The 72,089-nt window shown below is 35.6% G+C and overlaps 2 protein-coding genes across 4 annotated transcripts; one reads left to right on the plus strand and one right to left on the minus strand.

Moving 5' to 3' along the window:
* The first annotated feature begins 704 nt into the window (after nucleotides 1-704).
* LOC127844971 (uncharacterized) lies at nucleotides 705-22,427 on the plus strand. Of its 2 annotated transcripts, XM_052375571.1 has the most exons (5): nucleotides 705-1,053; nucleotides 8,186-8,282; nucleotides 16,392-16,585; nucleotides 19,021-19,113; nucleotides 21,063-22,427. In XM_052375571.1, exons 2-5 carry the CDS (start codon nucleotides 8,279-8,281, stop codon nucleotides 21,666-21,668), a joined length of 897 nt encoding a protein of 298 aa, XP_052231531.1. In that variant the 5' UTR covers nucleotides 705-1,053; nucleotides 8,186-8,278; the 3' UTR covers nucleotides 21,669-22,427. The 2 variants fall into 2 exon arrangements, with proteins under 2 accessions (XP_052231531.1, XP_052231530.1); XM_052375570.1 differs by lacking the exons at nucleotides 705-1,053; nucleotides 8,186-8,282 and adding an exon at nucleotides 8,994-9,160.
* A 2,366-nt stretch (nucleotides 22,428-24,793) lies between these two features.
* Nucleotides 24,794-51,124, minus strand: LOC127845630 (GTP-binding protein REM 1-like). Of its 2 annotated transcripts, none has more exons than XM_052376645.1 (4): nucleotides 49,977-51,124; nucleotides 29,382-29,464; nucleotides 28,551-28,761; nucleotides 24,794-26,759 (listed from the first exon to the last, which is right to left on the minus strand). In XM_052376645.1, exons 1-4 carry the CDS (start codon nucleotides 50,755-50,757, stop codon nucleotides 26,509-26,511), a joined length of 1,326 nt encoding a protein of 441 aa, XP_052232605.1. In that variant the 5' UTR covers nucleotides 50,758-51,124; the 3' UTR covers nucleotides 24,794-26,508. The 2 variants fall into 2 exon arrangements, with proteins under 2 accessions (XP_052232605.1, XP_052232606.1); XM_052376646.1 differs by having other exon boundaries at nucleotides 28,551-28,743; nucleotides 49,977-51,122.
* Between the last annotated feature and the right edge of the window lie 20,965 nt (nucleotides 51,125-72,089).

Raw genomic sequence — 72,089 nt, forward strand, 5'->3', positions numbered from 1 at the left:
TAATGTTACTATAATCATACTCAAAGACCTCAGATTGTTTTCCGCATCAGTCATTTAATTTTGGATAAATTAATCTTATATGTGAGAAAACTATGTCAATGCGTAACGAGATTCACCTGTAGATCACGGCAATCTATACTGACTATACTGATGGTAATGATGTATGATCCGTTGGTCTGTAAGTCCGTCCGGGTTCTTTTCCATAACACTTCGCTTGTACAACATCAATGTATTGCACACATACAGGCGAATGTGTGTTTTTGGTCCGTACATGAAATAAACGTTAACTAACTTAGAATAACGTACGGTGGTTTAAAGGTGACATTCACTTCTCTTTCCCATGATCTGCTAACTCGAGAAAACGAATTACTAGCTCGCGGGAAACGAGCCCCCGTAATTACGTAAGTTTTCGGATACTCTAAGTTTTCGGACACCCTCCATTCAGCAAAAATAATTATTTTTCGTGATTCTAAGTTTTCGGACATACAGGTTTTCGTCCATAATTAATGTCTCTTAATTTTCGGACAGTATATTTTACCGCGTTTTTCTACAGACTTCGGCCCTGTTTTCGCTTATCTTGTGACACTTCGATCATGGATTTTTACAACGGGATTAAGGTCATAAAACCTTGCAGATTCATGCCTGAGGGCAATGGAGCATAACTTTCGCGTAATTGGTAAAATAACCATGTATACCGCTAAAAATGAAATTATTCTCGGTTTGATAAATACGGTATAGTATGGTTTAATACGTGTTATTTAGAAGAGAGATTATGGTAATGGTTTAGCGCGTATAATGCACGGGTTTTGTGTGCATGTTTTAGCGCGAAAGCGCACGAGTTTTTCGTTTTGGGGTATATATGATTTGCACATCTAGTGAGACGCCATTCGAGGGTTGTTTTTGACAGGCAAAGTTATGGAGCAAGAAAACGAAAGGGTGATAAAGTAGTTTAGGCGTTCATTTGCGAAATACATAGTATTCGGAAGGAGGTTTTCGATGAGAGGACTGATTCTCTGCTAGAAGCGGAATGGTGAGCTGGAACTTCGAACAAAGGTCAGACTTGTTGGTTCTGTTTATTGTAATAACACTGGCAACAACATTCCGATTGAAATTAACACAGGTTGTGTTCCTTGTTAACTTTTATGATAAGTATATTCAATAACATGCTCCATATCTTTATTTGTGCTGTTGTTTTTGTTTAGTTCCAATTATTCAGATACATCAATTGATTTGATTATTGGGTAAAAATGAAACTATTTAAGTTCAAAAAGAGGTCGCAAATGTAATGGTCTGGTAGGATTATATATAGGTAAGGCCACATAGTGTGTCACTCCAGGTTGTTTTGATAGCAGAGTTAGATCACTCTCCCTCATGTTTTTACGAACACCTTGCTTTATTTTTATTGTTTATAAGATATAACACCTAATATGGTAATACATGTGTTACAAGTTTGTGTATTAGTTCCAAGCGTATAATTCAACAAACGATTAATAACAATTAAATGCCGTTTTCCTTATAATTCAGCTAGATGGTTGTGTGCGATATATGACGTGGTATGATAATGAGCGGATAAAAATTTATGCGAACATATCTTTAAACTATTCAGGTATTCAAATTGTGAATTAAGAATGAAACATCAAAAATCGATACATTACGGAAATATATATTCTATTCATCTATGAAACAGCTATAGAGACTTGTCTTGTAAACTTTTTTCGAAACATGTTTGTGTTTTGCATATATTACATCTCGTTCGCATGATATTGAATAAACAGTTTATATGTTATTGTTGTATACAATTAAAAAAAAAATTCCCTAAATTGAATTAAAACATTTTGAGTTATTATATTTTTCATAATAATTTAAGACGTTAAGTTTTCCCTGCAAGGTTGGTGTCAGTAATGGTGCATGCATATGTGCTAATTAATTTACGATATTTTGCATAAACTGTGGTATAAATTTGGTTTGAAAAGAGCGTTGACCATAAGACTGTTGTTTTAAACTTAGATGAAAGGCATTTATCGGTTTTGTTAAATTTAGTTTCGTCATAGTTAAATGCATTTTAAAAGATTAGGTACTGTAATGATAACAAAAGTAGACCGGATTTATTTGCAATATAAGTCATTTTGTTTTCGTGATAGTTTTTGTTCTTGTTTGGTGGCCTGTTGGCTTGATGTGTAAAGACATTTTGCTTTTATGGTGTTTGGCCGTTTTTTGAATGCCAGTTAACATGTGTAATTTGCTTATCGTTTTGGTGAAAGCCAGTTGACCAGATGTGGATAAACCCAGTTAGCGCGTGTAGTTTGTTCACCAAATTTGTTAAAACGTGCGTTTACATTTACATTTTTGTTTTTATTTAATGTTAAGATTGTACTGTTCGAAGGATATTATATATATTGGGGAACATTAAATGTATGTTATTAAGGGCCAGATTGGCTTATGTAAATTAACCGGTTGGCTCGGGTTGTCCGTTGACAGTTTGTTGAAAGCAGATTTTTTCAGATGCGTATAAGCCAGTTTGCTTGCGTGTCAGTTCACAAAAATGTCTCAAAACACATGTTTGAAATTGCATTTACACATGTTTGCGAAGTTTATTTTTTCAGAAGCTGGACAGTTCGAAGAATAAATAATGAATAGTGTAACATTATAGTAAGAGGGCAGCTCGAAAGGTATAATTTGTTTGTTTTTTGTGTAATTATGTGTTAGAAAATAACTTGTTAAGATTAATAATGATGATTTTATTGATGATGATGTTATAAATGTTGATGATGATGCTAACGTTATTGATGAGGAGGAGGAATAGTTGACAGTATTTTGTGAATGGATAATACTACATTAACGAATTTTTAGTGAATGAAATTATTTTAGGTTTGATAAATACCGAATGATGTTGGTCTATACATATTATTTAGAAGAGAAAGTGAGTATGGTTATGGTTTGGCACGTAAAAATGAATGAGTTTCTAGGTTTTGCGTTTAATTGAACAAAAACAAGTAACGGTTCAGCAACAGGGATTATTCTCAGATGGTACATGTATTCCTTTTAGAGTCACAGAAATTCAACTTTGCATCAATACCGGTTTTCTTTGAGATTTGTTTGATGGGTTAAAATTCCAAAAATTGACGAGTTTTGCAGCCGACCAAGTACCTATAGCTTTGTATTTGAGTGTGTTAAGCATTTTGTTGTTTTCAAATTAGTAAATCAAAATTAATACGGTGTTCTAGTATATCAATTGAGCTTATGCTATTGCCATGGAAATTTGAGCCAGGGTTCGATCAGTAGCTTAAAGTTTGTCTGTGTTTGGTGAATTGAACCTTAAAACAAATGTCAAGTCGGTAGTTTTAATTTTAAGAGCAGAACATACGTATTGATTGTGAGAACATTAGTAAAATGTGTTTGGTATTTGTGCATGTCTCTTGTGGTCATTGGACCAAGTTGTTTAAGGCCAATTGGCCTGATTTTGAAAGCCAGTTGGCTTGTATGGTCAGTTGACCGTTTTTAAAGCCAGTCTATATGGTGTGTGAAAGCCTGTTGGCTTGTGTTGTCAGGTTACCGAACTTTCTTGGAACGAAAGTCTCATAGAATTTACAATATTTGCAAAATTATTGTTTGCAATGCAGTAACTGGACAGTTCGAATAGTATATTAAGTATTGAAGAACATAAATGTATGGTTTATGTAGTATGTTATTATTATTACTATGATTATTATGATGTATTTTATTTGGGTGCATTCGGAAAATTGCAAAGCCGGTAGTTAAAAAGGAGCCTATTACATCAGATATATTATATTTATCACACTTGTTTCTGAGAGCGATTGTTCTTTGGGGTATTTAAGAGGCGTTACAATCTTTTTCTTATTTTATGCTGGTTTTTTTTTTAGGATAAGTGAAATTTTGTCTGTTAAAAGATCAAATGTTGTATTTTTAGATACGCATTGTGATATTAAAGTTGAAAAGTCAAAAACGGACATTTTAAGATAGGGTAATACTGTTCTGATTGCAAAAACTAATACAGACACATGTCCAGTGAAATTGTTTGAAAAGTATTTGTGTGTTGCAGATATTGCATGTTCATCTACTGATAATGTGTTTAGACCAGTTTATTTGTGTAATGTTAAACACTGTTTCAAATTGATTTCTAAAAATAAGCATATAAGTTATTCTACTATAAATGATAGTTTTAAGAAGAAGTTAAGTCTATTGGGTTATGTTTCTTCTAAATATGGACTTCATTCTTTTCGTGCTGGTGGAGCATCTATAAGTGCCAATAATAAGACTGTGGATAGACTTTGGCAAAGACATGTTAGATGAAAAAGTGTTTCCACTAAGGACGGATATGTTAAAGATTCTTTGAAAGACAGATTATCGGTGTCGCTAAATTTAGATTTGTGAAAAGTCATTATTAATGTATGTGTGATTTGAAATGTATGATGTGTTGTTCGTAGCACATTTAAAGACACTATAATATATTATTATATAAATGGTTTGGAAATGCTTTTGAGTATTATTAAGTTTTGTGTTTGTGTTGTGTGTATGTTTCCTTGTGGTCATTGGACCAATTTGTTTACGGCCATTTGGCCTGATTTGGTAAGCCAGTTGGCTTGTATGGTCAGTTGACCGTTTTTTAAAGCAAGTTGATCTGATGTGTGAAAGCCGGTTGGCTTTTGTGAGTTGAACTTATTTTCTTAAAAAGCATGTTCACATGGAATTAACAATCTTTGCAAGTTTATTTTTTGCAGTGCAGTAACTGGACAGTACGAATGGTATATTAAGTATTGGAGAACATAAAGGTATGGTTTATGTAGTATGTTATTATTATTATAAGGATTATGATTATGATATTTTTTATTTCCGTTTTAATGTTTATCATTAATTTTGTAAATATTGTTTTACTATATCTGTTTAATTCTCTTGTGCATTATTCGATTGGTCATTTGACCGTTTGTGAAGGCCAGAGTGTGCCTGATGTTGATTAGCCGTTTGGCTTGTGTGGTCATTTGACCGTTTGTGAAGGCCAGAGTGTGCCTGATGTTGATTAGCCGTTTGGCTTGTGTGGTCATTTGACCGTTTGTGAAGGCCAGAGTGTGCCTGATGTTGATAAGCCAGTTGGCTTGTGTGGTCAGTTGACCGTTGTTGAAGGCCATAGTGTGCCTATTTTGATTGAATTAATTTTATTGCTTTTACAAATGTTTATAATTGTATCTTTTCAGTTGAAACACAGTTCGAGAGGTATATAACGTGGTGGAGAATATTTAGGTATTCATTTTATGTTTTATATTATTTGTATTCTCTCTTTGTTTTATTCGAAAGTCCTGTCAAATACAAGCACTCACTCCTATTTTGTCTTTGGTTTATTATTTGTTTGATTATGATAATGATGATGATATGGGTTATAAAGATGATGAGATTTTAATAGTATTTTGAGAATAGAGAATAATAAATTTACTCATAACTATGAGTAAATGAAATTATTCTCGGTTTGATAAATACGGTATAGTATGGTTTAATACGTGTTATTTAGAAGAGAGATTATGGTAATGGTTTAGCGCGTATAATGCACGGGTTTTGTGTGCATGTTTTAGCGCGAAAGCGCACGAGTTTTTCGTTTTGGGGTATATATGATTTGCACATCTAGTGAGACGCCATTCGAGGGTTGTTTTTGACAGGCAAAGTTATGGAGCAAGAAAACGAAAGGGTGATAACCCCGCCCGCCCGCCCGTTATGAACATATGTATGGTTAAATAATTGGTTACATTGCTTTTATTTTTATAATTTTGCAATTATAAAGTCTATATTTAGTATATTTTCAGTTCGGTTTTTAGTCCATGTGAGATGGGATCTTTGAACAAATTAATGTTTCACAATTGTTAATTTATAATATATAAGCAAGTTAGCGTGATTGATGGGCATTGTGGGCGTCCTGTGTGCACTTTGGGCATCGGCCGGGATCAGTTTATTCAAACAGTAACTCTTTATTTGAGATATATACATGACGTCTAGTTGTTATGAATAAATTTGCATTTTTTTCACATGACACACATGTGCATGTGAAGAATTCATAATTACATGCCCTACAGCATTTAAATAGTATCGTTTCAGTTCTTTATACACCTGAACAAAGATGTTACACTGTTTCCAGTCGTCTCGAGGCTCATCAATTGAGCGGTGCCGTTGAGGTCTATATCCATTGCACATACAACACATACGGGCGTCCGAAGAATTGTTTTTTGCATTTATATGTTGAAAGTCCTGTCAAATACAAGCACTCACTCCTATTTTGTCTTTGGTTTATTATTTGTTTGATTATGATAATGATGATGATATGGGTCATAAAGATGATGAGATTTTAATAGTATTTTGAGAATAGAGAATAATAAATTTACTCATAACTATGAGTAAATTATGGATATACCCAACAGCATTTGAAACAGTGTCGTCCAATTAAGGAAGCAGAATGTTTTCTGTTTTTACGTTTTTTGTTCTATATAATTTCTGGCAACAGTTAGCAAAGCTGTGAAGTTGTTTTTATTTTTTTCAAGCAGAAAACGAAGAGTTTATCACAAGAAAATTATTGCATATGGATTTATAGCATGTATTTCAATATAATTATAATTTTCGGACACCTTAATTTTTGTCTCTAAATTTTCGGACACTTATATTTTTTGAATATTTTTCGTATCTAAATTTTCGAACACGAACATTTTTTATTTTGTTTAAGTGTCCGAAAACATAGAGTAATTACGGAGCTAAATATGTCGAGGGAACGAGACAGAAAAAAAGGAGTGCAAAACTACATAAAAGAGAAGTGCAATTAAAAAAAGAGGTGCAGTTAATTAAGGGAGATTGAAAACAAAAGAGGAGTGCAATAAAAAAAATAGAGGATTGCATGTCAACACTATGCCACCGAAATAACACCTATTTTTTGGACTGTTATGCGTCGACGAGCGCCTACGACGTTCCACGTACAATGGTATTGGGACTAAGTGAGTGGGACATTTCCCGTGCCCACGGTCTATTACCATTGTAGATGCATTAATGTGACATGCGCAAAGCGGAAACGGTCGAATTAGCCTGAAAAAAATACACCATTTCAGCGTACAAACTTGTTGGCGAGACTTAAAACAAAACACAAAAATTGTAACACCTTACTCAACATTCTTTCAATCGGTTATTGTTATGGTGAATAATATCAATATCAAGAATCAACTTAATAGGCAATTTTTATTTCAATAAAATCAGCATATAGCTATGTTTTAATATTTTAATTATTATTTATTAAACAGTTTAAAGTAACGTTTCTTTCAAGGTTCACGACTTAATCTTGCTCAGGTTATATCCTCGTTCATATGTCGGCAAGTTAGCTCTCTAGCTAATTCAAGGAACCAACAGGCTGTAATATTTGTCTTGCTTACTTTTTCTTCTTTTCGTGCAAATGTGCGTAACGTGTACAGTGTGTTAAAAGAAATAATAGCAAATAGCAGATATTCAATATGTTTACAAATCTTGGTGCAGCAAACGTTCGTGTTGAACGTCTACTTTAGCTTAGTATTATTAACTGATAACTGATGATCAACACCAAAATATGGTCATATAAAATGTTCATTTTTCTTGCGGTTATTTGGCCGTTTTATGGTGTTATCAATTTCAATAATCAGACGCATCTATAAGTATTACGTCTTGTCAATAATTTTTTGTCTCTAAGGGGTACTTCTCTCGCAATTACTTGTTAAATTATAGTATTTCCTCAACGAAACGGCGTGTCTAATAACAAGGATAATGGTATATTAAAGTTGTACATGTAGTATCAATGATAAAACTTTAATATAGTGACAAAAAGATGGAACCGCGATTTTGTAGTTTTAAAGTCTAATGGACTAGCTCTAATACCATTTAAACTTGTTTCAAATATTCCGATAGATGGCAAACATATTAACCCATTTTCCGCGCATGCGCTTAACATGATTTTTATACAAAACAATTTATTGGGGGCTAAAATATTTAAGGTACATTATTTTGACCATCTGTCTCAACGTTGTTACTAGACAAAAGAAGCTGAAATTGTGAATATCTTTCTGAGAAGGATGCATCTTTCCGACAGTGCTGCAATAACATTTCAGAGGTTTTATTGGTATTGCAATTTAATATACATTTGTATTAACATGTGAAACCTTACTGCTATTTACAGACGGGCATAGTAACAGCGGATGAAGGCTGTCGGACTGGTAGACTGATGGACGGAAGAAGAGACATACAGACACCATTACTACTAATAATATAGATGTGTATGTATGCTGCTGTTAGTTTAAAGCTATGTATTTTAGCTCGATATCATAGAAAGCCATTGGCTTATTGAAACGCTCTGAACCGAGTCCGTTTCCTGGGACAAAACCATGACTTGGTGTTTTTATGGGAGATCGATGGTACGTTTACAGTGGCGATCGAACCCGACACATCCCGGTCGCTACGCGGACACCATATCCACTATCCACAGTTTAAAAAGCATATACTTGAATTATAAGGCTGTTTGTAAAGCATTCACTTGTGTAAGTACGATGAGTTGTACATGCTTAAGTCTAAATAAACGATTATGTTCTGTATAATGAGGCTGTATGTAAAGCATACATTTGTATTATGAGGCTGTTTTTGAAGCAAACACTGGTATTATTTGGCTGTTTGAAGAGCATACACTTGTATTATGTGACTGATTGTTAGGCATACACCAATATTCTGTAAATGTTTGTAAAGCATACAGCTGTATTTTTATTTGTGATACATTTAAATGGGACCGTCTGATTTGCACCTCCGACATAAGGAATTTGTATTGATGGTATTTTTTAAAAACTTTTTACTTAAAAGAAACCATGCACATCTTGAATAATTATTTATGCGTGAAATGCGATAACAGTTGAAATGTGACACAAATAGTGGCATAGCCATAAGAGTATGTATACCTGTTATTAAACACATTTAACATCATATACTCTACATCGATACGCCTGGGTGCGTCACGGGAAAAAACTAGGCGGTATTGTAGCAGTATTGACAATCTGAATTTATTTATTATTGCACGCTTCTGTTGTTTAAATGTCAAGTTTCAGTTTGGTACTTATCGCAACATTTGGATATATTCACCGAAAGTTAACTGGAATGCGGGAGAATGGTACAGATTCTTTAATTACATACTTATGATAATATGTGCATGCGCCTATCAAAATATTTACATTTGTGCTTAATTATTCGTATATGTTGACATTTGTAGGAGAATTATTGTGATGGCCATAATGTATATGTTGATACTGTAGTTGTTATATGTTATATATTTTATATGTTAAATTGATGAATGATGATGGTGGTGGTGGTGGTGGTGATGATGATGATGATGATGATGGTGATGATGATGATGATGGTGGTGGTGGTGGTGGTGATGATGCTGCTGCTGATGATGATGATGTTGATGTAGATGATGTTGATGATGTTAATGCTGTTGATGATGATGTTGTTGTTGATGTTGATGATGATGATGATGCTGTTGATGATTTTGATGATGTTGTTGTTGATGATGATGATGATGATGATGATGATATCGCTCTCAACAACGAAGTGTTGTCGTTTGAAAGCTCAAATAAAGCAAATATACACACTTAATGTTATCAAAATGTTTAAAAACTACAGGGCTTCCTTCCGTAGACACGATCTTTAACTCGTGTCCTTACAAAGGCATTAGGCTTAACATGCGTATTTTAACTGCGTTTAAAACACAATGTCATGATGTAATCTTTCTATAAGTAAATACATGTGCATGTTACTTTATTGCTACCAAATATATGTCACATAAACAACATGGTCTAATTTCAAATCGCGATGTATTTAGATATAATAAAACGGTCTCTATTTTATCGCTGCAACCAAATATTTCCTGATTTACCTCGTCCTAACCGGAACGCAGCAGTACTAGTGTAACAGCCCGAGGCCCGAATAGGCGATAGATTTTTAACCCAGTCATGCCTAATGGACTCTCCCATCCTTCTAAATTGGAACAATTTATTTCCAAAATTAGGGATGTCTAGTAAATTTGTTTCTATATTTGGAATATTTCTTACAGAAATTCCTTTAAGCAAACAGCATCATGCGGCGTCTCATCTGGGTCTACGCTGTTTACCAAGGCCTTTTTCTAGACGCTATGCATAAATGGGTTAATACAAAATCAGTGGTTAACGCCCAACATTTGACTATTTCGTTTTTAGATGGGCGCTTTAGCGCCCGTCTAAAGTGCTTAGTGTGAAATTCAGGTCGATACGATTAGGTATGATTAACCCAATACCCGCTTGCGTATCCGCGCAAGAAAGAGTTGTATAATTTATGCAAGAGGTTTGAGTTCTCCAATTATGTGTATTCACAAATGGCAACATTATATTAATATCGTGTTACATTCAATATTTTCGAACGGTGTTTTATAGAAAAGAATCAATAAACAATGATCGTATTGTACGTGTCGCGGAGGAGATTGTTTATGAATGATTAAAATAGTCCACTTTCTGCTGCGTGTGCGTGACGTAGTATTTTCGCTCAGCTCATTCATAAATCTGAGGCTGGCGATAAACAAAGGGGAGTCCGTGTGAGAATAACGCAGTAGTATAAGGTTACGCTTGTTTATATTCACAGGTCTCAATTAATAATACGTTGACCACGAGTTCAACAATTATTACAGGGATACGATAGACAACATAAAAAAATGTTTCATTATCGCTGAAACTGTTAAAAAAACATTTAAATATTACAATAATATTCTCTAAAAAATGTAGTCTTGCTGTTTTGAAATAAGGTTTGGAATTTTGTTTTCTAAATAACTTAATTCAAAGCAAAAGTTTAATTATAGTGTTTTTGACTTGTTAGTCGCATATTTACCGCATTATAATGTGTGTTATAATAGGCAAACCATACATTAGTAAAATTCAATCTGCCTTCGCACATAGAAGGAATGGGTCAATTAGGTGCTGCGTTTCCTTTGCTTACTTCAGTTAGAGGTCAATTATTTAAGTAATAGCAATCACAAGGCTCCGACTTCAAAGGAATTGCGGAGCTTTCTTACATAATAAAAGTCGTAGTCGCATGGTATTTGCATTTTGCGTCCTATTTGGTCACGTGGTTCTTTTTCCCGGTAGTTTTGGCATTCATGATATATGAGGCTATTAATAGATGCGTCTGTCGATAAACAAAGGAAAGTTTACGGGTTATAACAACGCAATAGGTTACGCTCTCGCATACAACTCAATGACGTAGTACAGGTCGTAAAATGAGAGATTCGGGAAAAAGTTGACGCTTATTTATATCAAAGACCCATATTATCTATAGGTCTTTGTTTATATTCTCAATTTATAAAACGTTGAACATAAGTTCAACAATAACTTCAGCGATACGATAGACAAAAAAAAGTTTCATAATTGCTAAACCCGAATATAACAATTTATAATAATAATACGAATGCAATAGCAGAAGGTTAGTAGAAGGTTAAGCTTGTTTATATTCACAGTTCTCAATACATAGACAGTTGGATATGAGTTCATGAATTACTACAGGCATACTATAGGCAACCTCGAAAATGCTTTTTAATCGCTAAAACCGAAAACAAACTAATATATTATATTAAATATATTTATAACAATAAATGTCTTTTAAAAATGTAGTCGGCGTATACGCTGACTTTGAAATAAAGTTAGCAATTTACTTTTCTAAATAATTAAATACAATTAAACAAAAGTTTAACTAGTGTGTTGTGTTTTTCACTTGTAAGCTGCATATTCACCGCATGAAATGTGTGTTAGCATTGTCAAACCACACATTAGTGTGAGTAAAATAAAAAATATACTACGGGAGAGCACTTCATATGTGTCCTCATATGCCTTGTTATGAGTATCTTTCTTCACTATCGAAATATATCGTATGTTTATATTTGATTTAAACGCAGTTTTCTTTCGACACATTTAAATCACACGTCAATAGCGCCGTCATGCGAAAATGGGTCTTATGCGTTTCGGCAAGCGTTTGTTAAACCCAACATGTGCTTTTGCGCAGTCAGGCCATAGGCGACGCTGTTCGCTTTAAAATCACTCAATATGTTATGTTTCTCCTTACCAGAAGGAGTGATGGCTGAGTGGGCTATTTATATGATGGACGCATATGGAATAAGACCCATTTTCACATGACGAGGGTCATTACAAATCTCATTGCGAATTGAAAATGCCACATTTAAGAACAATGCTTTTTGATACAAAATTGAATTGAAAATAGCAAACTTGTTAATAATGGCAGCCTATCCACACATTAAGGAATGATTTCCAGACGTGCTGACCAAGTACGGCAAACATTGTGGTATGATAATTAAACGATTTTCTCTTATCGTGACACTATACTATTTCGCTAATGATTGTTTTCTCATCTTGGAGGCGAAAGTGAAATTCTGCGAGATGGATTGTAACGCGTAATTGTAACAGGGCCACAATTTGTGTCGTTTGAGCAATCAGAGAGTATTCCGGAATTCCTTACACTGAACAGTGCTACATCCTTTGAATTGAGCACATACGCAGTGATGTAGCAAAAATTCAGAGGTTGTATCTCGAATCAGCTTATTAAATATTCGAAAATATTCATGCGTGTCTGTTGGCGTTATGTAAAAGTCACTAAGATGAAAACTGAAGCAGCTACGCCTAAAAGCGCATGAGTGCTCTATACCTATGTTTATGTTAGCGTTGTTGACACCGTGTGGACTGCTCGGGTAATAAGTAAAGCATAAACAGCAATGTTTATATACTTTTATTCCTCCATATACAAGATACGAAGATTGTTGTATATTTTGAATTTGTATATGGTGTCAAAAATCAAAAGTTTTGTACACGGAACTTTCATTATGAATTTATATTCTTGGTGAGATAGTCATTTGATATTAGAAAAAAATATTCCTTTAATATGATGGTGACTGCAAATTTTCTTTATATTAAGTTATCATAACCATTTTCATCATACTTTCTATGCTTTCAGAACTTCCAAAAAGCATGTTGTTTTTATTTTGTCTTAGTTATTTCTATGAAATAATAAGGATGATAAAAAATGCACACAAAACTCGACCCGTGCGCTATGACACACACTTTATAAAGTTGAATGGCGTGTGTTCATTTCAAACTTGCGATTGATTTTCAAAAATGAATTGCGTGTTAAATTATGCAATAGCGAACATCTTCAGTGCCTTGAGCGCTTTGATTCTTAAATAGTGTCGTTTATATTTGTACTGGAGTTCTTTGTTCCGATGATAACATTATACATTCAAAGTATTTAATGAGATCATCAAACATAATTTCAAAATTCGTGAACCGTAAAGTGTATGCAAACAGAAAATGTCCAGTATTCTAGACGTTGTCGAACAATCATAGAAACCAGGATTAGAATTGATAATTTTCGACTTGTTTAAGCACTGTAAAGTAAGTTGTGTTGACCTTTTTCTTCTTCCCTACAACATGGTATCATACGAATAATATCGTGTAATATAACACGCATATTCAATACGCATTTAAGTACTGCCAACTACCGCCCATGTTATTCCGTAAAGATATGTTAACTACGTACGATCAATTTAGATTTACTTGCATAACAGTAGAATATTTAAAGCGGCACATACATGTTTAGACTCGCGACGCAGCGGTATCATAGAAGTCGTACACGTGACATGTGAGCTGAACATTATACGACAGCAAAATCTGTAAACTTTTTTTCAGTCAACACCATTAATCCCAGGGGCTTCAGTGATATTCTGTTTTGAGCTCGACTAAACACCAAGTAGTCCGAGCTTAACGTCTAATCAAGATGTCGGTGTACGCTAAATGCTAAAGGTTAACGTGCACTATCTCCATATCATTGTTTCTTATGCGGATATTAAATTGAAACTTCACAAATGTGTTCGGGGTCATTTTGTGAGGTCACTGACCATGTTCCATAATTTTTCCCTGCAATTTAGCAGAATAATGCCCCCTTTTATACTGCTCCATATCATTGGGTCAATTAAAACTTCAAACATGTGTTCGGGGAAATCGGTCGAGGTTCAATAACCATGCCTGGCAATTAAGCAGAATAATGCCCTCTTTCGTAATTAGACATATATGGTAAATTCTTACGTGCAACTACTCAATATTTTTGTAATTTCGACAGATGTTGAAATTAAGCGTTACATTGTGTACAGGATCTTTATAAACATTCACTGACCAAGACCAGTTACTTTGACCAGCCTTGAAGCATGATTATGCCCCTTTTCAACTTTAAATATCGGTTTAAGTTGGCACGCAACAAGTACATAACTACTACAAATATTCAAGTGAAACTACACATATGTCTTCGTAATCGTCATGCGCGGTCGCAGACCAATCCACATAACTTCGACCTGCAATTAAGCATCATAATGACCTTTATTGTCATTTTGTGTGTTTCGGGACTTATAGTTAAAGTGCGCGGCCAACTCCAATCTCATGCTGATATTCAGATCTGGCTTGGGGGTAGCACGTTGGGCTAGTTGGGTCATTGTCACTGTTGCTACAAATTAATAACAAGTGTGTGCTCAATAACTTTTGTAACGACGGAGATAAAGCTGAATTGTTTGTGTATGAAGTTTACATGTTGATATACCGATGGCGATGTATTGCGTTTGAGGATCGTGTGGTCACTATTACTGTTACTAAAATAGAAACAGAGTTTTCGCCCAATAACTAAACTTGAGATGGAGGTATTGTGTTTTAATTTTATGTGTAGATAGTTTTTATGCAGATCGATATCGATGCTCGGTTTACATTTGGGGCCATTTGGGTCAATGTAACTGATACTAAAACTATACAAATGGTTACCGCTGTATGTCGTGAATTTGTATAGAGGTATTATGTTTGAATGTTGTGCGTAGATAGCTTAGATGCTGATATTGCTTTTAAAGTAAATTGAATTCAACTGAATTAATTTTTAAAACCTTCAACGTCGAATGGCCATTGCAAATAACTTATTTGATTTTAACTGCTTTTCATAATACTATTGACTATGCTTTCAGAAAGTCTAAAAAGAGACATGTTGTTTTTTGTCGAAGTTATATGTGTAACATCTATTGGATGCTTAACATTGCACGCACATCTCGACATTTGCATTGAATTTTTTTTTGAATCAGTTATGTTTATTTTAAACTTGCGGTTCTAAAAGCAATAACTTAAAATCAATGAGTTGCGTCTAATATTATGCAATAGCGAGCAACTCCAGTGCCTTCAGCGCTTTGATTACATTTTAGTTAAAGAGGTTAAATGAGACACCAGAATCGCAAACAGCAACGCATATCTGGACTCAAGATATTGCTCAAGTTTCACGCGCTCTGGTAATTCAGGGTACAGGTCGTTATTAAGTGTGGATAACAGGCCTTAATTGGAACTCAACTAATCTTTAAGTACACACGACATTTTATCCCGTACCGCCGAAGGCGGATGGATATAGTTCTGGCTTTGTCCGTCCGTCTGTCCGCCAGTGCGTACGTCTGTCACAAACGTTTCAGGGCTATATCTCTTATACAATCGAAGATCTCAACTCGACGTGTGGGTGTATAGATATCAATTAGGAGAAGTGCCATGCACAAGAACTAATCCCCTTTTACTTTCTTACATAAGAGTTATTGCAAATGTGTGTTTTGTTCGATGTAACTGTTCAGTGCTATATCTCAGATACTATACAATTTTTTAGCATGAAGCTAAAATCAATGAGGAGAAATGCCGTGTACACTTACCATAACCCTTCATGTTCTTAAATAAGGGTTATTGCCCTTTGTTGTTTTGTATGATGTAACTTTTCATGGCTATATCTCAGATACTCAATATTTCAAAATGAAACTTCATGGGTTTCTTGATGTGAATGAGGAGAAATACAATGCATTAAAAACAATAACCCTAAACTTTGTTATTTTGCATATATTGCCTTGTTTATTCGTCTGCAACCACCAATCGACAATTTAGTCGACGGGGATATCAATTCAACGAAATCAACTTTTAAATGTTAAGCAATTGTGTCGCTTGAATATTCGCATACTGACAAAAACGTTTAGTTCACTTTAGATTAAATGACAATACATAACCCGTGGTTATAGATAATGGCCATCTGTACCTAATGTAAATTAGCGAAATATATTTTTGACAGAAAACAGTATTAACTAGCATCGAAAATAGTATTGACATCGTCATATAATCATAGCTGTTCCAATGTTGATAAGTGTTTATCATAACAGTACAGATACTCTCTCATATATAAACATTACCTACCTGGTATATACTGTACCTGTTGTAGCAAAGATTTCTCCAAATGGTAATCTAGACGTTTGTTTCATGAAGCTTCTCGGCGCGCGATCAACCTGAACGACCCTCGCTGCGAGGAGCACCGGGCGCTCGCTGCTCGGGTCTACCTGGCGCTATCCGCGATGCAGGGTTTCAGCGGGGTTGGCGCGTACGTGTGCTCCGGCCTATCCATCCGCTTGCACGAGAACAAGTTCCCATACTTCGTGGCCGGCTTCATTGCGGGAACCTTCGTAAGTTTGTGAAGGGCGCCTTCCGGCTTGCTTCGATGTATTTTTTTATGAGCTGCGCTCTGGGAAAAACGGTGCTTAATGCATATGGGTGAATTGTTCTTCTAGATTAGCCTGTGTTGAATGCACAGGCTTATAAGGAACGACACTTTCTGCGTTTATGGCATTTTTCGTTTATAGGACGTCTCTTCTTAGCGAAAATTGAGTTTTGACGGAATGTGTCGACCCTGATTAACCTTTGCGGACTGCGCATTCTAATCTGGGGCGTCACTTTACGCGGTTTTCCAGTTTTCTAGAACGAGGCTCACATACATTGTTAATCTATCTGTAATACGGCACTTTATTATGTCGCCCCGGAGTTTCGTGGTAACATTCGTTTGTGCAAATTGCTGACTGAAACTTTTTATAAGGTCTCAATATCAGTGATTTGACATTTTCGTTATTATTGTATTTACATCTTTCATTATAAAAGCAATACAATTATTCTAACGCCAACGTCCGATGACTGAATTACGTTACTTTTGAGATAAAAAATCACCTTATATTGTTATTAACACAACTATTTTGAGTTATCTTATATAATTGAAATATTAAGTGTTCTACCAAAACAGACGTATATTAAAAAACACAAAGCCTTAACAAATTTTCTAATGCCATTGATGATTATTCACGCAATATACGATTTAATGACAAAAAATCGCAAGTGTCATAAACTCGGTTGATTAAATGCAATACATTTCTTCAGTTTGGAGTTCTTGTTAATTCAAGCTCACCTCAGCACGAGCTATTGATGTCAGTCTATGTCTGAGGTCGAGCTATTGCGGTCAGTCTAAGTCTGATGTCGAGCTATTGATGTCAGTCTATGTCTGAGGTCGAGCTATTGATGTCAGTCTTTGTCTGAGGTCGACCTTTTGAGGTCAGTCTATGTCTGAGGTCAAGCTTTTAATGTCAGTCAATGTGTGAGGTCGAGCTATTGAGGGCAGTCTATGTCTGAGGTCGAGCAATTGATATCAGTCTATGTCTGAGGTCGAGCTATTGAGGTCAGTCTATGTCTGAGGTCGAGCTATTGATGTCAGTCTATGTCTGAGGTCGAACACATGGGGTCAGTCTATGTCTGAGGTCGAGCTATTAAGGAAAGTCTATGTCTGAGGTCGAGCTATTGAGGTCAGTTTTTGTCTGAGATCGAGCAATTGAGGTCAGTATATGTCTGAGGTCGAGCAACTGAGGTCAGTCTATGTCTGAGGTCGAGCTATTGAGGTCAGTCTATATCTGAGGTCGAACTATTTAGGTCAATCTATTTCTGAGGTCAATCAATTGAGGTCAGTCTACGTCTACTGTCGAGCAACTGAGGTCAGTCTATGTCTGAGGTCGAGTTATTGAGGTCAGTCTATGTCTGAGGTCGAGCTATTGATGTCAATCTATGTCTGAGGTCGAGCTATTGAGGTCAGTCTATGTGTGAGGTCGAGCTATTGATGTCAATCTATGTCTGAGGTCAAGCACTTGAGGTCAGTCTATGTCTGAGGTCGAGTAACTGAAGTAAGTCTATGTCTGAGGTCGAACTATTGAGGTGAATCTATATCTAAGGTCGATCTATTGAGGTCAATCTATATCTGAGGTCGAGCTATTGAGGTCAGTCTATGTGTGAGGTCGAGCTATTGAGGTCATTATATGTCTGAGGTCGAGCTATTGAGGTCGGTCTATGTCTGAGGTCGAGCTATTGAGGTCAATCTATGTCTGAGGTCGAGCTTTTGAATTCAGTGTATGTCTGAGGTCGAGCTATTGAGGTCAGTTTATGTTTGAGGTCCAGCGTCGTGTGAAGTGTGTCATCAACGTTATGTTGATTTCCACTTTAAAGGCAACACATGTGTCCTCCAATATTGATAAAACTTTGTCAGAATGTTTATCATAGTAATATCTAGATGGCGTTCGAATCGTGGTCACGTGCGGCAACAAACTAGTTAACAAAGTCTAATCTGATATAAACCATGTATTTCTCTAGAGGCTACATTTATAATCAATCTAGATGAAAATTAGTCAGAAAGTTAATGTTGACAATATATAGGTCGATTTCGAATCTTTGTCACGTGTGTCCAAGAACTAGATCACCAGATAAAAGTATAGAAACAAATGTATCCATAATAAATACCATAGTTATATGACTAAATCTTGTTGAAACATGATCAAACTTTTTATCTTGACAATACCAATGCCATATTGAAATCTGGTTCATCTGGGGGATAAAGTAGGTCAGTGGCTCCAGTCTTCGCAAAAGTTGTCAGTTCAGCGCTTCATGGCCATTTTTTATCTTTTTTTAAAGTTGTCATTTTGTCAACTGTCTACAAGTGCCTTTTAAGCCCTTTATGGCAGGAATATGAATTCACATCTGCACCTGTTTGTAAGTCAACCACAATTGTTAATTAAGTGGTTTATGCTTGTAGCTGTTCGTATCGAGCCTGCTATCGTGCCGGGTGTACAACAAGAATCCATTCTTCACGAGCAGCGAGGTCGCAAGGAGGGAGGTCCTGTGTGCGGTAACAGACTCTCTCTCTCTCTCTCTAGAGAGAGAGCGAGGAGAGGGAGGAGAGGGAGAGAGAGAGTAGCGGAGAGAGAGAGAAGCAGAGAGAGAGAGAGAGAGAGAGGGAGAGAGAGAGAGAAAGAGAGAGAGAGAAAGAGAGAGAGAGAGGAGAGAGAGAGAGAGAGAGAGAGAGAGCTGCGAAGCAGAGAGAGCGAGAGAGGAGAGAGAGAGCGAGCGGCGAGAGCTAGCGAAGAGAGAGAGCTCTATAGTGTCTCCGCTCGATCCAGCTCCTATCTCATCTCATTCTCTCTCTCTAGCTCTTCTTATTTCTGTCACCTCCCCTCCTCACCTCCTTCCCTCCTTCCCTCCATCCATCTGTTCCGTATTTGCTTGATTAAGATATTTGGAACTTTTTCCTTCTTCCTTAGTCAACCTCGAAAAATGAAACTTTAATATAAATTAAAACAAATACGTATACATGAAATATAATTCATTGTTTTATATCACAAATAAATGTAAAATAAATGTATAGGTCTTAACTTTTGTTAATGTGAATTTGTTGAAGAAAATGTCAGTCCGGTATGAACATGAAATCCCAGTCAAATGCGCTTAGGAAAAATGTACGGGTTTTATCGTACTACATAAATTCAACGTATTCGAGTTGCTTAAAATACACTTTAATTTGTCACTTAATAGATGATCTGTCATATTTATAAGGTACCATTAGATGATTTAGGTACACAGCAATAGATGCTGCAAAGGTTTTAATAAGGAATAGAAAATTGGTTGTATTTCTTATTCGTACATTAATTATTGAATGCGAATAAGGAATAGGGAACTAGCAAAATAATTAGGAATAAGAAACTAGGAAAATGGAATCAAATAACGCACCATTGTAAATTCTTTATACCCGGTATGCCCATGTATAACCATATATGGTTTGGTTTAGTCTATATACAATAGACATACAGTCTGAGTATACATGTATGAGTCATGAGTATACATGTTCAAAACATAGTAACATATATAAAGGCATGAAATTTGATCAGTGTTGAATTTCTCGAAAGTTATTAAATAAACTGTCAATACATGAAAAGGTCCATGGGAAATCAGATTACATCATTTAGAATCATTTTAACAATGTTATTACAATAACGTTAGAAAATACAAAGGCGAATACCTACGAGAGAGCGAAAAGTAAAGTTTGAGTAATGCAGTATACTAAATTAATCATAATAATATTTATACAGGTTTCTTTGACTAAATGTTTTATGCAGAAACAGGGCTAAGTTTTTGTTGGTACTTGTATTATCAGATTGCATTAATTCAATAAAATTTATCATGTTTGGTCTTTTACAGTAATATTAATTTATATACAATATTCTAATATCATAATACCATTAATATTCTAATAAAAAAACGATATTCATTCTCAAGAACATTGTAATGTTGACATTTTCACTCTTGGATTATGCCATCTGCATGATCTAATCTTAAATCTATAAGATGAAACCCATAATCTACAAAGATCAAATCTTAACTTATTCATACATTATCCTGCGCATGATGCTTATAGTTAATTCTTTGTTCACGATAGGACACGCTCGTTTTAGTATTTAGTAACACCTTGTATCATCGATACCTCGTACTCGTGTCCTTGCAAGGGCTGAAGGGCTAAGCAATATAATGGACACTTGTGCGGTGAATTAATCTTGCGTTAGGGACAACACTGATACATAACCAAGGGACAACACTGATACATAACCAAGGGACAACACTGATACATAACCAAGGGACAACACTGATACATAACCATAGGGACAACACTGATACATAACCATAAGAATGATGCATACTGTAGAAACAGTCATTCACTTATTTTTTTTATTAAATATGCTATTATATGATTTGATATTGTTGAATGACACTGTACGTGTTCCCATCTGTCATTGTGTCTGTTTTAAGGTAAGCTGGCACCGCACGCTGTCGTTCTATATGCTCTTCGTGTGCCTGTTCTCGCTAGCCACCCTGTGGATCTACGGCCTCTGCGTGATGGACGACGACGTTTGCTCCTACGAGAACAACATCCGGTTCAACCGTGTGCTCGCCGGCCTCGCATTCACCTTCTGTTGCGCAGGCGTAGTCTCGTCCGTATTCGGAATTAGCCTCATCTGTTTCTTTGGGAAGGCGTTCGGACTGGTTCATATTCCCGGTCGCGGTAGCACCTTGCGCTTTTCCGGCAGCCTAGGACCATCACGGGACTTTATACCGCACCAGAATGACGCCTTCTGGCCACAGACGGACGGTCAGTTCCGACACAACTCTGCCAGCGATCGTCTTTTCAATATCGGGTTTGAACCGATGTTCCCTCCGCCGTATTGTGCATGGGACGCTAGCGTAAGCGTTATCAATGATAGAGTTGCGGAATCGTACTCTTATTACGGTCCACCTAAGTACGATGATATCGGCTTTAGTGCGAATACATATGAAGCCGCTGTTCTGCCGGTAGATCAGCCTCCCCCGTATACACATCCCGCCGAAGCACCGGCTGATACATCTACTCATTTGTGATGCACCATAAGTATATTTTCCCGGACATTGTACACAGACATAGAGATATAGCACAAGTGTGTAACCACGATACTATCGTTGAAATCCAGAAAAAGTGATATATGTGTACACGAGCATACTCGACTTCAATTATGTGCCCGTAGAGTTAGTGTACTATACCTGTGGGCGAATCCAAAACTGATATTGAGTGAAATGTGCATATACCGAAGCAATACTGAGTATGACTTTGTACGCTTGTCTACCCGGGTTGTCTGTGTAAGTCTGCTGTTAACTTATGCAAGACACGGGTATTGACACACTGTACGAACCTTGCTCCTGAAATACTTGGCTTAACGTGCATGTCTGCGTGTGCATTCCTAGCCTGCATGTCGTCATGTGCATTAAGTGTCGTCTTAGATTTGCCTGCGACGTTTGCCGAGGCTAATCGGGGACGACACTTTCCGCTTACGCTGGGTTATTTGCTTATAAGAGACATCCTTTTAACGAAAATACCATAAAGCGGAAAGTGTCGTCCCCTATAAGTCTTTGCGGACTGCGCTTTACGCACATGAATTAAGCCCAGTTTTACCAGAACGCGACTCGTGTGTGTTGTTAAAACAAACAGCTTTAAGCCAAGTAGCCTTTGCAATAATTTCTATATATTAAATTTCCTTGTAATTCTATTCTTATTTATTTCAGCATCTGATTATCCGATTGTTGATTAATTGTTGTTTATATGTTGTTTCCTTCCTATGTTCTGATATAAATGCAACTTTCGTAGGTTGTCGCGTGTCTTTCTTATCGATCGTAATCAAATTCGACCCTAACAAGGTAGGGGCCTTTCGTCGCATACAGAGGCAAACTGCTATACCTCATTGTGATAAGTAAATGTTTTATTCTCTATTCTCAAAATACTGTAATCATCATCATAATCCTAATCATTTAAGACATACCTATTTATAAGTAAACGCAAACTATTCACACATGGATGTTTGTATTTGACAGTTTTTTCCACATAAATGCAAAAAAAATTCTTCTGTCACCCTTCAGTCTTTAATATGCAACGGTGATCAATCTCTATCTAACATGAACCAGTAACTGAACTGAAAATAAATTGAACTGCAACTTTATTAAAAATCGACATTTGAGTACATGTGGTCGATCATTTTAACAAACACACGTTTTATGCGGTGAGGAGCGGTAATCAGCTTTTCTTTCTCCTACATATCTTATCACCGTCGAAAACACATCTCTTATAAAAAGCATGTACGATACCAAAAACAGAACCGTATTTTTTTAAACGGCACAAATCCATTAATGCAGACATCATATTTACTTTGTTCAAAAACATTTGGCATCGCGTCGTATCTGTCTGTCTATCTGTTTTGTCTGTCTGTCTGTTTGTTACATGTGTGCTTGTTGATTTCTGTTACCTTTGCGATGTAGTTATTAATTATAAGTGAGCTACGTGGACGCTAATGCTATTTGCAGATTGATATGTAGTCAGCATCTGAATATGAGTCATGATACATGTTTAAATGTATACTTTCAATTAGCAATAACGTGTGTATAATGATAAAATTAAAGAAATATCACCATTCTGGTAACGACTGGCCTGCACTGTTTATAACATACAAAACAATCGTGAATGCAGTAATGTTGACTTTTAATCGTAGTTTCGGTTTTTCGAGTATCGGCAATTTAAGAAGATTCGGCTTTCCATAAAGACAAGCATATGAATGTCATGCCAGGATTATGGACAACTCTTCGCGTTAAAACGTGTCTATTCGCTTTACAGTATTGTGCGTTCGCGCATGCGTACCAATATTTTCCAAGAAACTATAACCAAACATAACTTTTTGTCTTAATGTAACATGCAAGTATGTTTATATGATCATCAAAACAACGAGCCACGACCAACCTAGCAAAGTTCTTATTTGTATTTTTTCTCAAATGACACTATGTAAAATGCTTAAGAACTATTGCTTTCCTCAATAAAAAAAAACCTTTTCAAATAATACAAAATGCTGCACGTTTCTTATTTTTCCATTTCAAACAAACATCCATTTTTCGACCAGTTGATCCGTGCACTGTGTACAGTATTTCGAACGACATTTGATGTTTATTGTGCACGTTTGAACCTTCGTTGTTTTAGACATACCTCGCTATGTCCACGACATACCACATTCCCATATCCCTTTATCACATGTTTATTGCAATCACATATCCCCCAGTAAATGAAAAAATGGTTTAATTTGAAACTCCAGAGCAACCTCCGCGCAGAATATGACTGGAACCAGCATCGCGCAGATATATGACTGGAACCAGCATAGCTGGATCTAATCTCTGCCTTAATAACCAACCACGTGATTATAGCAATGCCACGTGGTAAATACTTATACCGTTGTTATTTTTTATTCAGGCTATTTTTTTTATAAATTATAAACCTAAACTCATACACTATTTTAAAGATGTAAAAGAAAATGATACTACTTTTCATGATATAATACTAAAACAAAATAAAATCTTATCAAATCTAGTTGGATTTTCTTGTAATGGCAGAGATTGTATGTGAGAGCATGGAACGACAACTCTGCGTGGTTAACAATAAGGCACAATCCCGTCTCAGAACCGCACCCCATAACAGTCTACTGTGACGACCTAGTCCTCTGTTTTACCAAAATTTTTACGCCAAATTGAAGGTACCACAGAAGGTTAATCGTACATCAAATATACATTCAAGGAAACAAAATGCTGATTTTAGTAAAAAGGATGGTCGCGAAAAAATAAGCGTTTCAGTACAAACAAAAATCGGTTCCGATTCGGCCGGTATTTTGGCATTTTGAACGGACTAGTAACACAGAATCATATAAATAATAAATTCTATACAACCAGTCGTCGGTCATGTTTGTTTCCACTCGTCAATTCCAAGTATAATTTGCATTTACCATATCGGGCTTATTCCTAAAATAATGTATTTATTTATAGATGTATTTTAATAAATATTAGGCTTTCTAAGCAATTGTGGTGAACAGTAAATTACTCTGTTTTATTTGCTAGTGCATATTTGCGCTTTTAGTAATCAACGAAAATAGCATTACAGCATTTATAGCGCATCGCAATGAAAAACAATTAAAACAATAAGCTACTTTTAGATAATTATATGACAATGAAACACATCATAACATGCAACATCAATCAGAGCCAATGTGAGCGGAGCAGAGCTCTCGTGTCTGAATATGTTTGAACTAAAACAATATTTAATGCAAACTATGAACAACATCAATGAAATATAGCGGAGAAAACTAGCATATTTTATTAGTATTCTAGTAGAAAATAACGAAAATTTACTTTTATATTGTGTTTTCTCTCATCTGAAGACGTTGTGGTGTTGTTGTGGTACGTAAAGCAAAGAATACAAACCTAAATGATTTAGGAGCAATGCATTCCTTTAATAGAGGGCTAAGATTGTACGACACTTAATAGAAACTAGTCACTGAGTTTGGTGCTTGTTAAATTTACTTCTTTGATAATTTTAACTTAAATTTGAAGTGCGATATTTATTTAAACGTAAAAATGGTATGTAACCAAAGTAGGTAAGTAAATTAAGTAGGTAGTAGGTAGTAGAAAAGGCAAGTAAGTAAAGTAAGTAATGGTAATGGTAAGAAATACCTAATTTATAATCATAAACGCAATACTTAGAAATCGAAAAACTGTAAATGCCATCAATTTCGATCATGCATTGTTCATGATTACTTATAAATGATCAAAGCACAATAATTACTGCTATTTCTGGAATTAAGTACAAATATGCAAATATTAATAACAATAAAACGATGGTAATAATAATAATAATAATAATAATAATAATAATAATAATAATAATAATAATAATAATAATAATGGTAATAATTATAATTGTCTCTTTATTGTTCAAGGTATCAGAATTTAAGTGGTAACGTTATTATTTTAGAATGGGAACTGATCCAAATTACATGTAAAGCAAACCAGATGGTAAATTCAAGTTGAAATATTAGTAATATACATTTTCTGGCCTTACAAATACATGTTTAAAAAAGTATATTTTTAATTGACTTTAACTGGAAATAAATATCACCAATCGACAAATCTTATCTTAGAACTTAAACACGAAAAATAACTCAGATAAAAAAACTACTGTACACGTGCGTATAAGCCGTAAGTATACAGCAAAACCATAAGACAAGATATACATGTGGAAATATATGCCCCTCGTTCTGGGAAAACTAGGTTTAATTCATGTGTCTAAAGTGTCATCCCAAATTAGCCAGTACTCACAGGCTCATCAGGGACAACACTCTGCTTCTATGGTATTTTTCGTTTACAGGAATGCTCTTTTTAGTGAAAAGCCAGTTAAGGCGGAATGTGTCGTCCCAGATAACCTTATGTGGACTGCGCACCTCTAGGACGACACTACGCATATGCATTAAGCCCCGTTTTCCAAGAAAGATGCTCTACGGGCTGTTATTGACGCAGTGACGAAAGATTCACACCTGGCACAGGTTTTCAAACTTACACCTTATTTTTTAAGTGTTACTAAGTTACTCAAGCAAAAATCTTAGACTTACACATATTTTTCAAAATCAATGTGGGTTCCACACTTTATTATATCAGTTGAAATAAATAAATGGTATCGTTCATTATATTAAATACATGTATATAAATATTATTTCTTATAACTATATCAATGAAATCTATAAATGTTAAAATATTCACGTATGTCTAAGAGTTGCGAAAGAACCTAGTACAACTAGTTTCACTATCACTCGTAGTTGAAGTCATTCTGGTCAATATTTAAACGAGATAAATAACTGCAAAATGTCTATTTTCCCTTCGCTCGACCCTTTCTACTCAAGCGTCTGTACAATTTTGTCAAGAATCCAGCCGCTCCCTTACTGTCCCTCTTTTTCATGAGGAGCTCGGTCTGACCCTCAGGGGAGGGGTGCACTTCCGGGTTGAGTTTGTGGCGGATCTGCCGTAAGATGGCGACCAGCAGTTCGTCTACGTGGTGGTTGAGCGCGGCAGACGTCTCGAACTGGAGGCAGTCGTACGTTCGCGAGATAGAATTTACGTCTGTAACACAGAGAGAGAGAGAGAGTTCATGACTGCAACATTGAGCGATTAAGTTCAAATCTTTAACACAGAGAGATAGAGTTCATGTCTGCAGCCGTGAGAGATAGAGCTCGTGTCTGCAAAAGAGAGCGATGAAGTTCACGTCTGCAACAGAGAGAGAGATTGAGTTTAAGTCTGAAACAGAGAGAGAAAGAGTTCACGACTGCAACTATCAGATACAGAGTAAACGTCTACAACAGAGAGATAGAGAGTTAACGTCTGCAAGAGAGAGAGCGATGGAGTTCACGTCTACAACACAGAGCGATAGAGTTCACGTCTGCAACATAGAGAGATAGAATTCATGTCTGCAACACAGAGAGAAAGAGTTCACGTCTGCATCAGAGAGAGGCGAGATAAGGTTCACGTCTGCAACAGACATAAATAGAGTGAATGTCTCCAACAGAGAGAGGCCAGATAGAATTCATGTCAGCAGCAGAGATTGGCGAGATATAGTCAATGTCTGCAACAGAGAGAGGCGAGATAGAGTTCATGTCTGCAGCAGAGAGACATAAAGTTCACTTCTGCAAAAGAGAGGAGAGTTCTTGTCCTCAACACAGAGAGAGTTCAAGTCTGCAACGGAAAGAGATATAGTCCACGTATGCAATTTAGAGAGATAGAGTATACGTCTGCTACAGAGAGAGATAGAGTAAGAGTTCATCTCTGCAACAGAGAGAGGCGAGATAGAGTTCACGTCTGGAACAGAGAGAGGCAAGATAGAGTTCACGTCTGGAACAGAGAGTGGCGAGATAGAGTTCACGTCTGGAACAGAGAGAGGTGAGAAAGAGTTCACGTCTGGAACAGAGAGAGGCGAGATAGAGTTCGCGTTTGGAACAGAGAGAGGCGAGATAGAGTTCACGTCTGGAACAGAGAGAGGCGAGATTGAGTTCATGTCAGCAACAGAGAGTGGCGAGATAGAGTTCATATCTGCAACAGAGAGAGAGAGGCGAGATAGAGTTCACGTCTATAAAAGAGACAGGCGAGATATAGTTCACGTCGGCAACAGAGAGAGGCGAGATAGAGTTTACGTCAACAACATAGAGAGATTTAGTTCACTTCTGCAACAGAGAGAGGGAGGGAATGACATCTCTGTAAAAAAATTAGTCTAGAATAAATGTGTCAAAATAATCATATAACCACAGAGATAGAGGGAGTCGGGTAGTGTTGTTGTAGGTGTTCCTATGTAACTCTTGATACATTGTCAAAATCCAATATATATCTCCGTAATCATTGCATTACATACCGTGGAAGACATGGTTGTAAGAACGTAAACGTTGTTTATATGAAAATTTGTAAGCCGCCCATAATTAAGTTTGTATAATATGTATTGTTTTGTTGCTATTAATCCATTCAAAAGTCAATCTGGCTCTAAATAGTAAAATGGGGATAAATGAAAACACTTGTTTAGTATCTTCCACAAAAGTTCAGTTATTATCATGAAACAAAAAGTAGCAATGCTCTTATATTTTCATGTTTTAAAGCTGAAAAAAATCCCACACTATTACTACAGTAAAGCAGGCTCAACTTGCTTAGAAATACACGAGTAATGCCTCGTTTTAGCGTTCTATAAACCTTATTTTCTATAGTTTATACCTATTTGTGAAGTTCAAATATACTGCAAGCCTAAGACATTATCGCGTCAGTTGAATAAGTAAAATAAGAGTGTCTTACAAAGGGCTCTTTATAACACTCACTGAGTGTTATTATTAACAGGTTTAAATTATATAAGTGTATAACTTGATTCTACATTCTCACCTCCCTTTTTGACTTTCCGTTTGCGGACGAGATCTATTTTGTTTCCCACAAGGATGATTGGCCGGTCCGAGCCCAGGCCGTGACGTAACCGGTACAGGCTCTGAACGGCGGCGTCGAACGTGACGCGGTCAATGACGGAATATACTACGACGTACGCGTCTGCGGTGACGTCAATGTCGCTGTCAGCGGTGTCCTGAAAATGAACAGTTGGCTGAAAATAAAGAGATCGTGTAGCTGTAGGCTTAAGAGAAATTCGATAGTAGGTGGTTGATGAACGAAACACAATTCACCTTGTAACGGTAACTTGTATGGATATCTAAATATGCGGAGGATCTGTGAATAGAAACGCTAACGTGCGAAACGGGAAAATCCGATGTTGTACGTAAAGTACATCAATACACCAAAATCTCATACTAGATACACGTTTATTGACTTTATTCAAATGATTTTAAACTATATTTTTTCATCAAATATATGTATCGACGTCTATGATTCTTTGCATTAAATACTAAAAAAACCTACAGCTACACGACACTTTAAGTGAACAGGTCCATTTTTGCTATATAACTATAAAGAAAAACTGTAAATAAAGTTTGAAAAACAACGATTAATTAAACGAATAGGGGTTAAGATGGAAACAGCGAACGGATAAATATGACAAATCGAGAATCAAATGCTTGCAACAGTTTTAATATCGCGCCGTTTCATTGGTTGAATTTCCGAGCAGAATTTGACAGTGAAGAAATTATATGTATTCTGGATTATTCACGTGTGCAAATTTTAAGAATATTAGGTTCCGACAAGGACTCGATCGTTTAGGTATTAACGTACATCCCAGGGGAGAGCATCGATGAACTCCAGGGTGAACTCTTCACCGTCGAGCTGAATAGTTACCGTTCTTTCAATGTCATCCGCTGAAAACAAACAAACGTTTGTGATAACAATTTTCGCAAGGAAATCAGACGTGTTCGAGTTAAGAAAAGTGTAATGAAAGACTCACCAATATCCTTCGCAAAGGAACCGAAATAAGGAAGAGTTCATACCAATGACATGAAGGATATTTCTTACGATCACGATTGAAATAAACATAAAGCATCGCATTGTGAAAACGGGGCTTAATGAATGTGCTTAAAGCATCCCAGATGTGAAGTCCGCACAGGCTAATCTGGAATGATACTTTCCGCTTTTATGAAATGTTTTGTATAAAGGAAGTCTCTTTAAACGAAAAGCCAGTCAAGACGGAATGTGACGTCCTTTATTTGCATGTGCGGACTGCACAGGTTTTTCTGGGTCGACAATTAACGCACAAGCATTAAGCCCGGTTTTCCCAGAGCGATAATCTAACGAAGCCAATACACATTTTATTCAATTTTTTGTTAACAGTTTTAACGGGTTATTCTCGGTTATTTCGCACAAATAATCACGCCATAACATCAAATTAAGGACACAAGTTCACGTTTATTTTCCACTGTTTTAAACAATGAATTACCAATTTTAAAACACTGATGTACCCTACAAACAACAAGAGCATAACAATCTTTTTAGCAATCGTGATTCATAAGCACAATGGAGCGTTGTAGAAAGATTCAGTAGCAGAACGGTAAACTGTAAACATAGCGGCAGGCATGTCACGCATTCCTCTAATCATTTTTACTTAGTCAGTGCTGGGTAATGGCGGGTACCATACATTTGTGTCAAAAGCAATAATACCAGCTTTCCGTAAAAACCCAGATATGCCCAGATAGGCAAGTACGGAACGAAAAAGCGTTCATACTACGCGTTGTTTTCAAATTATGTAGAAATAACGCCATTGTCTTGGCTCACATATAATACATAAATGTATGCTTTAAAATACATTCAATAAGTTAAAGTTTATAGCGGTGTCCGCTCGCACTGGTTTGTTGCGTAGCACCACAAGAGCTCACGTGATATTGTTAACCCTTTGCATGCTGGGAAATGTGTCGTCTGCTAAAATGTCGTCTGCTGAATTTCTAAAATTAGCATTTTCTTCGATTTTGTTCAAAGAATACTATCACAATAGCAAACAGTTTGAATCCTGATGATCCTCATCTGGATCCAAACTGTTTGCAAAGGCCTTCAAAATCCGGTTCCAGCACTGAAAGAGTTAAACACAAACTGACATTCTCATCGACGTTTATCAGACGTCTATTTCGATATCTCGACAGTGTTATTACGAGCCTGATAGCGACTTGATGAAGACGGCGGTACTAGACGGTTACGTCACACTATGGAGACGTCATCGAGATTTATTTGTTATTTATCACTTTATTTTAATTGAAATCAGGTTTCATCCGAATCGTATTATACTTTGAATTGTTACTTGTTAATCGTAGCCAGGTCTTACACGATTCGTATTGTATATTAAATTTGTTTTATTTTATCGTTACCAGGTATTACTCGCTTCGTATTTTATATTAAATGCATATTATTAAATCGTACCCGGGTCTTACTCAATGTGTAGTGTATATTAAATTTGTATTATTAAATCGTAACAATGTCGTGCCTTATTCGCATGTGTTCGTGCAGGGAAGGCATGCCGTGAACTTATGAGTCGCATATAAGTCACAGCTTATATGAGCCACACTTACCGCTTTATTATATGTTTCTTTCAAGAAAGTCTCTACTTAGAAAAATCATGTTTATGCTGAAAGTGTCGTCCCTGATTAATCTGGGATCTTTAAGTTGTTTAGTATAGACATATATAGCTTAAGGTAGAGTATAGTGACCCACCTATATGCTAAAAAAAATATATACATCTTTACGGTACATTTTGGTTTATATTTTTGAATAAACACAGCGTGCAATAATATGTATATACTGTAATAAAATATTTTCCCGTTTCCCAGAAGTAAGGCTCAAATGTGCATTCAACGTCTTTATAACTTCTCGTTACTGCCGGCCAGGATCCCTGTTGATAATCATTAAAATCGACTTAGCTGCTAATTAATAATCACGATCCAAGTCAACAGCACACGAGTTGTATGGCTCACACCTGCGATACTTTCCAATGCCGATATTTAGACAGATGCAGCCTGGCATGATATATTCACGTCTAGCTTGATAGCAAATGTTGTTTTAACGTCAAGGTTTGTCAGATTCAATTAAATAAAGAAATATTAAGAAATTATTCACAATATATGTTTCTAATTGTGACAACTTTGACTTCCATAACTTAGTCAAAAGTACTATATGCTGTTCTGTAACTGGTAATGTTTGTTATAAAACCAGATACGTACTTATTATTTTAGTTGTGCTCTCGAATTAAACTTAAAAATCAGCATATAATTACGTAGACACCTATACGTTTCTGGACGCTATCTATCTAGATTTTCCACAGGAACGTATCAAAAGTCAAATATCCTTCTTATAACGATTGCATATATACAGTTATTTGCCTTAACCGTTTAAATGAACTTTTTCACAGATTGGCGAAGTGATATTTTTGCAACCTGTGTCACAGATTCAATAAGAAAGAACCTACCCAAATAAGAGAAAACATAATACTTCCGATATAGACATTCATTTAAATTCGTGTTTGTGAATGTGTAGTTATCGTGTGAAATTGACCAAGTTAAAAAGCATAACATTTATGAACGATTTAAAAATGGCTGTACAGTTCTACTTTTCATTAAAGTAAGTGTCAACACATGGATTGCTGACAAAAGGTTGCATAGGCATAATTATATAGGAATGTCAGCATGGAAGATAAATCTGAACAGATAAGCCTCTGATACTGACAACCCCGATTCAAATCCCGTTGGGTTCAACATTATTTTATCTTTCAATCTATCAAAGTAACGTTTTTTAATGACACGATTCGGAAATGCCAGAAATCTATAAACACGTCCCTTCAAATGACATAAACCTTTAAATTGTATTCTAATTATTATCAAACGTAATTAAATGGACAGTTGCATTTGCATTTTATTGTACACCATTTACACGAGATCATTTGATAGAGATATTTTTAGCACTTGCTTTATTTATATTTTAAATGCAAACTAACACTATCAATGCGTAAAAACAGATGTGTTTGTGTCCACTTACCGACCGACACTATTTTGTTTGCGTACTAACAAAGTTTCTTTTGTTCAGTGTTGAGTTTTCTAAAAGTTTTACGAAATCCGACCATATTAACTAAGTAACTTTAAATTAACAAAACGTAACGAATAAAACGAACATGATAAAACGAGATTTGTGAGATATATGCAATTCATTCCAAATTGAGATTCGTAAAAAAAAAATAAGAAAACCAAGTTTAATCGATCTACCTACCCTAATGTGTTTGGCGATGCTAGTGGAAACAAATCAAATTTTCCTTTCGGCCTAATATACATGTATTCTCGCATCGTTTTTTGATGGTAATTATGTATATTTACTGTTCATACTGTTTCTCATTATTTTTTGTTCTAAAACATTTCCCATGGAAAACAACGTTGTACTCAGGTCGTCGTTATTGTGTAAAAAATAGACTGCATTTGTAATTGAGTACATAACCAACAGCCATGCATCTGAAGTTATATGTACCAATAACCAGTCGAACAGCTAGTCATCTCTACATGCAATTTATTAACTTAACATGCATGTGAAATTCATTGCTAATTGTATTACGAACGATTGTTGGTGAAACTTAAACGGTTCCAGTTTTTTTTAAACAATCAAAGCGCTAAAAGCACTGCAGTTGTTCAACATTGCGTAAAATTAGACATGGGTCATTTTCAAAATTAAATTACTGTTGTTTGAATCGCAATTTTTAAATAAACCCCAAAACATATGATTTAATTGACAGTTTCTCAAAGCGTAATTGTCGAGATCTGTGTTTATTGTATAGCGTCCTATTTGAGGATTATGAAAGCAATTGCACGATAGCAATTAGTTTTTACAAAACATCTATGTATTAATATTGTCAAAACATACTAAAAAGCACATTGCGATAATTGCTGACAAGATCGAATCAAACAATCTGCGAATTAGAAAGTTATATAAAAAACGGCGCTGAAGAAGCTCACTTTGATGTTAACCAGACTATAACCCGAACATTTACAAAGAGCACTTAATTTCTTTGATATAAGACTATTTGTTATTTCGTATAACGATTATAACATAGAAGTGGGTGGCAGTGGTACAACGTCTTAATCAATGTTCGACTTTCTGTTCGTTGTCTGTAGTTTGGGTATTGTCTAACAAATGTTTAATGTCATCATAATTCGTAATTTGAACAAGAACAACCACTGATGTGCACTAAACGATTGTAATGTTGCAGATGCTGAAGAGTATGGGAAATGGGTCATTTCTGCTGAAAACTATACCACAGCTTGTTCCCAATGGTGTTAACCTCAATTCTGTAAGATTGGCTATTAAAACATCGCAGAGCTCATCGTAAGTTCCGATGTAAAAGATCTATATATCTGTGAGGCTCCGGATAGAAGAAATTCTGGAATCCAGCAAAGGTTACGAAGATAACATATCATAACTGTGACGTAATACAAGCACAGTATGGGCAAAAATACGTGAGAAATCGCCGCTTCTTGCTTAGAAATAATAAGCATTTCCCAGCGATATAAGATTTTACTAGCCAGAAATCAATCAATCACAGATAACCAGGTTACGCAACAGACACGCGATTGTATACAAAGTTTACATCGCCAATCATGAATGTATTACACATGATTACAAACTGTTTACATCGAACTAAATATGATTTACGGTGGTGAATCGTAAAAGATGTAACAAGTGGCTATAAACACGGTGTTAACATGAGTTGGCAGATTGCGAACAATTGCCAAGCTGGGATAGAGTTTAGGTACCATATTGCATAATGATTTCTCCTGTCAATTCATGAAATTAACAAGATGACCATAATTGGAGAAAAAGCGCTAAACTGTGTTTGAGATACATCACTTTTCGAATACTTGATGTGTTAACGTAGTTTTATATTACACCAGACCCATATTCGAATCTTGTACAGATACAAATTCTGATGAAATTTTCTCCAGATTTAGTCATAATGGTAGCTCAGAGAACGGTTATATGTTTTTTTTAAAGATATTACCTTGCAACCGTATTTTTCTACACAAGTGATCCAGATTCGAACCGGGCTTAGATATTGCCAAGATAAACATTTTGACATAGTTTCATCAAGATTGAGTCTTTTGGCACGAACGCGACACAGATTCAAACCCGGCCCAGATATTGCACGGGTTTGAACATGTCGACCAAGTTTAATCAATATCGAGTTATGAATGTGGCTTCTATTGTCGTATCAAGGTTTGCTAAGATATTTGACCTGGTGACCTAGTCTTGAATGTACATAACCCACATTCGAACTTTGTTGAAATATTGTCCAGACAAACATTCTAATAAAAGTTACCGTTAATGTAAGATTTTACAATGAGGTCTCTAGAGTGATATCGAACTCAAAGTTGAGGACGCGCGACAAAGAAAAGACAACGTACTACGAAGGGCACCGGAAATAAGTTTGCCACAACTTCGCGCTCAAGCTAGATACAATCAAAGTACTGGCAGTACTGGTGTGACGATGCTTTTGAAGAGGATGGATATAAAACATCAATTTAAGTTTATCTATATCACAACAATTGTGTATGTTGATACGAACATTTGGGTACGATAAAAAATTTGGGTACGAAAATTTTGGGTACGAAAAAAATTTGCGTACGAAACATTTTTGGTACGAAAAAAAGTTTAGGGGTACGGGGAAGTAGTACCCGTGGGTAACTTGACCCATTGAGCGAAACTGGGAGGCGGGTCACATTCTTGTTCATTAAGTATGGCAATACATTCATGATGATTCTCGAAAGTAGGTATGAGCACATAGCCGGACCATGTGAGCTCAATCGTATGAGCACTTGACTATCCGAGTTCGCCCACGAACATATGGATAAGTTAACTAATAGCGAAATGACCTTATACATGTATGTGCTGAAATCTAACAATCGAACGAAATATCAAACATGGTATGTACACTTAGGTGGTTGTGTAATTTCTGTTAGAATATCGTATTCAATATGTAAATTTTAAATGATTGTGCCCGCACTTGAGTTTGTTGCCTTGTTTGAGTCTATACGCGCCTAGGCTGCACCCAGTGTGTGTATTTGTGTTTTTCCAAAGTAATGAGTTACCTCCGCACTGAGGCTGCATAATGTTGGGACCCGGAGTGTGTCCAGCACTCCTACCTAATAAGATTAGATTGACGACAGTTGGGACGAATTTTGAATGATAGCTGCAATTTCCAGCTATTTGTTTTGTACTGAAATACTTTTTAATTATTTATATGGTCAAATACTGCGGGGGGGGGGGGGGGGGATGAGATTTTCCGGAAAAAAAAAACTGTCAGGAATGGTGACCACAAAACATACAAAATTTAACATTGCGCCGGGAGCGGGAATCGAACCGGTGTCGTAAAGGTGAAAAAGCGAACGTCCTTACCACTGCGCTAGCGGGACGGGCAATTACGCAAAGAAATGTTGTTTTATCTATATATATCATAGCAGTGCAGCGTTTACAATTTGCAGGTTCGAAATCGTTCGCATTCTCTAGTTTTGTGATCACGTAAAAAGTTAATTTTACATGTTTTTATTCGCAATTTGTTTACTAAATCGAGAACAAATATCAAACAAAATAGAGAAAATATATAGTTGTTTCATTGGTCCATAAAAATAAAATGGATGTAAAATTACTAATTTGAAATTAACGTTCTGATACACTTATTGAATCTGTTTCCCCAGGATATGCTGTTCTATTAATATTTACCTTAATCAACACGAACGACAACTCTGCTAGGAGAATGTTATCAATGAAAATCAACGAGCAATCTCCTACGCAGTGGCGAATGCCAAGGGAAGTAACTGAAAAATCGAGTTATCTCAATCGGACTGGCTCGGTCTTTTACATAGGGCGCCATTGTGAAGAATTTTTTTACTGGTTATCAAACCTTGGACGCTGCTGTTCCAGCATCGTCAAAAAATGAAGACTAATTTTTAGTGATATACAGCCTCAAAAGTTTGGTTCAACAATTTAACGTATTATTAATACTTTTACAGTACCGAAAACATTATAATTAGGGCCATTGATGATGTGTAACCGACCAAACAAACACCAACATGTAATAACAACTCTGTTAAGTATCCATTTAAAAAATAATTATAACAAGATTCTGGCCCTGAAACGCTCACCTGAGTTTGAGGTAAACCACTTGTCGAAACTTGACCCGCTGTCCCATGTTTTTAACACTCGTGGCTCAGATTCGAATTCAGCTTACGTATTGTAAAAAATAACAATCTGACCCATTTCGTCAAAATTTAATCATCAATAGACTTTCATAATGGTAACAGGGTATTTATAAGATTCAATCTGGTAACCTATTTTTTGGACACATATAACCCAAAATCAAACTCGGCTTATATATCGTCAATATAAAAATTCTGACAAAGTTTTGTCGAGAGTGAGTAATTAACGAGGGTTCTTAAGTGGTTACATTTTTTATAGCTTGAACTGGTGACCTTGTTTTTGTTTACATGTAAACCAGATTCAGACTCGGCCCAGATAATTTCATTAACTGACCTATCCCTCGGCCTAGATAATGTCATTAACTGACCTATCCCTTGGCCTAGATAATATCATTAACTGACCAATCCCTAGGTCTAGATTATTTCTTTAACTGACCTATCCCTCGGCCTAGATACTTTCAGTAACTGACCAATCCCTTGGCCAAGATAATGGCATTAACTGACCAATCATCCCTCGGCCTAGATAATGTAATTAACTGACCAATCTCTCGGCCTAGATAATGTCATTAAATTACCGATCCCTCGGCCTAGATAATGTCATTAACTGACCAATCCTTCGGCCTAGATAATGTCATTAACTGACATATCCCTCGGCCATGATAATCTCATTAACTGACCAATCCCTCGGCCTAGATAATGTCATTAACTGACCAATCCCTCGGCCCAGATAATGTCATTAACTGACCTATTCCTCGGCCTAGATAATGCCATTAACTGACCAATCCCTCGGCCTAGATAATGTCATTAACTGACATATCTTTCGGTCTAGATAATGTCATTAACTGACCTATCATACTTTCTGCTCATCTGCTCAATTTTTATAAAGCCGCTCAATTTCTTAGTGGGATGACCTAATTACAGCTCCACTAAGAAAATTCGCAGCCAATAGAGTCGAGAAATAAAGCGAAATTTTATACTAAATAAACGCTCAGTGCTCCAGATAACATGCGTAAAGGCGTAAAAACGAATTAAATTATTTAAATAACGATTTTGATTTAAAATCTTTGCGTAAAGTTACGCATTGAAAAATTAAAACATGAAATCGAAATTTTCGAACGTGCGTAAATCTTCCAGTAGCAAATTATGTATGGTAAACATTTCTTCCCGGTTCTGGCTCGTCTTGGCGCTCAATTAAAACTAAAACTTTAAATCAACGTCACTCAAGCGTTTGCTTAGAAGAAGAGCCACACCTAAGAGCGGTCCAAAGGCCAAACGGTCTCGATTCTGTTCTCCCAGATTTGCAGGCGAATCATTACTGTTTATTGTACCTTTTTTATTACACTTATCGTAATTTTTATACACAAGTAATATACTGTATACCTATTCAAAATGCCATTAAAATTAAATGTTAAATATAGATTTTGATATGACTTTAACGGCAACCAAAAGGCCATTATGACCTATATAAAGCCGAAGTGTGAGTGACCGTTTTACAGAAAAAAATTTAATGGCCGACTGAAGCGGTGTATTGAAGCGTGGAAGGCAAAAAAGCAATTTCAGTGTCAAAAGTCCTCGCTGCATGCATGTTTTCAATTAGATTCAAATACCCAAAGCATGGTTTCGTCAATAATTGGTGAACTTATAAGCTCTTGCGTAAATGACTGCGAATCTAAAGCACTCAAAATTATTTGGTAATATATTGTTAAGAATTAATTTTATAAATAAGGGGTAAAATAAGAATTAATTTTTAAAATAGGGAAGAAATAAGAATTTGACCAAATTTCTATCTGGAGCTCTGTAAACGCTAATAATTGTTTGACTGATATGGCTGGAAAGTGAGCGTCATTAAAAAAATATATATTAAAAAGAGTATAAAACGGCTAAAAGTACCTGTCTCGGCATGGACGTCTCCATGTTGTTTGTCACGTGATTACCACTTCTGTTAACCTGCATTGCCTTCTCAGCATGAATTATCATATGGGCACAAATAATCAAGATACAGACCGCGGTAACGATATACATGTCATTAACTGACCAATCCTTCGGCCTAGATAACGTCATTAACTGACCAATCCCTCGGCCTAGATAATGTCATTAACTGACATATCTTTCGGTCTAGATAATGTCATTAACTGACCTATCATACTGTCTGCTCATCTGCTTTAGCCTAGAGGGGGTAATCACGTGATAGTCAAAATGGCGATGTCTATTCAGAGAAAGGTATTTTCGCCATTTTATACCGTTTATTTCTTGTTTAATTTTTATAAAGCCGCTCAATTTCTTAGTGGGATGACCTAATTACAGCTCCACTAAGAAAATTCGCGGCCAATAGAGTCGAGAAATAAAGCGAAATTTTATACTAAATAAACGCTAATAATTGTTTGACTGATATGGCTGGAAAGTGAGCGTCATTAAAAAAAATATGTTAAAAAGAGTATAAAACGGCTAAAAGTACCTGTCTCGGCATGGACGTCTCCATCTTGTTTGTCACGTGATTACCACTTCTGTTAACCTGCATTGCCTTCTCAGCATGAATTATCATATGGGCACAAATAATCAAGATACAGACCGCGATAGCGATATACATATACATTTCTACCATAATTAGCACATGCATCGTGTTATTTGATATTCCTAACATTCTGGATTAAATTACGCTCCAGGCAAATCATATGTGCCACCGAAATTCACTTTGGGATTTATAAAAACGCGAACGATTAAGCAATTATTTTCGTTTCATCGTCATTAACTGAGTATGGTAATTTTTTTATTTATATGGCTTGATTATAAGAGTGATTAACCTTATTTTAAAAAATTAATACAAACAACAAAAATAACACCATCTGCACTTATAATAGTATGAATTCAAATGAAACTGTAGGCACATTGTCCGAAATTATTAGCAATTGTTTAATTTAGTTATGAGTAATTATTGAACTATAAAGTATGTTAATATTCAAATAGTGTATTAGCACATGTTACTTGCATCGAATTAATGCAAATTTGGTATTTATTTCCCATATTTTAAAAATCGTGTGAGAAAGCAATACATTAAATGTAGTTAAAACTGTTTTAACCGTTAACTGTGTTATCGGTAAACCACAAACGCCTAATTTCTTACGTTTCTAATTCGCTAATTCATCACTGAAGGTGCATCACACTAATATTAAGTGTAAGTTCATGAATGGCTAAATAATTGAGAAACCTGAAACAGCTTGCTGCTTTCAAAACTCTCTTTAATGAGATGAACAAACGGTACCCTTGTCTACTAAATAATAGTATAATCTTCTTCTTCTAAGAGTGAACCTGCGTTTGTGTTTTTTTATTGCGTTTTATCTTAAACTATTTACGTAATCAGCTGGCTACTACCAACTTTATGTTTTAAATTTCTAAATCTGTACGTATGGGGGTTTTATCCGTTCCTATCAACTAAATGTGTCTTGTTCTGTGAAAATTGGGCACAATAAATGTGCGTTAAGTGTCGTCCCAGATTAGCCTGTGCAGTCCGCACAGGCTAATCAGGGACGACACTTTCCGCTTTAATGGTACTTTTCATTTAAAGGAAGTCTCTTTTTACCGAAAATCTAGTTTAATCGGAAAGTGTCATCCCTGATTAGCCTGTGCGGACTGCACAGGCTAATATGGGACGACACTTTACGCACATGTATTTTTCCCAAATTTCACAGAACAAGACACAAATAAAGCCCTCACTCAATGCCATCGAGGCTCCCACCTAGGGCCACACTAGCAGGAGGGTATACAGAGAAAAAAATCGTTAGATTTAGGGACGAACAAATAAAAAAAATGTTGGACTTTTTTATACTTACACGATTGCTCGTCTTAGACATAATGTTGGACTTTTTTATACTTACACGATTGCTCGTCTTAGACATATTCAACTAAAACACCGGATAAACATTCGATATTCACCTATACATTTTATTAATTGCACGCTTATTTTCATTGTTAAATATTATGTCGTTGCATGTTAAACATTGAACAAAATGTAGTATAAAATATCAAGAATAAGTATAGAATATTTGAAAGTGATATTATATTTGTCACACCTTCGAAAAAATGTGATTTGTCAAATATACAGCCAGACAGTGCTCTATTGGTATATTTTATTTGACATAACTTAACCCTGCTCATGCGTGTAGCTTACCTATTTTTCGACCCGTACGTTTTGAATACTACACTACATCATGATGCATTGTTTTATTGTTTGAAACATGTTAGCAAAACCTCAACGCACTTTAACGATTTGAAAGTTCAAAGTGTAACCCACTTGACGTGTTGCCATCAAACGTCATGGTTTGAAACGTATTTACACCACATTTGCCAGCCATTCGCCGTCAGTTTTCAACAACAAAATAACTTTTATTGAAAATTGGGCCGACAAAACGCATTAAACCTAATTTTATGGCTAAGACGTAAGTGATTCCGCTTGATTTTATCCTTGCTGCCAATCGACATGCCACTTAAGCAATTCCATGACAACTGGAATGGGAATAGTGCAGCAGCATCAATATAATCAGAAGCATGTGCTTTGCATGCGCTGATATTTAACAAAACGTTGATAAGAAATTCGTGTCCTTAGGAATGAACGTATGATTCATGGTCTGTCTTATGTAAGTATACTAAACTATCACATTAATCACGGCTCTGATAATATATAAAAAAGTGGGACATTTAAAAAAACACGTTTATTTTTGCGTTTCTTTTTTTGGCATTTCACATGAACTTCCGTCGCGTAAACTATACACATGTTCGCATAATTCACTACGCCCATGTTGATTGAAAGAAATGCTTTAAACTAAAATATGAAATGAAAATATATAAACAAATCGGGTTTAGTTAAAAATCCCGACTTGCCGACTGATTAACTGTACAAATAAATGTGGAAAAAATCGTTCCTCGATTTTTTCAAACATTTTCCAAATACCAATGATCGCCCAGAGAATCATAAAAATCTCAATTAAAAAAGGAGAATTAACTGTTATCAAATAAAGGTTATTTCAATGGTAATTATTATATTTAAAGTATGGATTCATTTTATTTAGAATAAGTTACCCCTGCAGCTTTCATTAACTTTTCCAATAGAATCTAATCATTCTTTTTTAGAAATGTAAGCATATCATATCAAATTATCTATTTCATCAGCAAAGCTTCGTTTTAGATCAAAATGGCATTTATGTAATTTTCTGCATTTTCCTTGCACGAGTATATTTCATATATTTGCATTCCGCATGACACGTTTACGGTGTGTTGTTTTGTTGGGTCCAATCATCAAAGTCAACTTAATATTATAATAGAGTTTTCTTGCTTCCAGTTTAGTCTGCATCATGCATAAGAGATAAGTGAGACTATGCTTTTTAAGTTCGGCTACATATTTTTGTAGATCTTTCACATTTCATCTGCTATTTTGAAACATTACATCGTTGCTATTTTGAAACATCATAAAACTTTCAACGAATTATATGATTCTCTTCATTCATAGTATTTATATGTTTGATATATTGCCCTGTTAATGTCATGATTTATGGCATTCCTGCACGTTTCAGCCCCGTGCGGCTGTATCTAGTCGTAACCTGTTTATGAGCCGCTCTTGAGAAAACGGGGTGGAATGTACAGTCCACACCGGCAAATCTGGGGCAATACTTTCCGCTTGTAATGCATTCATAGTTTAAAGGGAGTCTCTTCTTTGCGAAAATCCAGTTTAGGGGGGAAACATTCGTTCCTGCTCAGGCTTATCTGGGACGAGACTTTAAGCACATGCGTTAAGCCCAGTTTTCACAGAACGCGGCTATACAAGGGCCGATTTACCAAAGACACGCATTCTGCTCGCTGTATATCATTATCGTGTCTGTGTTCCTAAGTGCTTAACTTTCTGGGAATATTAGACAAAGCGACAGTGCAACCGACAACTTTTTAAATTATTTAAATGAAGGAATGTATTAATAAAATGTCAAGTTCCCCGTGATTTTGACAGACCAGACGGTTTTACATGTTGAGTGAAAATGTTTTCAAAGAAATGTGTTTCCAACATGCTTAGTAACTTTCTCCAGTTCAAAGTCTTTAATTATATTGATGACGTTGTTTCAGTCAAATATCAAATGTCTCACAATATTATATTTTTGTTTCATTCATAAAAGCTTCAACAGTTAATGTTTAGGGACCACAGTTTGTCTTATATGTCAAACAAACCGATGCTCGTTTTTACAACAGAACCCTTCACAAGGTATCGATCCGTTTCAATGGCAGTAGGAAATCAAGGTTCAGCTATCTCTTGAAAAAGGGTTTTGTTAAAACAGAGATTAAGAAATCATTCAAGGAGATCCCGTTCCCCCGTTTTCATAGGGTCCCATTATAAAATGCCGCCTTTCAAAGCACGTTTTTGTCTTTCATATACATGTACATCAAACTTTGCATTACCGGTATCATTTTAAAGGTAGATAGTGCTCTTCCCATAACTGCAATAAAAAAAGTACCATCTCACAACTTCTAAGAAAGTAAAATTCACCAAAAGGCAAGCACCGTCGGAGAAAAAGAGTTTCCAAAGTAAGATTTCGTCAGAGGCACCGTACTTCAATAAACGCTCCCTAAACGTTCATCGTTCAACAAATTCCCCAAGAAAATGCACCAAAATGTTGCAGAAACACGCACAATACAGGCAATAATCACAAAAAGCATAATTGCAATCGCTAAATCGCTTTTCAACTAGAAGAGAAAATGAACTCTTTAGAAATAGGCACTACTTCCGACCACGTAGGGATACAAAATGATTAAGTGTAATGCAACCTTTAACAACGAGGCGGTTATGTCACAGCGCCCATGACGAGAGCGTCAAAACTACAGTCGGTCGGCACAAAGGCAGGCACGGCTCTCAAACGCCCTGACAAACATCGCAGATGGCGTTCGGTTCGGTTCTCTTAATGAACTATCCTTCTGTCGTTCTCGTCTTTAACGAGGAATACATGTTTCCGGCAGTAATAAGAATAAAGACCAGGTGTCCTTCATTCTACAGTGTATTATCTCTGTAAAACGCATGCCGGCGAAATAGCAACACGAGGGTGCACGTGCAATCGCCGGAGACTGTTACCGCGTACATTCTAGCGTGTGTTCGTGAACGTCAACCAGTTTTATCACCCAACAATTCTTAGACTCAAGAGGGAAGAATACTCTAAGACAGGATTGGAGAGTTTGCATATAAACAGTCTAAAGTAGGGCTTATATCATTAATATAGTCTTCTTAACGGAGACTTATATAGTTCAAGGTGTTGACTCCCTCGCAGGACTTGACATTTAAGTAGCTACAGTAAGTACATGACAGTCTTAAGTTGTATTCTTAATATTAAGACATAAGACCTGGTTTGTGAATACGGGCCCAGACGTTATCTCACAACGCAGCAGATCGGTAAATAACTTTCACGCTTAAATTTAGTTTATCCATGAATTTAACAAATGTGTTTTCATACTTTTCAGTGGCATACTTATCTATTTATGATTTCGTAATAGTGTGCGAGTACAGCTAATAGTGTTTGCGTTAACGTATAATCGTCTATCATTTGGTTGTAATCGATATTGCTCTACTACATATAAACATTTGGTGAGAATATTTGTATAATATTTGCTTGTTCACCATATACTGATTCATAAACAATGCTAAATGTATTATTGCTTGATATATTGCACGGGATAGTCATTATAAAAATGAGATTGTCGGACATTCACTTCATGCCGGCTATACCACATTGATGAGAGAGACAAACGTTGTGCTTGCAATATTTTTTGCAGCATCATTATGAAACTCGTTCTGGAAAAACTTGGCTTAATGCATGTGCGTAAAGTCTCATCCCAGATTGGCTCGAGAAGTCCGCATGTGCTAATCAGGTACGACTTTCCGCATACAATAGTTTTTGTTCAGAATAAACATCGTTTAAACAAAACAAAAATCCATAAAAGCGGAAAATTGCGTCCCTGATTAGCCTGTGCACATTGCACGAGCTAATCTGTGATGATAATTAAGGCTCATACATCAAATCCAGTTTCACATAATGCGAATGATTAATATGGCGCATATCGGAGGCTATACCTCCTTAGAGTGAACGCGTAACTCAAGCGTTGATGAGCGTTTCTAATTAGTAAACCATCCAGACGAGAGCGAGAATGGGAGTAACGAGCGACGGCTTTCAATCAGAACAAAACACGCAGCATGTGTATACAGAACACAACTTGTTAGCTTGGTTGAAAAGCATGCAATTCTCCGTTAATTCGTTGTTTTTAAGCGAAAAATTTGAATTAGTTGTGTAACGCTGTTAAAAAGTTCTTTTAATAAGCTATTATAAATATCATAAGACATATTATAACAATACTATATACTACCGGTATACTTTATTGTGTTTATTTTATATTATATTTGTTTTTTTCATGGACTGTCTATAGAAACATCGTAATTTAACACATTGGTTAACTGAATAATTTAACATCCAATATTGCTGGCGATTACACGTTGTATCAACTCAACCCTTAAAAAACCAACACTTAATATTCTCATGTGGCCCTCAATCATTAATATTTTAACATTCGTGAAGTTCTGCTTCAGCGATCTAAATCAACATTCCATGAAATAGAAGTCATAGTAAATTTGTACACGACTAAATAAATGCGTCAATACGCATGACGTTATTATTAACCGTTCTATAGCACTGATAATACGCTGTTTCATGATCGGAAAACTGGTCTTAACCCATTTATGCCTTGTGGACTCTCCCATCCTTCTAAATTGGATTTTTTTTCCCCAAAAATTTGGGATGTCTAGTATACTTATTTCTATATTTAGAATATTTTTCACAGAAATTTCTTGGAGCAAACAGCGCAAACCCTGATGAGACGCCACATCATGCGGCGTCTCATCTGGGTTCTACGCTGTTTGCCAAGGCCTTTTTTCTAGACGCTAGGCATAAATGGGTTAATGCATGTGCCTGTAGTGTCGTCCTAGATGAGCATAAACAGTTTTCACAGTCTAATCAGGGACGACAATCCCGCCAAAACCCTGTTGTTTTTTACGAAAAATACAACAAAGGTGGGATGTGTCGTCCCTGATTAGCCTGTGTGGACTGAATATGCTGTATAAGAATCAGAGGCGATACTTTAATGCATAAGCATAAAGCCTTAAACATTAAGCCCCGTTGTCCCAGAACGATTCATATGCTTTCAATCCCATATGCACAAAACATTAATAACCAGTAAAGCCAACAACCAGTTAAGCTTTAAAGCAGATAAAATTACAAAAGTAAGGACAGACAAATTATTGTAAATAAAATGGGCATGCTTTTTCTTCTTAAACCGACACAGATTTACAAGCGGGACATGCGCTGTCGTGTTCGCGGCTTTGAAGAAGGTCGGCCACAAGAAATATTGACAACAATTCTCGCCAGAACGACGAAAAAGGCGTCGAAAAGTCACGTGTCGCATTTGTTTGTCTTTCTGGCGTTAACTCGCCGGAACGATATGGCAGATGACCGCCACAATAATTCAGTAAATTCCGGACAGTATTCCAGTGTGTATTACTGAAAAACAATCGTCAGAAGCTTCCTTTAAAGGAACTATTTCATAAAAGCGAAAAGTGTCGTTCCTAATGAGTCTATGCGGACTGTACATGCTAATCTGGGTCGACACTTAACGCGCATGCATTAAGTCTAGCTTTCCAGAACTTGTGAGTACCCGGTAAAAGGTCCACTCTCTCTACTATTGTGAAGACGCTGTCTTTTCTGTCAAATGTATCATACTCATATTACTTTGTGTACAAATGCGTTCCCGTTTTCGCGATTGGCCCCACGATATAAATGTAGTCTAAATCGTGAACGTACCGCGTTGATCTTATAGAATCTTATCGGGTATTATCAATCTTTTTAATCGTGGAAATATTGTTTACGGTTGAAACACAAATATAATTTAAACGTAAAACTCCGATCAATTGCTAATCAGGGAATCGTATTATGCCGTAACTAAGCGCGATAAATCTTAACAATTCTCACTTCAACAAAGTGGTGATTTCATTTGATCTGAAGGAAGAAAAAAAACGCCACGTTATGTAACAATCTGTTAGATCACTAGTACAAAATAAAATTAGGTCGAAAATAAATCGGACAGTATCCATATCATTCTGAGATCTCTAGTACAAAATAAAACGAAGTCGAAAGTAAATCGGACAGTATCAATATAATTCTGACCCAGTCGTGGATGTGATCGTAAATTCGAATAAATCTGTAACCGCAATCCTGGTCGTACCGGTACGGAACGCATTGATTCTTGATAAACGTACACTAACGTATCACGCCGTACGAGAACGTACTTATACGGAGAACCATACCGTGACGCTCATGTACAATCGAGACCCAATCACGAAATTCCACCGGACTATTAGTAATCGTACCTACATTTGAGATTAGAACGTGTCAGACCTTGGCAGCTGTAATTGTCAAACCCCGAAATGATTTCGATAAAGCGTAACGCAGCGTATTATAACGTATAATCAAGTTTAGGAGGACGATGTCGTCCCTGGTTAACCTGTAGGTTTTGCACAGGCTAATATGGGACAACACTTTACGCATATGCATTAAGCCCAGTTTTTTACAGAACGAGGGAGATTTTTACACTTTTTTTAAATTTTATACTGTATTTTGGGAATAGCATTAGTCTACTGCCAGTCTTGCTATTCTTGAATACTATAGCACGAAACTACTGGAACTAACGTGACTCACGTGCAATAAACATCAAGCAACTGAACCCAGTCAGCCGCCAAAAATCTGGTCTACCTGTTCTCTAAGAATCTTACAGGTAATGGGTGTTTCGGGATATATTGGTAATGTATGTTCGTGTACATTCCTCTTGCTGTTGTGTTTTATAATGCAAAGCATTTTGTGTACAACTCTTCACCTTGACCCTCCGTTTACTGCATCTAACAACGCCCCACGTGAGCATTGTTCTGAAAAAAAATGGCTCGATACGCGTAAAATGTCATCCTAGATTAGCCAGTGCAGTTCGCAGAGGCTAATAAGGGACGACACTTTCCACATAACTGTATTTTCATTTGAAATTGTCTTCTTTTAAACGAGAAATTCCAAAAAGGCGGGAAGTGTCGTCCTTTTTAAGGCTGTGCGGACTTCGAAGATTAATCTGGTATGACAAAAACGCACATTCATGAAGCCAAGTTTTCCGAGAACAAGACCAAACAAACCGCCCACTCGCTATCGGACACATGACTCATAAACATGCAAAGCATATGCGCATATATACTGGGTATCACACGTGCATTTGCTTGTTGTGAAAAAGGTAAAATAAATCGCACGTGTATCGTATGTTTGATATATAGCCCGATAGATCGGTGTATAATTGGTTCCGCTATCATGTCCGCGTTCCCATGCGCTAGCCTTTAGGACGTGCTCATTGCGCGGCTTAGGACGTGTACTTAACAAAGGGGTAATAACGTGACAAATTATCTGGCGATGTCCATGCCGAGACAGGTATTTTTCGCTGTTTATATCATTTATTACGTGTATTAATTGTTTAATGACGCTAACTGTCCAGCTATATCAGCGAGAAAGTGGTTAGCGTATATATCGCATTAATATTCATTATATGTTTCGACTTTACTCGCTGCAAAACTTCTAAGCTGGTCACAAAATTTGAGTTCTCTATAAGAAAATTCGCCGCGAGTAAAGTCGAGATAAATATTAATACTGAATAAATCTTAATCTTGCTGGCATGTCTGGAAAAGGAGCGGCATTTAAACAAATAATACATGTTATAAAGGGCGAAAAATACATGTCTCGGCATGAACGTAGCCATCGTTTTTGTCACGTGATTTCACCCTCTGCTTAACATTCCTGGATCCACGTGAGATCAAGGGCTTCTATCAGCATTCTATTCTTGCCACATCTGGGAATTTAAGCATAAATGCAACCTATTTAGAGGACAACTTATTTATTGACTCAATTATAGTGATTTTTTTATTGAATTATCTTATTGAATGATTGATAAAACCTTAAATGTTATGATACATTTTAAATGCTTGGAACAAAAACAAATGAGTTAAATCAAATGAAATGGTGATAACGATTGAAAATGTTGTTGTTGTTTTTTTCAGCCAAAAGTCAAACCATCTAGTGTGAGTTGCCGGACATGAATTTGAAGAAACATAATTGTTGGCATTTGTGATGTGACCAAATTGCTGTCATTACTCAGCCCGAAAGCCCTCAGATTAACAAACAAAAGTCCTTGCAGCGGGTGGTTCCATGACGTATCCATGTTTTGCCAATAGATTTTCAAACCTTTTTTCTAATTAATTAATAAATTTCGTTCATCGTCAACCTCAAACAGTTACACGTTTTCATTTGCATATAATAATTTTACAGACAAAAAAGCTCCGATCTCCAAGTGCAGTGTATGCTATTTAGATAAACGGCTGAAAATTGATTATGCACTTTTAACATTTTATTTTAAATATAAATACACTGAGAGACATTTTAATAAAATTGAAACCATCTGATTAAATGTGTTTTGAGTGCAAACAAAACACAGTTTGTTTGATTATGTGAAATAAAATGTTTTTCTTTGCCGAAAAGTATTCTTATTAAATGCATGTTTCTTGAACATGGCGGCATTCCCTAAACAAAAGGTCAACCATATCTACGTGAGGCTAGCAAATATGAAGCACTATGGTGTTCTGTAAATTGCAGTTGAATAAATAAAGTATTTGTTGGAATAATTTCCGTTAAAAAGTTATAATGAAAGCTATGCATAATCAGTTTTCAGCCGTTTATCTAAATAGCATACAAACATAGACATGTTGTTTTTTCTCATCGGTTTCATGTAGTTTATTTTAATATTATAGTGTATTATTTAAATTGTTTTCAATGTTTCCATTATATTCATTTTGAAGGTGAATGCTGTATAATCAGTTGTTGGGCTGTTTTGTTTTTGCTTATGCATTTGAAAGAGTTTCGTTCGGCAACTGAATTATCAAGATTTCGATCGTGTCTTTTGTAAGCCGGTTTAATTTGCACATTATCTTCAGATTCCTATATTTGTATATAAAGATACATATGTTCCTATAAAGTACCTTAATGATTCCACAAACATGTTTCCCACTCACCATTCATGCTGTCGTAGGCATTCGCATAGTCGGAGGACATGAACTGATTAGTGATGGACGTCTTTCCGCATCCGGGCGCGCCTACCAGCTGCACCCGAAAGTACGAGGATGGCGGCTCTTCCGGTGAGGCGGTGCACTCGAAATCCGACTGGGACGGTTGGCTGTGCGAGGCGTCCAGACGCGGAGAGTCAAACCCGTTCGTGGAACCGGAAGCCACGTTACGAGACGAGTTCTTTTTTCGAAAGGAGTCGCCGCGGTTTACCACGCCTTTTGAGGTCGTCTTGAATGACCGTACGCGCCTAAGCGGTCCGTCACTGCTCCGCGCCTCGTTCAGCCGCCCCTGCTCATGGTGAGCGCCATCTTTTGGAAAGAGGAGATTCGGGGAACTTGAATAGTTACCACCCGACGACAAATCGGCACTAACACGTTTTGTCACAACAGGTTTTTCTTTATCATTTCTAAACGAAGATGACCGTATTTTATCATGTTTATCATGTTTTACAGTCGGAGGCGCAGCGAGGCTGGCCGCCAGGAAGTGCTGCTCAAAAGGGTCGTTGGGGTTGCCTTCCGGTTCATTGGGAAATGACTCTGACTCTATATTAATGTCCACTTCGGGAGGTGGTGGAGTGGATTCCCGTTGCGCGCGCACCCGGCGATGATGATGGGCCTGCGGATGGTGTGCCCGGTACGGCTTCTTGTGTCCGTGACTTGATCGCGAGGACTCCATGTCGTTATTTCCGGCGTGGTAGGGATTCTCGTACATCCGGTCAACAAGTGTCATGCCCTAGCACGCGATTTACATGTTCGATAAATATACTAAATTCCAGAACACATTTTATCACTGTATTTGCTTTCTTTGGTAAATACGCACAATTCGTATAGTTTTCTAAAATCTACACAAAGCACTTATCCATTTTTCCACATTCCATCACAATATGAACCACATTCAACAATATTTACTAAACGCGTCTCCACTGAAGTTCGAAAAACTTAAAATCACATACTGTTGCAGCGGTTTCTATCAGCTGTTTTTTTATTGCCGAGAAGAAGCGAGATTGGTCGATCTTGATACGTACTCAGAACCAGAAATAACCTCACAACTCGCTGGCAAATTCAGTAATTAGCCGATCTAAGATTTCCGATGTTGATTTTATCGCAGTTTGCTAGTTATGCCCAAAGAATACAAATGTACACAATCTACATTCCTGCCTGGAAATAAGTACGGTCTGATACGGCTTATCTCTAGGCCTCGGTTAGTTAGTCAAAGAAAGCATTAAAGGCTGTGCTGTTTTTATGGCATGAAAACTTAGGGTTACCTTATTAAGTTTAAGTAAAAGTGAATTAAAACGTAAATATGAATTAACGTTAGCTGTTAAATTTCAAGTAAATTATACAACAAACACTTCAAATAATTATCATTGAACGTCTGTACCTGTTTAATCGATCACGCATCACGCAAGGTCAGAAACTTTTCCGTAATGTTGTTAACGATGATACGTTAGAACGAATGATTCGTAAGTTTATGTGATACCACGTTTGGGGAACATTTTACATTACCAAAAAGAGTCAAATAATTAATTGAACGCGTCTATGTGTATAATATGGATAGAGAGGTACTTTAACCCATTTATGCCTAGTGTCTAGAAAAAAGGCCTTGGCAAACATCGCAGACCCAGATGAGACGCCGCATGATGACTGAGCTAGTTTTATCGTTGAAAAACGCATTCACTGAAAAGCGTTGGGGGTGTGAAAAAACCTAAGGAATTAAACAAAACATGAAATGGCAATGACTCATTTCTAATAATTAGGAATACATTGACACTGAGCAGTTATTTATATGGTTTTTAAGTTGTTTGTATCAGCTTTTAGGGCTGGAGTGTTACATTTCGTGTTGAATGAATCCTGAATAGCCTTTGTTGAAAGGCATGGAATGTGTCATGCGGTTTCGGTATTTGTTTCAATTCTAGAATAAACAGCAATACGCGTTGTTTTTCTTACTTGAAATCGACGTCAAAACTGAAAATGCGTTTTTTAGTACTGATTCATTGTTGTTTTCTATGTGAGAAATCAGAGACGGTTTCACACACATATCTATAAATACAACGTGAACTGTCATCGGAATCCTGATGGACGTCGCGAGCTCGCGAGAAATCCGAAATAGATTCTAAAGTACTCGAGAATGATTAGCACAATCAAGATGTGGAATATGGATGAGTATGGTGGCTGATTTCTACCGTATCATTATGGCACGGCAGCGTGGTTGAAGGTCACGTACACGACCACTCGCCAGTACGACACAAATTGCGTGAACACGGCTATAACGACATGTGTCGCCACTTAGTCGTTCTGTCGTGTATATCTGTCATTTTTTCCATTCTGGTATATAGGCGACGTTCGTCAGAAACGAACCCGTCGCAACGAAATGGCTAAAATCCGCCACCATATTTATGTCAGATACTGCGATGTTCCTAGAAAACGAACTTATCCGTTTTCATTGAAGTGATTGAAAATCTGTTAATTTAATACACATTTCATATGCATTGTTCGTATAACGAGAAACAAACTACATGTAGAAACAAATCGATTAAACAAGAATGTTATAACAACCTGTCACGGTAACAGTACGTCACGGTAACAGTGTATCGTGGTTATAGCCTATAATGGTAACTGCATATCGCAATAAGAACCTATCACGGTCATATTTAAGGTAGTTAGTATAAGATGATGACCACTTTTAGTGATCGGGTTAAGACAATTAAAAATTGCATCCGGCGCAAATATTTACCGATAGACGTAGACTGCATAATTTGATTTTCTCCTTTTTATCAAAGGGATATGATGCTGACGTGCTTAAACCACATGCTTTTTAGTTTTCGATCAGTATATATCTTCCTTCTCTTAGAATTTAGAATTATTAACGGAATGACCCTTTTATATGTTCGCTTCTAGAATGTTCATTAAACACAGCCGGTTTTTATAGGTAATTCGATTTTACAGTACTGTCCCTTTGCTAATATTTGATTTCGTTACTGGTCACGTGATAGTCAAGATGGCGACGTCCATGCCGAGACAGTTATTTTTCGCCGTTTTATACCCTTTATTACTTGTGTCTGATTTTTAAATGACGCTCACTTTCAAGCCATATCAGTAAACATGTGATTAGCGTTTATGTGGTATTAAAATTCGCTTTATATCTCGACTTTACTCCCCGCAAATTTTCTTAGTGGAGTTTTAATTAGGTCATCCCGCTAAGAAATTTCGCACCGAGTAAAGAGCGAATATCAACACGAAATAAACGCTACCGTAGTTACTTTATTGCTGATATGGCTGGAAAGTGAGCGGCATTCAAACAATTAATACAATAAATAAAGGGTAGAATACGGCGCAAAATGCCTGCCGTGGCACGCGATTACCCCCTCTGGACGTCATCGGTTCATCGGATCTGAATTACGTCATCCAATCTATTTTTAAATGTCTCAGCTACATGCATAGGTCATCGGGTTTATATCGTTCAACTTTATAAATATTTTCTCTCAGACGGGCGTTTCTCGATCAAAATATTTTTAAGCTTCGTTTTATTTATTTTTTTTAATAATATACGCGTGTATAGATCACGAAGCTTTTATCATTACTAGTATAAATTTCATTATCGCCTCAGTCTATACGGTAATTCTTTTTAGGTATTACATTCATTTTTTAATACATTTATTTTCATTGTATATTAGTCACATAAACAAACTAGCTATTTCGTCACTATTTCGGTAACAGCTCGTCTAGGTAACAACCTGTCACGGTTACTGTCTATCACGGTAACAGCACGTCACGGTAACAACCTATCACGGTAACAGTCCGTCATGGTAACAGTCTATCGTGGTTATAGCCTATAATGGTAACAGCATATCGCACTGAATCGACATACCACGGCAACAGCCTATCGCGGTTACAGTCCGTCGCGTTTACTGTAGGCTAACATCACATCATGATGACAACCTTTGCACGTCTTAAACCTATCACATTATAAAATATCTAGGTAACAGTCTTACACGTTCATATGTACGGCACAGATGGAAGTAACGTACCCTGGATAGTATATGGGCCCTGGAGCCCAATATATTCAAATTAATTTATAAAATCATGTTTATAGAGAGAAAAATTGACAAAGAGCCACGAAAAAAATCCCCACCCTCTGATATTGGAATCATAACAAGGTCATTAACTTGAATTTAATAATTTCAAATAATATTTTTAGTTTTTTTCCCCTTAATCGATAGCTCGCGTCCTATTCCTTTAAAACAACGAGACGTGTCACATAATGCATGCATATGCAACCACTTACCCCTAAAAACGAATTCCAAAAGTTTATATTTTCTTTGCAACAACTGTTCTAACTCTAAATTTGATTTACTTAATAACGAAAGTAGCCGTTGCTATTGAACCCGGCTTAGCAGTGAATGACAGAGCCAGGCACAGAAATATCCAATCAACAACAACAACGACGATTTGACAAATGTAAATAAATGAAAAATACTTATCATTCTGATTGTTTTGGAATTAGTTTTAAGGTGTAAGTGGTTGAATATGCATGCATTATGTGATTAAGGGAAAAAACTAAAACATATTGTTTGAAAGTCTGTCGAAGATTTATTCGGGTTGACAAACGGGCTCGAAATATTGCTTGGTTATCGGCCGACTGTGAGTAAACGGCTGGACAGATTTCTTTGAAGTAAACTTTTTTTTGAAAGGTTGTCCAATTGCCCATAGGAGGACCAAGGGATGCTTTGGATTAAACTAGTTTAGACATTTTTGCGGCCCGCGAAGACAGGTCTATGATGAATTCTCGTTAATGACCTTGTTATCATTCCAATATCACAGAGTGGGAATTTTTTTTCATGGCTCTTTGTTAATTTTTCTCTCATTAAACATGATTTAATATATTAATTTGAATAAATTGGGCTCCTGGGCCCATATACTATCCAGGGTATGTTACTTCCACCTGTGATTTACGGTAGTTAGTATAAGATTTTAACCACTATAAGTGATCGGGTTAAGAGAATTTCGCATCCGGCGCAAATATTTACCGGAAGAAGTACAGTAGACTGCATAATAAGATTTGTACTCGATCGAGTTGTAAATTTTTGCTTAGTTTTATATTGCAAACCATCCGAGCACAGATATCAACAATTATTACTAATTTAATGTAGTGGCACATGTGTTTACTTTAAATCTTTTTTTCATTCTAGTTACATCTATTTTCTGGCTTTCCCTCAAGACGTGTTGTTGTTTTTTTCCAGCCTTGCTTATTGATTCATGTACGTTAATACCTGCGCTAAATGTCACGGACTGGGAGCGATTCCAGCAACATTCCACGACTACCGCATTCCCCCTTGCGCGCTCGTGTTTTCCGTGCTGTGGCTTATCGGCGCACGTGCATCACATGCAGGCTCGAACAGAAGTGTCAGATAACAAGCGGCGATAAGCAGATTGTTTTGCTTCAAAAGGCCGGCTTCGAGAATTTCAAAGACACTTTCGCTGGTAAACGTACATGATTAACTTATGAAATTATTGCCGTCTAAATTGCCGAGTGCAAAAATCTAAATGTTAAAGTAAATATTACTAACAAGAAATTGCAATCACTTTACTGGATACCTAAATTACATAAAACGCCATATAAAAATCGCTTATTTAGTGTCTTGACCAACAAGCAATTATCGGTGTATCTAACATCCGCCTTGAGTGCTATTAATATCATATAGCAAAATATTGTAATACAGTTTATGAAAATAGTAATAGAAACTTATTTTGGTCAATAAAAAACTTCTTAGAAGTTATTGACAAACTTGAAAGGAAAAAAAAGTTGTCACAAATAAGCACATATGATTTTTTCTTCACTTCCTCACACCTTAATACAATCCAAGCGCGTTTCACTGCTTGAAAAAACATTTGCAAGAGAAAAGTGTTCCTATCTTGTTTTAAACACTAACAAAGCTTTTTTAATAATTATATAAATTCATCATCTGGACTTTTCTTGACTTTTGTGCAGCACTAACTTTTCTTCTGGATAACTTGTTTGTTGAATTTAACGGTAAAATATTTAAACAAATTATCGGTGTTGTGAGCCACTTACAGCTGATCTATTTTTATATTGTTATGAAAGAGATTTTATGTTAGAAAACTAAACAACTAGATTTAGTTCAACGTCTTTACCTAACTCGTAGATTCATTGATGACATAGTTAAATTACATAACTTAGATAACACATATTTTGAACAATATATTTACAAAATCTACCCGAAAGAACAAGACTTAAATACATCGTATCAATCCAATACATGTGCTGCTTTTTAGACTTACATCTAACTATTCATAATAATATGATTAGGACATGTTTATACGACAAACATGGCGACTTAAAAGCGAGATTATACGATTTTGTCAAATATTTATGAATTTATACAAAATGTGTAAAAAAAACAACTTATAATTATATGTATATTTCAATATAAATTAAAATAAAAGTTAAGAAGAAAATGTGTCGAAAAAATGCGAAATTAGCATATTTAATTCTGAAATCGAAAATGTCCGTACAGTCGAATTCGCCAGCATGTATATCATGCATGTACGATGCGAATCTTGAATTAGTTTAACCGTTCAATTTAAATTCCTGCAATGATATATATTCATACGACACACGAACACTAACTCTGATCCTAATAAAAAGAAAACATCTTCGTCACAAGCGGCTCGGGGCGCTAATTTGTCTTTGCTGCATTTTAAAATTCGTCTTCAATGTATAATTTTTCTTGCCTATTTTGGGTTATTGTTACATATTTTATCAATATATTACAATTTAACAGATATACAAAAAAATCGTATAATCTCGCTTAAACTTTTAACGTGTGAATGTTCCTTTCTTAGATGGTAACATCTCTAAAGGTCCATCCTATGGTATTTACATTTCGCAGTTGGTACGATACGCCAGAGCATTGGCATGTGTTTAGGATTTTAATGATCGTAACCGTATATTGACGAGAAATTGACAAAACATGCTGTTTTGTAACATAACATACGACGTAAATTCGCTTAATTTCACTCAAAGTTCAGTGATTTTTATTTCTACATTACAATGTTTCTTTTAAATGACATTTAACTAATGGCATTTCCAACCAATCATTTTATGGAGATGTTTTGAAGCGTGTTCGAAGATGTAAATATCTGAAAGCAAATGTTTGTATTAATTAAGCTTTTTTAATTTAATTAACTCCTTTTTATCAAAAGAATATGATGCTGACGTACTTAAAAGACATGCTTGTTAGTTTCTTCTCTAAAAATTTAGAATTATTAATGGAATGATCTATTTATATGTTTGCTTCTAGAATGTTCAATAAACACATCAGGTTTTATTGGTAATTCACAGTACTCACGGTGCCTATACCACGTGACTTTTTAAGATCTGTGTGGGGAGTAAAATATCAACAAAAGCGCGACGAAGGTAAGATTTTTAAGAATAACTTTTTTAATATGTCAGCATTTTTAATGGGATAAAGTGGAGAGCCCGCTCATTCATGAGAGTTTTCTATAGGTATCATGATTTTATAAAACAAATAAGTATTTTTTCAGTAAAGTGCAACCGCGCGTTTGAACGGTTTGAAAAGGGTAGGATCAGTGTGGGGACATTATTTTTTGTTACACAAAAACATCACCTCTGGTGAAATTAAGAAATAAATTTTATGGGCGGAGCTTACACTATATCATTTTGCATCCATTTTCAGGTTTCTGTTATTTATTTACTTAACAAAATTCAAGAAAACTATTCTTACAGTTATATGATCTGTGTGGTATACGTTTTTCAACGGATCTGTGTGGTATACTGTTTTTAAGTTTTTCTGTTCTATTTAGTTGTTTAAAAAATGCTTGTCAACAATGTATTTGAAACGGGATTTTTAAATGCGCTAGCATGTAAAACACATAATGGCTATACACTACGCTTGCACCGCTTGTTGAACTAATACATAATTATGATTTACAGGCATTCTGTACAATCCCCATTATAATATTAAAATCTTACGCTGGAGCATCTTAAATCGATGACAAATCCATGCTTACCTTAAATAAGTGTACACTTTATGTTATTGTATCAAATTCCATTTTTATTTTGGCGCCAAACACTACTGTCAGGTGAAGTAATGTATCGTATATTATTTTTGATATTATATTTGCTTTAAGGTATGGCTCAATGCTCCGAATGCGAAAAAAAGGCGAAGACCAGAGCTGGATTATTGCGCCACATTAGGGGGTACGCTAACTCTGGAAACTATAACTGCTGTGGGAAAGCATTTCTGGTAAGATTAAATACCTTTAAAATAGTTACATTTTTACACAGTTATGCTAACCAGATGAACGGATTTTCTTGAAACAACACAAATATACAATATATCTCATCTCTTAGGTTATCATATATTTTGAAATAACTCAATAATCGTCAAATCGTTTGTAATTTAAAACTAACGAACGCGTGTCTTCAGATACTAACATTTTTTAAATAGCGTGTTTACGCATTGAAATGTCACGTGAATAAAATATGTTGTTTTTTTCTCAGGATGCCTACAATCTTAGAAGGCTTCAACGAACAAAGGACCCCAATGTCACGTGTGTGTACAGTGCGGCAGGAGCTTTGCGGACAAGTACCTACTCGTGGCTAGAGAGAAAAGTGCAAAAAAGAGGGATTGGTGAAATGTTACTAGTGTGGGTTGGCAGTTAGGAGTGAGAATGACCTCAGAGAGCACGTCAATACCCACATGCATGACAAGTGTTACAGTAGTGAGGAGTGTTTCAAAACGTACAAACGCAAAACAAACCTTTCTCGATACGTGAGGACTTCACATAAATCCGTGAATACTGATTAAAAATCATAATGGTTTACAGTTTGTCTGTGTAACTTCATTATCGTTTTACGTTATTTTATTCGTTGTTTTACTTTTACTTTACTTTTGTAATGATTTTAAAGTTATCCGAATTTGATTAATTTTTAGGTTTCGTTTAGTTCGTTTGTGTGTTTGAAATCATTCTCAAATAATTGTGCAATAATTTGGATTTACGTTATTCATTAATATATCGCATCTGTGATTTTTATTATCGAATCTGTGATTCTTTTTTAATTATAACTTGATTAAAGTTTTGCGATGTTTTTTCGTTGGTTTCAATTTTAAATACCGCTGTCACGAGCTTGTTCGATAATCATAAGCAGCCAGGGTTTCTAATACTAGGGTTTTACACGATTGCTTTACATAATTAACTGCCTGCTTATAATTACTCTAGGCCGTGGTAATTGACAGTAAACAATGTATGCAATGTGGTTGTGTATACAATACAATACTCCTTAATTCGAAATATGTCTTGACATTCTTCAGAGCTGCATCCATCCACAACACAGAATCGTACATATATAATCATATAATATAATATTTATTCATTTACTTTTTATATTCTCTTCAAAATAATTAACGGTAAAGATAAGCATACACTTGTTACACTGAATACAACGACATAATTTATCACATGACATTATCACCAACATATGGCGAATGATTGTCAATATGTATACTATGTAATAAACTAATGCAACAATATGAATTCCACATATGAAATAAAACACACAAACACACACATATATATATGTTTCTACTATGACCAGTATTTTGTTTTTAATAAACATACCGTTTACCTTAAACTTTAAATAACAACAAAATGACAAGCCAATACGTCTGATGGATTCTGTTTTATCAGTTTGCATTCCAAGATTGATTTTAAAACATACGTATTACTCAGGAAAGAACATGTCTTTGCTTTTTGTCAACCTGTGTAATATTTGACACAATTTCTATTGCAGAATTTGTGTCAGAATTAAAATGTCAATTGTGTTCGTCTATCCGCATTCTTATTGTTGGCAACAGTTTGCTATCGTTTCGTCTCGTCCGCTCCCACCTTACTCCTAGTGTCCCCTTCTGTATAGCATTCCTGTCTCGTGAAACTGTTTCCTCTATGTTTTCTTTCCTTAACCCTTGTCCGCTCACTAGTGCCAAATAGGTGATTACTGAAATGAATGAATTTTTAAATAATAATAATAGATCTACTACTACTACTATTACTACTACTACTAGTAGTAGTAATTGTTGTAGTAGTAGTAGTAGTAGTAGTAGTAGTAGTAGTAGAAGTAGTAGTAGTAGTAGTAGTAGTAGTAGTAGTAGAAGTAGTAGTAGTAGTAGCAACAGTATTAGTAGTAGTAGTAGCAGAAATAGTAGTAATAGTAGTAGTAGTAGTAGTAGTAGTAGTAGTAGTAGTAGTAGTAGTAGTAATTGTTGTATTGAAATAATTTAAATTAATTAAAAAATATATATATATTGTCGTTATTATCTCAATTTATCCGTAAATTGTAGAAACACGGATACCACACAGATCCTTCTAAACACGTATACCACACAGATCATATTACTGTTAGAATATTTTTTCTTGATTTTGTTTTCATAAATATATGAAAGAAACCTGAAAAAAGAATGCAAAATGATATAGTGTAAGCTCCGCTCATAAAGTTTATTGCTTTATTTCACGAGAGATGATGTTTCTGTGTCATAATAAAATAATGTCCCCACACTGATCCTACCTTTTTCTAACCGTTCAAACGCGCGGTTGCACTTCACTGAAAAAATATTCATTTGTTTTACAAAATCATGATACCTATAGAAAACTCTCATGAATGAGCGGGCTCTCCACTTTATCCCATTGAAAATGATAACATATTAAAAAAGTTATCCTTAAAAATCTTACCTTTGTCGTGCTTTTGTTGACATTTTACTCCCCACACAGATCTAAAAAAGTCACGTGGTATAGGCACCGTGGTACTGCCCTTTAAATAATATTTGATTTCGTTACTGGTAACGTCATCGTGTCATTGGATCTGAATTACGTCATCCGATCTACTTTTACTGTCTCAGCTACATGCATAGGTCATCGGGTTTATATCGTTCAACTTTATACATATTTTCTCTCAGACGGGCGTTTCTCGATCGATTCATTTTTAAGCTTCGTTTTATTTATTTTGGAATAATATACGAGTGTATAAATCACGCAGCTTTTTATCATTACTAGTATAATTATCGTTTTGATAAATTATCGCCTCAGTCTATACGGTTATTCTTTTGAGGAATAACATTCATTTTCTTTTACATTTATTTTCATAGTATATTATAGTAAAATAAGCAACCAAGCCACAGGTACTTGAATTTTTTTTTGGTTCTTATATATAGACTCTATATATAAGGACCAAACTTTTTTTCAAGTACCTGTGCATGGATGTATCTAATACATGGGTAACACGAGCTTGTCACAGTAGTGCCAAATCCCCGCCGAAATGTGTTTCCTTGTATGACAACATTTGTTTAAAGTGATATGGGCATTTTTCACTGTTGAATTGTGCTGTAAAGCATTAAAGGGATCTTTTCACGCTTTGGTAAATTGACAATATTGAAAAAAGTTGTTTCAGATTCGCAAATTTTCGTTTTGGTTATGATATTTGTGAGGAAACAGTAATACTGAACATTTACCATGCTCTAATATAGCCATTATATGCATCTTTTGACGATTTTAAAACCTAAAAATTATAAAGCGTTGCAACGCGAAACGATTGAATAATTTGGAGAGTTCTGTTTTTGTCGTTAAATTTTGTGAAACTACGAAGATTGCTTATATAACGTATAAAATACGTGAATAATGTGTATCCGGCGGAATAGCTCAGTAGGTTAAAGCGTTTTTACTTCAGGACTCTGGCAGGACTCCAGGGGTCACTGGTTCGAAACCTGCTCCGGGCAATGTTATTTTCCTTTTTTTAATTTTATTCTTGATTTTTTACTGGAGCTTTTACGATCCAATGTTTACATTTATCAATATAAAGCATTTAATGAATAAGTTAAAAAAAATGCCAAAATCTGTGAAAAGGCCCCTTTAACAATTCAAAGGAATTAGTTAAAATGTGGTTACTGTCCAATTATCTGAAACTCATCTTGCTACCAGTTGTTTATAAAAATATATTTTATATTCGATATTCTGACGTGACCCACCCAGTCCTGTAAGCCGAAATGATCCGTAAAACAAAACTGTGTCTTTGTGTCGTATGAACGAATCTGCAATAAAACTAAATTTAGGTTCACATCGTACATGCATGACCAGTTGTCAAACGAAAGTACGGTTGATATTCAAATGAATTATTTTTCTCTTTCCGGGATATTGTTTTAGTATGTTGATGCTTCATTAACAAATATAAGTGTATATGAAGTGAAAACACCAAAAATAAACAACGGTTGCGATAAACACCTATAAACTGTTAGATGCCCATAATATCACTTTAAGAGAGTAGAATATATGTAGAACATGGCAGCTGTGTCATCTATTTATATTTCAAGGATCAATTAGTTAAATAGTGTTGGAATTATGCTGTAGATTTCTAGTTTTAAGTAAATCCCTTCAGTAGATTTAAAATTATGCTCCGGACAAAAATTTACTTTGAAATTAACTAAAGGGAGATAATTCAAAACCTAAGGTAGATAGAGTTATGGTTCTTAGTCACTGCACTTCTCCTACTTGCCATATGTTTATATTTCAAGTTTCAAGTAAATCCCTTCAGTGGATATAGAGTTATGCTCCGGACAAAAAATAACTTTGAAATTAAATAAAGGGAGATAATTCAAAAACTAAGGTAGATAGAGTTATGATTCTTAGTCACTTCACTTTTTCTACTGGCCATCTGTTTATATTTAAAGTTTCAAGTAAATCCCTTCAGTAGATTTAGAGTTATGCTCCGGACAAAAATTAACTTTGAAGTTAAATAAAGGGAGATAATTCAAACACTAAGGTAGATAGAGTTATGTTTCTTAGTCACTGCACTTCTCCTACTTGCCATCTGTTTATATTTAAACTTTCAAGTAAATCCCTTCAGAAGATTTAGAGTTATGCTCCGGACAAAAAATTATTTTGAAATTAAATAAAGGGAGATAATTAAAAAAACTAGGGTAGATAGAGTTATGGTTCTTAGTCACTGCACTTCTCCTACTTGCCATTTGTTTATATTTAAAGTTTCAAGTAAATACCTTAAGTAGTATTAGAGTTATGCTCCGGACAAAAATTTACTTTGAAATTATATCAAAGGGAAGATAATTAAAACACTAAGGTAGATAGAGTTATGATTCTTAGTCACTGCACTTCTCCTAATTGCCATCTGTTTACATTTCAAGTTTCAAGTAAATCCCTTCAGTAGATTTAGCGTTATGCTCCGGACAAAAATTCACTTTGATATTATATAAAAGGGGAGATAATTCAAAAACTAAGGTAGATAGAGTTATGGTTCTTAGTCACTGCACTTCTCCTATATGCCATCTCTTTATATTCTTAGTTGTTTAAAGTAAATCCATTAAATAGATTTGGATGCTCTAGACAAAGTTTCGGACGGTAGCACAGACGGACAGACGGACGGGACCAATTACTATAACCCCTTCGAAAAAAATTTCGGCGGGGAAAACAAGTCAATACTAGAACACAAAGGAACCATAATTAAATGTTCAAAATGATACAGTGCCAAAAACCCTCTTCGCAAGGTGCATCTTTTTCTTCCACTTAACCAAAAAGGCACTTTCCCCTTCAGAAATTTCTTTAAAATCATGCATTTTTCTCTAAATAACCAATCTACCTGTGTATTTTTCATTCTCTAAAGCAAGAAAATTGTGTCTTTATTTCCCCCCCCCCAAAAAAAAACGGCTGTGGCCCTTACCCCAAAGTTGGTGTTTTGGTCTTGTTATACCCTCACAATCTAAGTTTCAGAGTGGTTATATTTTAGTAACTCTGTCGGTCGGTCTGCCTGTCTATCCGTCCGAATAAAGTGTACGAGTTCCACTTAATATTTAGGTCAATCGCTAAACAAGACAACGTACATGTTTATTTGTCGTGTTCATTTCAAATAAAAATGTACTCATAAATCAATCAAACAGTTTATTACAGTTTTAAGAATAAATGCAGATATTATCTGCATTTATTCTTAAAACTGTAATAAACTGTTTGGTTGATTTATGAGTACATTTTTATTTGAAATGAACACGACATATAAACATGTATATTAAATATAAACTATCGTCTTTTAACAATTTCATTATTTTCGCTTTTTTCTTGCTGTTTTGGTCTGTTTAATGTTTGAAAGGTCTCTTCATCCGTCTATGATCGACACGTCTTTCTGCAATTGTTCCGTAATCGTCCCATTCCTTCCTCCAGCAATCGCCCCAGATTATGCCATCGTCGACGTCAGTCTCATCTATGTAATCGTCATCAGATTCTTGAGTGTTCTCATTCAGAGACAACAGTTTTTGTACGCTGTTAAAATCTGTTTTTTTTGGGTAAATTTGTGTTCATTTTAGTTGTCCACTCCTTGTGTTTTCTTTCAATTAGCTCCATTCTATGTCTTATGAACTCCTGTCTTCTTGTGTCTTCCTCGTTAACATCATACCATACATCATCCTGTTTTCGTGTGTCTTCTTCGTCAACATCATTACTAACATCATTCTGACAACGTTTGTCGTCCTCCTCAACATCATATCCAACATCAACATCATACCCATCATCATTCTGCCATCGTTTGTCTTCCTCGTCAATGCCATACCCCATATCAGCCTGTCTTCGTGTGTCTTCCTTGTCAACATCATATCCATTATCATGTCTCCGTGTGTCTTCCTCGTCAACATCATACCTAATATAGGCCAGTCTTCGTGTGTCATCCTCGTCAACATCATACCCAACATTAGCATGTCTTCGTTAAAATCTCCGATAAATTCCTCTTTTCTTATTTCTTAAATTACCTCGCTATAAATTTGATTTCCATTCTCATTCTCCGAATCTACATTTCAAATATGATTGTTTAAGTACGTTGTGAAAATTTAGATATTACGATTGTTTAAGATTAAGCAAATACAATTTTACGCATAGTTATTTTAGAAGGAAATTGAAAAAGGACACATTTAAAGTACGGCTGTTTACAATTGTTAAGGAAATAAAGTTTGGCAATAAAACACTTCTCCGCTGACGTCACGCTTAATGACGTCATATCAAATGCGGTCGGAGTCAGCAAAGCCCAATCTTGGCATATAATATCGTTCGCTTCTCTAAAGTTTTTCATGAAATTATTCTAAGGAGTTTTGAGAACAACGAATGTTCTAACTTGCCGATGTGCTTATTTGAAGCGCTCGAAAAAATAAAAGGTCGTGTATTTACGAAGCAATTTAACAAGTGAGCGTAAACAAATCTATATAAAATATTTCGCTGCCGACCAATTTCTATGACTTGTATCGTGATCATCACCAACATTATTTTATCATCATTTTATAAGTATAATTATTATTATTTTCGAGTAATCTCACACATGCAAACGGATAAAATAATGCACTCAACAAATAAAATAGCAGATAAGTGATTTCTATGGAAACTGTTCGAAGGGATCTTGGCGTGTGTTATCTATCGATTTGTTTGGAAACGTTTAAATAAGGAACATATTTGAATGATACCATTTCATTTTTTCAAAGAATAATACATATTTGTAGATACTTGTTGATGAAATGACAAATCAATTGATTTGTTGATCAATTTATTGATGAGAACATCACCAAAGGAGCGAGTATTTTTTTTTTGGGTGGGGGGGTCGTACGGTTTCTCAGGCTTTTGATTCGGCATGGAGGTATCTAATACATGGGTAACAAGCCAATACTGAATAACAAAGGAACCATAATTAAATGTTCAAAATGAGTATACCCTCATAATGAAAGATTCAGAGGGGTTATATTGGAGTAACTCTTTCGGTCCATCGGTCTGTTTGTCTATCCGTCCGAATAAAGTGTACGTTTATGTTTGAAAAGTCTCTTCATCCGTCTATGATCGACACATCTTTCTGCAATTGTTCCGTTATCGTCCAATTTATCCCTCCAGTAATCGTCCCGGATTATGCCATCGTCGACGTCAGTCTCATCTACGTTATCGTCATCAGATTATTAAGTGTTCTTATTCAGTGACAGCATATTTTCAACGCTGTTAAATTCTTTGTTTTGTAAATTTGTGTTCATTTCAATTGTCCGTTCCTTGTGTTTTCTTTCAATGAGCTCCATTCTTTGTCTTATGAACTCCTGTTTTCATGTTTCTTTCTCGTCAATATCATACCCAACATCAGCCAGTCTTCGTTTGTCTTCTTCGTCAACAGCATACCCAACATCAGTCTGTCTGCGTTTGCTTTCCTCGACAACATCATACCCAACATCATCCTGTCTTCGTGTGTCATCCTCGTCAATATCATACCAAGCATCAGCCTGTTTTCGTGTGTCTTCCTCGCCAATGCCATGCCCCATATCAGCCAGTCTTCGTTTGTAATCCTCGTCAACATCATACCCAACATCAGCCGGTCTTCGATATTCTTCCTCGACAACATCATACCTAACATAATCCTGACAGTCGTTAAAATCTTCGATAAATTCCTCTTTTCTTATTTCTTCAATTTCCTCGCTATGAATTTGATTTCCATTCTCATTTTCCGAATCTACATTTCAAATATGATTGTTTTAGTACGTTGTGAAAATTTAGATATTACGATTGTTTAAGATTAAGCAAATACAATTTTACGCCTAGTTATTTTAGAAGGAAATTGAAAAGGACACATTTAAAGTACCGCTGTTTAAAATTGTTAAATAAATAAAGTTTGGCAGTAAAACACTACTCCGCTGACGTCACGGTTAATGGCGTCATGTCAAATTCAGCAAAGCCCATTCTGGACATATCGATATCGTTCGCTTCTCTTAAGTTAGTCATGAAATCATTCTAAGGAGTTTTGAGAAAAACGAATGCTCTAACTTGCCAATGTGCTTATTTAAAGCACTCGAAAAAATAAATGGTCGTGTATTTACGAAGCAATTTAATCATTAAGCTATACAAGTATGCGTAAAAAAGATATTTATTTATTTATTTACATTCTAGGTCGAACGCATATAACATTATCACAATACATTCAAGTAATTACAGCTGTAATTATCAAATAATATATGAATATATAAATAAATTCAAATCTATATATATTATAACAGTTATAAAAATTAGTTAGCAAATGAAAAAACGATCAAGTTGTTATATGATCTAACTTACACACATATTCTTTTGTGTTTGATTGAGAGAAAACATGTGAATAACCTAGCGTTTTGTCTCAATCCGACAACTAAACCAATGTTAACAAAAAATGACAAACATTACCAAACATGAGGCTTAACTAAATACATAGTATTGCAAATATGAAAACATTTCAATTCAAATAGTATATATCACAGATTCCAATTGTTTCTATATCACAGTCATTTTCTTATATTAATACTAGTAATACATATATATGTCCTCACTTCTCACAGTTTGTTTGTGTTGTAGATGTTTTTTAACCATCTTTTAAATTTGTCAAAATTTTCCACTTTTTTTCTGGAAGGGAATACCAGTCTGTAGACCTAGAGTATTTGAATGTTTTTTTTTAAATAAGCATTTGTCACAATTGGTATTATGAAATTTAATTTTCCAGATCTTGATGATTTTTCAAAGTTCTTGCTGAATCTATATAAAATATTTTGCAGCCCTCCAATTCCTATGATTGATATCGTGATCATCACTAACATTATTTCATCAGCATCTTATAAGTATAATTATTATAATTTTCGAGTAATTTCACACATGCAAATGGATAAAATAATGCACTCAACAAATAAAATAGCAGTTAAGTGATTTCTATGGAAACTGTTTGAAGGCTCTTGGCGTGTGTTATCTATCGATTTGTTTGACAAAGTTTTAATAAGGAACATATTTGAATTATACCATTTCAATTTTTTTTAAGAATATCACATATTTGTAGATACTTGTTGATGAGATGACAAATCAGTGATCAATTTATTGATGAGACCATCACCAGGAGGGTGAGTTCATTGGATTCATGACAGAATGCGGCGGGCGAAGGCAGGACTGAACGTGAAGACGTAGATGATTTCGGTGCCGATATATACAGCAGATATAGAAAAAATGATATTGACGATAGTGGATGCGATCCAGAATTTGAATATACAAAAGATTAATAAATATATATAAGTAGTAGGGAAGGTGATATTGTGGAAAATTAATTCAATAATGAACAAAAGGAAGCAGATGGTGACAAAAATACACAAGCGGTAATGAAAGGACGGAAAAGGGTGCATGTCAATTGAAATGTTTGAAGTAAAAACATTTAACGCAAAAAAATAACTACAACAAACACTTCCTGAAAATGTGTTTGATAAGATTGGTAATACAGAATATGATATCCCGAGCTGTTGTAAAAAGATTCCTGTCAATTTTTGATAGGCATGCAAATAATATGTATTGTCCTTAAACCTGGTTTACGTAAGACCTGGCTTTCATATAAACATGTAAATATGATTTACCAATGCGAGATATTATCGACATATGTGGGGGTCATTCGTTCGGGATTGAATAACATCCGTTAATTTTCAACTTGTGCCTTTCTACTTATGGTTGAATTTTTGTATACTAAATTCCAGCATCAATTCATGCGGATTCATGTGTTTCAATAAAGTTAACAATTTAAATAGACAGCACAAAGCGTTTAATATAGTATTCAATAGTCATAATACGTCATGGCTTTCTTACTATATGTGTAGCTATTAACCAAACAAAGCCTATTAATACATAAAAAGTTAAAATGCACATGTACATGTATTTCCCGAATTGTGACTTTCACATTAGTTTGTTTGCTATTTACTGTTTGTGTTTGAATGCATTCATCACAGTAACAGTCTCTCATGGTAACAACATGCACCTGTAAGAGTTTATCACGGTAACAACATGATACGTTAACAGCATATCAGTGAAACAGCCTATCAAGGTAACAACATATCAGTATAACAGCCTATCACAATAACAGCATATCAGTTTAACAGCCTATCACGGTAACAGCATATCAGTCTTACAGCCAATCACGGTAACAGCATTTCAGTCTAACAGCCTATGCCGTTTAAAACATATCACGGTAACAGCATATCAGTGTAACAACCTATCATGGTACAAAATGTCACGGTAACAGCATATCAGTGTTACAGTCTGTCATGGTGACAACATATTAGTCTAACAGCCTGTCACGGTAAAATCGCGTTACAGTATCAATGTGTCATGGTAACAACATATCACGGTAACAACATGTTACTAAAAACAGTAACAGCCTGTCACGGTAACAGCATATCAGTGTAACGGCGTGTCACGATAACAACATATAAGTCTAACAGCTTGTCACAGTAACAGCATATCAGTTTAATGGCCTCTCACGGTGTCACCATGTAACGGTAACAACATGTCACGGTAAAAACATATAAGTCTAACAGCCTGTCACAGTAACAACATATCAGTCTAACGACCTGTCACGGGGTAACAACATATCAGTCTAACGACCTATCACGGGGTAACAGCATATCAGTTTAACGGCCTATCACGGTGTAATCATGTCACGGTAACAACATGTCACGGTAACAACACTAAATAGTTACAGCCTATCACGATAACAGCATATCAGTGTTACTGCCTGTCACGAGACCATATTACGATTGCAGCCTATTTCGGTAACAGCATGTCAGGATAACAACCTAACAGGGTAACAGCTTAACAGCCTATTACGGTCACATTTACGGTAGTTAATCTAAGAGTTGATCTATTACCTATTTTCATGATCGAGTAAAGATATTTTGCATTTTGGGCAAACATTTTATACCTGTGGAACATCATTTAATTTGTACTCAAAATTGGTGTTTGTTGACTAAAAAACAGCGATATAGCGAAACAAGTTGCTATTTTGAATATGTTACAGTGATATTATGGGCATTGTTCACTGTTGAATTGAGCTGAAAAGAATTAACAGGTCAAAAGAGGTAGTTAAAATGTGGTAACTGACCAATTATCTTATATATTATTATAAATATTATATTTTACATGACTGTACAGTCCTCTAAGCCGAGCGGAACTGTCTTTTTAATAGGATCGGAGTTAGTGTTCGTGTGTCGTATGAACGAATCTGCACTTAAACTAAATTTAGATTCCCATCGTACATAGAATAATTTCTGTCGTCAGTTTTCAAAACGAAAGTATGGTTGATATTCAAATACATTGTTTTTCTCTTTCCAGGATATTGTTTTAGTATGTTGCATTAACAAATATAAGTGTATATGAAGTGAAAACACCAAAAATAAACAACGGCTGCGATAGACACCTATAAACATAGCATATACTGCGCATAATATCACTGTAAAATATAAAACGAACTTTAACTGAAAAGTGTAGGAGCGCCAGTTGATATTTATGTTCAATATTACATAATAAATGAGTTTATATTGGGTTGTCTTAAAAGCATGTTAAAGTATTTGAAATTTAGATTGAAAGCCATTTGAGCACAGATACCGAAATGGTTATGACTAATTTATTGTAATGATATATGTGCTTCCTTTAAATCTGATCTAAGTTAAGTTACATCTATTCCCCCCCCCCCCCCCCCTTCTTCAAAAGTGTTGTTTTTTCAGCGCTGCTTTTTGATTTATATAAGTTGTTACCCGCGCTAAATGTCACGGATTGGGAGTAATTCCAGCAACATTCCATAGCTACCGCATTTCTCTCTCGCGCGCTCGTGCTTTCCCCACAGTGGCTTATCGGTGCACGTGCAGCACGCACAGATTTAAGCAGAATTGTCAGGTAACAAGCGACGATACGCAGGTTGATTTGGTTCAAATTTGCCGCCTGTGAGAATTTCAAATACGTTTTCGCTGGTAAACGCACATGAATATGTACGTGTCGTATTAAATCGTCTAGATAACTAGTAGAGTTGCTTTTCGAGAAACTTATATAGTCCAGTCGATTTGTGTTGAAATTGTTCAGAAAATGATAAAAGCATGAAACTTTGCAGAAATGGAGTTAAGGTTATAACAATTAATTTCAGATATGGACCCATCTTAAAAAAAATCAAAATGGCGGATTTTGGCAGCCATTTTAAAATGGCTGCCATAATTTGTTCATAAAAATCTTCAAAAAATCATAACAAATTTTTTTTTTCATCTATTGCAGTAAAATTTGGTATACAAATCTCCATAATATCCCCAATCAATAAACGTCTTCAATTGGCAAAAATATGACGGCCATCTTAAATTGCGGCCAGTTTGAAAACTACATTTTTTGAAATTGCAAAAAAAGAAAATGCATTTTTTTATTAATAGTAGGTAATTTTTTTTCAATAAAATAACACACGCTTACATATTACTTTTGTATGTATATCCTAACACATTATCTATGCCAATCATTTTTTTTTCAACTCAACACATGCACATATCTATTCTGGTTGCCAAACTAAATTTTCTGCAGTAATTCACGCGACGATCTCAGCAACTGCATTCGCAACGTCTGTCATCCCAGCACAAACTTGTGTAAATAACGTGGAGACTTTAAACAGAGCAATACTGGTCTATCTAAATGACATCAACCACGTCATTAGAGTATTAAAACACTCGCAGTTGTCCATGACATTTAAACGGTGTCTAAGAAATACACAGATCAGTTTAGTTTAAACCTATTTATTTTAGCTCGATTGCATCGAAAGCCTAAGGCTTATATAAACGCTCTCGAGTCCGTTTCCTGGGCCTAGAACCAGTACTTGGTGTCTTTGGGGAAGATCTAAAGAACGCTCCCACGGTGGGAATCGAACCCGTGACCTCCCGGTCGCTAGGTGGACACCATATCCATTACACCACAGCGACTTCAGTTTGACAAATGATACAGGATGCAAATGGCCAATTTAGAATATTATTGTCACATGGTAAATATTTTTACTTGGATAGAATTGCATGCATTTTTTGATGATTTTATTGCAAAAGGTGGGTGCTGAAAATATTTGTTAAAGCGTATCGTTAAATAAGACGCGGGTACAACTATTGTAGAAAAAAAGAGTTTCGTCTTATACACCAGAAAATATGGTAAATAAAGTGTTTTTTG

Source organism: Dreissena polymorpha, chromosome 9 (genome assembly GCF_020536995.1).
Source record: "Dreissena polymorpha isolate Duluth1 chromosome 9, UMN_Dpol_1.0, whole genome shotgun sequence".
In the NCBI taxonomy this organism is placed as follows: Eukaryota; Metazoa; Mollusca; class Bivalvia; order Myida; family Dreissenidae; genus Dreissena; species Dreissena polymorpha.

What these genes read in the sequence shown, in the direction of transcription:
- LOC127844971 (XM_052375570.1), top strand. Translation starts at nt 9,085, where the DNA reads ATGTCAAGTTTCAGTTTGGTACTTATCGCAACATTTGGATATATTCAC. An exon ending in AACTGGAATGCGGGAGAATG is followed by an intron (nt 9,161 to 16,391) that starts GTACAGATTCTT and finishes TGTTTCATGAAG; the next exon opens with CTTCTCGGCGCGCGATCAAC. An exon ending in GCTTCATTGCGGGAACCTTC is followed by an intron (nt 16,586 to 19,020) that starts GTAAGTTTGTGA and finishes TTATGCTTGTAG; the next exon opens with CTGTTCGTATCGAGCCTGCT.
- LOC127845630 (XM_052376645.1), bottom strand. Translation starts at nt 50,757, where the DNA reads ATGACACTTGTTGACCGGATGTACGAGAATCCCTACCACGCCGGAAAT. An exon ending in TGCCTACGACAGCATGAATG is followed by an intron (nt 29,465 to 49,976) that starts GTGAGTGGGAAA and finishes GTTTGTTTTCAG; the next exon opens with CGGATGACATTGAAAGAACG. An exon ending in ACGGAAAGTCAAAAAGGGAG is followed by an intron (nt 26,760 to 28,550) that starts GTGAGAATGTAG and finishes TCTGTGTTACAG; the next exon opens with ACGTAAATTCTATCTCGCGA.